Below are 72,089 nucleotides of genomic sequence, written 5' to 3' on the forward strand. Positions count from 1 at the left end.
TAATATTAAAAGAATAAGTAAAATAATCAACTATGCAAATAACACAAATGAGGACTTAACATTAATGAGCCTTGATATAAATAGTGCTTTCAGCTCAGTCAACTGGAAATACCTTTTGCTAGTTCTAGAAGAATACAAATTTTCTTTTAACTTTGCACATCTTATTAATCTTCTCCATAGAACTTGCTTTGCATATGTCAAAATAGGTCCTTTCACATCTGATTCTATACAAATATCAAAAGGAACTAAACAAGGATGTCCTCTTTCACCTCTGCTTTTTACCCTAGTGATGGAACATTTTGTTAATTTTATTAGATCAAATACAGATATACAATGTATTAAAATAGCAGAGAATTTAAGTTATAAAATTCAGTTGTTTGCAGATGGCATCTTATTAACATTGATTGATGATAATAAATCTATATCTGCAACTTTTTTTAGCAATGGAACTATTTCAAAGAAAATCTGGTTTAACATTTAATGATAACAAAAACATTTTACCAATAAACATAAATAAGAATAAAATCCCAAATAAATTCTTTAAATATATTATTAAAGAAAAGAAACTGAATTACTTGGGAATGACAATAATGCATAATATTACAGATATATTAAATTATAATTATATTAATTGTATAAATAGGATAAAGAATCTAATGAGCAAATGGAATAAAATTGTATTTACAATGGAAGAAAGACTGTCTAACATCAAAATGATAATCTTGCCGAAATACTATATATTATTCAAACATTAACATTACCTCCTATGAAAACTTGTGTTAAAGAATTCAACACATTAATTTTGAAATGTTGTTGGTTCCCTGACAAACCAAGAATTGCATTACATCATCATATAAGAGACTGGGAAGTAGGGGGATTAGGACTACCAGACATAGAATTATATTCATTATCATCAGTTATGAAAACAATATGTCTTTGGATCAACAATACTTATACAACTAGAAGGAAATAATTTTAGGAAACCTTTTTATGCATGCTAACAGTAATAGATAGGCTAAGAATTATCTTATACTAAATAACAGTTTATTTTTGGTTATTAAAGGATTGCATTATAGGGAAAAGTCAATAAACAAGTGATTCTTACTTCATTTTGATTATATTAAATACTTTAAAAATGTGTATATATAGAAATATGGCTAAGAAAGCATTGATTTTTGTTATGTTTCCTATAGCATATACTCAAAGTAATATCCCTACTTCAAATTTAGAAACAATGGTTGCCTTTAAAGAGAAGAATCTGTTGAACTGGTTTCAGTTAATGAAAGATAAAAAGCTGCACTCAGTAGATTACATTAGGAATAAATGTGATTCGGATAAAGATATGTGGTTAGATATACAATCTTGTAGATTATATATAGAAGAGGAAATTAAGTCAATGCAACCAATGTTAAGGGATCGTGTCACAAAATTTAATGTATCATATTTTTATTGCAACAAAATTCCTTGGGACATGGTCTATTGTCTAAATTGTATAAAGTGGTAAAGAGTGAAACTAAAACATGTAATGATACATATTAGAACTATTTTACCTAAATCAATAATAGACCACAAAGTGAGAAGACAAAAATTATTACTATTATCATCTAAACATACTACTTCATCTCTTAGATGACATTTGTTTATATGGAAGTTTTTACCAAGGTCCCTCTTCACCCCTCATAAAATTGAATTGATGTGCAAGAAAAAGCAATTTTGTTGTAGATGCAAGGAAGAACTTAATGCAGATTGGCAACACATGTTCTTTGATTGTACTGTCTTGATTCCTTTTTGGAATGATATTAATTCTTGTTTGCATGCATTTTTTGGAGATACATTTATTTTATCTAAATCATTAATTCCTTTTAATGCCCCTATTACCATTTGTGTTAAAAGAACAAAATATAGCATATTGTGGACTGTATTGACCATCTCCAGAAAAGTGATCACACAAAAATGGAAAAAATGAATTTACTCCCTCATTTAAAGAATTTATAAGTTTAGCAACTGAAGTAACTCATCTAGAAATTATTGCAATCAGATTGATAAAGAACAGAATTACCTCTTGTCTCAATGTATGGGCAAAATTTAAAGAACTGCTTGACAAGCAAAAAAAAGACATTCTGGAAATGAACAGACATGCAACAACATGAATGACTAGAAGGTTGATGGACACGGTTGTAAATAGTTATTTTCTTTCTTTCTGTATTTTTAAGATTATTTTTTTCTTACTTTTAAATACGTATGTACATTTCTGATTACAGATTTTATAGTGATTATATTTTATGAACATTTAATAATAACATTCTCAAAAGCAAATCTGTTTTTATGTACCCATCACCACTAATATCTGACACTAATACAAATGAGCTAGAATACAATGTGAACCTCATACTAAGGGAAACTGAAAGGGCAAGGCTACCTGAGAAAGAGACAGACAGAGATCAACAATGAAGAGTGAATTAATACAGTCTCAGATATGGAGAGTGGCTGACATAGCTGCATTGTATCACAAAATGTATGTCTTGCACTATGGAATAATATCTTGTAAAAGGAATAACAAGTTACATGCCGAAAAGAGAAATAAGAGGATAAGCACACTACCATAAAAAGGTTTTTGAAAAATGTGTCCAAGTGGCATAAAATGATAAAAAGGAGCAATTTAATAAGGCTAAGACAAGTTAAGTAGATTTACCAAAATATCAGGTAAATGCCACTGCAAAGGACATTTACCATTCTTTTCAACAGAAGATGAAGAACTCCAGGTAGTTAGAAATACTACCCTTACTACAGGGCTGAGACTATCTGCTGTCATAAAGGGTCTTGTCTTCTCAGATTTAAAGTGAAGGGAGCATATTTTCTGAAGGTAGGCAGTATAGAGAAAGCAAATTCATACTCTGACCTCTAGGGTCAGCAGCATCAGATCTGGTATAAAGGAGGGTTCATAATTTGTAATTTTTCTTATACTAAATGAATGACCAAGCTCAAACGGCATTATAATTGGAAAGACTAGAAGACTATCAGGCCTGATGGTCACATTGTCCAGGTGAGGCTCTCCTTTGTACTGTGCTTGCCATTTAACCATACTAAATTTGTACGGAAGACTTAAAGGAACAAAATACAGCATGATTAACATACTTATGAACACAGGAACAAATTGTAGCAACAGTGTTTATGTTATTATCAAAGTTGTTTTGATTTATACAACAGTAACTCAGACAGCAGAGACAGAGTAGAAGATTGCTGTATAACAGTATGTTGAATCAATTCAATAAAAAAGACTAAGTTTTACAACTAGTAAATATATGCTCCTTAAAAAACGACACCTTAGTCTCCTTATCCAAAGAAGCAACGGTTTGAACCATAGCCTTCTTGTCAGAGAAAGCTTCTGTCCAGACTGTATTATTTTACTGAAATCAGAAGGGACAACCTTTAGTTATTTATTTTTTTTTATTTATTTGCATTTGTTTATTGGAAGAATCCAACTGAGCAGAAAGGATATTTTCAGAAAAGGCTAAATGAGAAAAGCGTGACAATGATAATATACACACAAAAAAGTAAGAAACTACACAATCTCACAGACTTAAGAAACTACAGAATCAAAGTGGAAAAAGCACAATATTTAATACAGAAAAAATGTGTAAATAAGGTTCTTGGAAATGTGAATCTCCAGGTAAAGGTATTACAACTTACAACATATTAATGGAACAACTATGTAGTATAAACTGATGAGAAACAATATGAGTGCTAATCTATAAGGCTGTATGTAGAGTTGTTTGCTCATATGGATTCTTCTTTTATAGAATAATTGGGATACCTCATTGTTACCAAGAATTAGAGGTTAAATAGGTACAAGGAGAAACAGGGGAGGTTGTGCTTGCACAAAATAAGACAAAGAAATGTATTTTGCATATGACAGCATCTAATCATGTATAATGTGAGCATTCATACAAAAACATGGTGTAAAATTATAGACTGAAACTAAATAGCAAACAATGCATTATTGTATCATTTGTGAAATAATTTGCACAGTGGATCTACCACCTTGAAAATCTGCCCCTAAGAGCTGACCCAGTTGTTTGAGAACTTTTGTGGACAGTGACCTAAATTCTCATCTATGTGTCCACTGTTGTAAAAAACCCTTCCATATTGTGCATCTTATAAATAAATGAATTTTGTGTTGATCTAGAAATGTCATTTTCCCATTTATTCAGTCCTCATTAGGCCAATCATTGAGTATAATGCCCTGTTTGGCATGTATCTATCTAGACACATGCAACAATTAGAATGTTCACAGAGATACCTTACTAAATGGATACAAGGCCTAATCATTTTTTCTGACTGAAAGCACCATCACTATATTCTGTATCCTACAGGTTGCTTAGATGAATCCTGTGTACAGCATATAAGGTATCCTCCAACCCAATATTGATGTACCTACTACACATCAGAAAGTAAAATAGCATCATAAATACTGTAGTGATTTAGACTTGTTTTGCAACATCAGCAGAATGGTTTGAGGGGACAGGTATATCACAAAGAGGATACTACTGCTTTGGAACAGGCTTCGTATCCACATAAAACGAAGTTTATCCCTGTCAATCTTAAAGCACAATCTGGATCTATGGATGAGTAATAGAAAATTTAACCCAGGATGGCCCTCTGTATTATTAGTAAGCAGAGATAGTTCCTAAATGCTTTATCCCATGCATGGGTCCCCTCAAGTTATCTATGGTATGATCTTCTCACTATGGGTAATATATAATTACCGACCAAGGGATGGGTACATCCAATCTAACACCAAATGCAATAGGTTAATTCAAGGACCAGAAAGGAAGTTAGCTAGGATTAACTGCCTCACAAGGCAACTAAACTAATGCTCACATGTGAACCTATACTTAATAGCCAAAATAGTAGGCATTTCCTTTTTTGGGGGAGGGTTGGAACTATGGCATGGTCTAGAAGCAAGAAGAGGTATAGACCTGTAAATGAATAAGAGGGCAGCAGATAACCATATATATACTGTGATCTAGATAATGATTCCATACTTAATACTGTGTTGAAATGAAAAAAAGAAAATCAAATTAAGATTAGGATAAAGCAAGTGCATAGTATGCCATTGTTTTAGCCTGTGGTAGAGCATGACCAAAGTCAGGATTGCATCATATTTCTATGATTTGCAGCTTATAAGGATTTAGTATTGGCAATCATTTTAATGGCCATGGATGAGAGTATCCTATTCTAGAAACATAAGAAGGATACAAGGAATCTCCAACATAGCTCTCTGATTTAGTTATGAGGAATAGTAGTTTACCGGTTGAGTGAAGTGCTCTGCGAGGGGAATAGTGTTGTAGGATGTTACTCAGGATGGGACATTGTTTTTATTTATCGGAAGATTATGTATGGTAAGTAGTTGTGAGAAGTTTCAGTAACTCATTTTATGAACAAATAGTTTTACCCCCTCACACCACACAATAAAAATAATGATAATCTGCTTTGAAAGTCAGACACTTTATTTGTTCAGTTATTTTGAGAGTGAAGGAGCTCTGGCCAGCAAAATTTTTAAAGTACCATGTAGTGATGAGATCTGTAGGGCATATTGGCAGCACATTTTGTTACTTTATTATAACACTGCTTTACAAAATAACTCTTCAGAAGTATAGTGTTTTTCAAGGGAAGGATAACCCATCTAGTCATGAAAATAGGGAAAACATTTCTACAAGGTTTTAAACTGCTGTTCAAGGGAAACATAGAAAACCAGGTGATGAAGGAAGAAGGGATGACTTCATATGTTACAGAAAGAGCTTATACTCTTCATTCTAAGAAATAACTCATACCCCACTGTGATGATAAGAAGTACTGCCAGCTGATCTAGAAGAAGTAGGGCAATAGATGTATGACTTGTGCCAGCACAGGTAGCTGGTGTTTTGTAAATCATTATATGTCATTTGTATATCAAACTGATTTGTACAAATGCTTCTGCTTAAAATGTATTTGTGAGGTTTGCTTGTATTAAAATGTATCAACAGTGCACCCTACTGGAATGAAAACAAATGTACATGTATTACTGTAACTGAATTAAATGCATACGTTTTAATAGACGACACTGGGACAACAACCATAGCACAGTGCTGAATAGGACTGGAGACAGTAGGTCTGGAAAAAGTCTTTGTTCATTAGCTCAGTAAAAGGAGGGGAAGCCCCACACACTGCCATAAACATTTACAATGTGTATTGTAGCCCTCTATGTTAAATTCCTTTCTCAGCTTCAAAGGAGGTTACTGTGAGAACCTAGAGTCAGGTGACCAGGTGAGGTCATTCTGCAAGCCATCTTGGATATTATACTTTACAGGGAGTAATCTCTGAGGATGGAGTATTCTGTTTTGTGGAACCTGGCTAGAAAGACTGCCCACGTATTTCATTGTGCCTTGCTCTGTCAAGTAAGTTATTAGGGAATAGTAATTATCCTAGATTCAGTCAGAAATATAGAGAAGCTTAGTTTAGATATCGTTTTTCTTTATTTGACTGAGTCGGTCCATCTATGTCCTTTTCAGTATTTCCTGTGATCTGAACTCTATGGTTTACTGTGAATATGTATTCAATATTTTCATGATCTTTTATTATTATGAAATACATTTAAAACTTTTAGAAAGAATTTAACCTTTGCGGGTGCTTATATTTATTTGATGACACTGTGTGGGCTACTCCTGAAGGCATAATTGTCTTGGTCAACTATTACAAATTTGTATTAGTATTAATATTACACAGTATAATTGGACACCCTTTGTTAATGACCTTAGAGTAGCTGATTGTGGAGTGTTTGGTGGCAGTGGTAACTACCTTATACTCTGGGCAGAAGGGGGCACAGCAGGTAAATCTGTGCCAGCCTTTCCCATGTATGTGTGTGTGTGTGTGTGTGAAAAATTAAATCTCTCAGTGTGTGGCTGTCAGCTACTTGGGGCAGGGACACAAAGCACAGGATATGCAGAGAGGGTGCTGGAGGACTTGGTTTGGACACTCAGCTGAGGACCTAACCCTACTGCTGTACCAGTGGGGAGTCTTATTAGGGACCAGGAGGGAGACGGCTACAGAGAAATCCAGACCCCAAGCTGAGTGTGTTTTCTGTGTGTTCTTAAGGGAAATTGTGCTTAATGCAGAAAGGTCTGCATCTGGAAATACTGAGTGTATCCATTTAAATTCCAAATGCATGTCCCTCTCCAGTGTCAGTGGTGAGGATTCAGGCTCCTTGATTACTGGCCCAGAGCATGGACGTCACACCCACTTTCACCCAACTAAAAAATTCAGAAATTAATTTTACTACAAGCAATGATAAAGTAGCATCATCTGGTGAAGCCAAAAGGAATTGTTAGCAGGCCAAACACTCTCACTAGTCAAGGGATTAGAAGTATCAACCTTAAATTTGATAACCAAAATCAAAAGCCAGAACCATATAAATTATAGAATGCAGTTCCTGTTAAAATTTCAACACCACCACACTCACTGGTTGGAGTAGCATTGTAGGAGATACTGTAGTAGCAGGAAGGAAATTAACCCTTCCCCATCACAGCTATACTTCCAAAGTCCTTAGTGCAAACAATAATAGCAATACTAGACTGGGAAGCATATCAGTGTTTAGTAGTTTAGCAAAAACCGATGAATGGGTGTGGTCTGTTGAAGATTTACCCACAGTTAATGTGGTTTGAGCAAAAGGACGAAGCCCAAGTGATTAAACAAAGGCAACCATGAGTAAATCTTCAATATACCCACACCCATAAGTCAGTTACTGCTATTTTACAAAGAAAGAAATTACTTTTCTTAAACAATGTCTTTGCATAATGGTGCCTTAATGTTCTTCTGCATTGCTTCCACATTCTTCTGCTTTGTTAATGTACTGTACATGTGTGTGGGACTTACGTGCCCACACTTACACAGTACATCAGTGCTTTGGAAAGCAAGCAATGGAGAAAATAAATTCTCTGTTGCTTTTTTTTTTTTGGTGAAAAAAACTGTGAAATCTAGATGTTTTAAATGTGTGAGAGAGACTGAGCAAAAATATAAGAAAATCAGGTACTTTTCTTACGTTTTGCATAACGTATCTGATTTCCACTGCCCTCCAAATGTACCTCTCAATATCTTAGCTCAAGAAAACTGCAAAGCTTTCAATAAGGGGAACAAAGGTCCCTATTGTAGATGTTGCCCTTATAAACTTAGAAAACTGCTAGAATAACAGGACTTATGCTATCAGGCATTGAGTTCCATAGCATATATTAATAGAAGAAAGTTCAGTCAGACTTCAGCAAGTAGACTTTTTTCTATTGGTACATGTTTGATTTTAAAATGGGTACGCTGGTTGGGATGACCAATCAGCGTGCACAGTTTTCATACTAATGAGCTACCATTGTATAAAAGGAGATACCAACGTGTATAGTGAAAAGGCTGTAGAAAGCATTTAGTCCCCGACCTTCACCCACTGATCTTAAAATGAAATATAATTAAAAACATCAAACAAACTAGACTGAGTAGTCAAAGGACATAATCATTACATCACAACAGGACACCTGCCTTTCAAACAAACAGAAAGGTGGCTAATTAACAGTACTTGTAAAGCAACAGCAATGCCAGCCACCCTGATGTGTACATAAAAGAAACTGAATAATGAAAAAACCTATAGCAGAACTGCAGTTGCAGAGTTCACAGCAGGTTATTAGCATTAGACTGACAATCCTAACAATAGCACAATCAACATGTTTTAAGCAGCCTACAGCAGTTTACCTTCAAGAAACATGGACTGTAAACTGTAGGAGAACCATATGGCTGGGGTTAGTGGGGCATCAGCTAGCATCACTGCCAGCAGGAAATTTCAGTAACACATAAAACATACTGAATGGAACAGTACACATTGTCACAATTGCTTCTGTTGTTGATTACAAAAATAACCAAGGCAGTTGTATATTTATACAGGAAACTATATTCATGTCTGTCCACATTTAAAAGTCATCAAAATCTCCTTTGGAAATCTAGCACTTTATGTGAGTATGTATGTATGCATTTGCATTTTTTGTCTATGAATATCTGCTTGGATCAAAACCCCTTTTCAGAGAGTCCAGGAACATAAAGAACATGAGCTTACAATATAGTACATAATTCATAGAAGGTACAATGTAGTATATACTGTGCATCACAAAACGTTATAGGTCTGATGAAGAAAAAATACAATTTAATATAAGAAGAAGTGGGATTGTCAGAGGGATGAAGAAAGTAGACAGGAGTATAAGGAGATGAGGTGCATGGCAAAGAAAAAGGTGGCAAAGGCTAAGGATAAGGCATATGAAGAGTTGTATGAAAGGTTGGACACTAAGGAGGGAGAAAAGGACCTGTACCGATTGGCTAGGCAGAGGGACCGAGCTAGGAAAGATGTGCAGCAGGTAAAGGTGATAAAGGATAATGAGGGAAACATACTCACAAGCGAGGAGAGTGTGTTTTGCAGATGGAAAGAGTACTTTGAGGGGTTGATGAATGAAGAGAATGAGAGGGAGAGAAGGTTGGATGATGTGCGGATAGTGAATTATGAAGTGCAGTGGATTAGCAAGGAGGAAGTAATGATAGCTATGAAGAGGATGAAGAATGGAAAGGCTGTTGGTCCAGATGACATACCTATAGAAGCATGGAGGTGTTTAGGTGAAATAACAGTGGAGCTTTTAACCAGATTGTTTAATGAATTCTTGGAAAGTGAGAGAATGCCTGAGGAATGGAGAAAAAGTGTTTTGGTACCGATTTTTAAGAATAAGGGTGATGTGCAGAGCTGTAGTAACTACAGAGGGATTAAACTGATCAGTCACAACATGAAGTTATGGGAAAGAGTAGTGGAAGGTAGATTAAGAAGGGACGTAATGATTAGTGATCATCAGCATGGTTTCCTGCTGGAAAGGAGCTCTACAGATGCAATGTTTGCTCTGAGAGTGTTGATAGAGAAGTACAGAGAAGGTCATGAGTTACATTGTGTTTTTGTAGACTTAGAGAAAGCATATGACAGGGTGCCTAGAGAAGAGTTGTGGTATTGTATGAGGAAGTTGGGAGTGTCAGAGAAGTATGTAAGAGTGGTACAGGATATGTACGAGGGTAGTGTGACAGCGGTGAAATCAGCGGTGGGAGTGACGGATGCATTTAAGGTGGAGGTGGGATTACATCAAGGATCAGCTCTGAGCCTTTTCTTATTTGCAATGGTGATGGACAGGTTGACAGATGAGATCAGACAAGAGTCCCCGTGGACTATGATGTTTGCAAATGACATTGTGATCTGTAGCAAGAGTAGGAAACAGGTGGAGGAGACCCTGGAGAGATGGAGATATGCTCTAGAGAGAAGAGGAATGAAGGTCATCAGGACTAAGACAGAATTTATGTGTGGGAATGAGAGTGGGGATAGAGGAATGGTGAGGATGCAAGGAGTAGAGGTGGCGAACGTGGATGAGTTTAAATACTTGGGATCAATAGTTCAGAGTAATGGTGAGTGTGGACGAGAGGTGAAGAAAAGAGTACAGGCAGGATGGAGTGGGTAGAGAAGAGTGTCTGGAGTGATTTGTGACAGACGAGCACCAGTAAGAGTGAAAGAGGAGGTCTACAAGAGGGTAGTGAGACCAGCTATGTTATATGGGTTGGAGACAGTGGCATTGACAAAAAGGCAGGAGTGAGAGCTGGATGTGGCAGAGTTAAAGATGTTAAGATTTCCACTGGATGTGATGAGGATGGACAGGATCAGGAATAAGTATATTAGAGGGTCAGCCCAGGTTGGAAGGTTTGGAGACAAAGCCAGAGAGACAAGATTACATTGGTTTGGACATGTGCTGAGGAGGGATGCTGAGTATATTGGGAAAAAATATGCTAAGGATGAAGCTACCAGGTAACAGGAAAAGAGGAAGGCCTAAGATAAGGTTTATGGATGTGGTGAGAGAGGACATGCAGGTGGTTGGTGTGACAGAGCAAGATGCAGAGGACAGAAAGAAATGTAAACAGATGATCACCTGTGGTGACCCCCTAACGGGAACAGCCAAAAGAAGATGATGATTATATATATATATATATATATATATGTGTGTGTGTGTGTGTGTGTGTGTGTGTGTGTGTGTGTGTGTGTGTGTGTGTTTATAGGTATGTACTAGGCTATTGGCCCAAGGGTCTAAGTAAGCCTAGCCAACAAGGTTCTCTGGCTTACGCCACTCAAGAAAGTTATTTTCCTGTGCCCCTGTTGAGCAGAGCCACCAAAGTGATCCCTGGAGTGTATTTCGTATTTCCCATCCACTTATCAAGATTTTTCTTGAAGAGTGCTAATGAGGAACTTTGCTTGACATAGATGGGTAGCTTGTTCTAGAGTATGGGAATTCTCTGGGACAGGAATCTATCCCTCCAGCATGTCCTGTTTAACGTGGTGACAAGGTTTAGGTCCCTAAAGTGTGTAGCTCAGAGGGATTGGAATTTCTTTAGTTGTAGCATGTCCAACAGCTCTGGGTTTGACATAGCTTTATATGTTAGGCAGAGATCACCTCGGAGTAGGCGATATGCTACGGAGTAAATCTGGAGTTTTTTGAGACGTTCAGTATAGGGCATCTGTTTGAGGCCAGTAATCCTCTTTGTGAGGTACTTCTGTGGCCTTTCCAGCTGCTGCAGATGTCTTGTGAGGTACATTCCAAAAGGGACATTGTACTATATAATGGGTCAAATGAGTGTTGAGAAGAGAGGAAAAATGACTTATTTTTTCCTAGATGAGAACCCTTTTTTGATGAGGTGTGCCACATAGAAGGATTTCCTGACTACTGTGGTGATGTGATTATCAAAGGAGAGACTACTGTCCACCTGGGTCCCCAGGTCTCTTATCACACATTCGGCGTTAAGTAGATTGCCACCTATGTGGTAGTTCACGGGTACAGAGTTTTTACCAAAGGGGATGACAATGCACTTTTTGCATTGAGCTAGAGCCCATGGATCTGACACCAGGCATCTCTCTCAGTGAGGCTCTTCTGTAGGATGTCCACATCATTTGGGGACTCAACTATGGCTCCTAGTTTGCAGTCATCTGCAAACTTTGTTAGCCAAAGACCTTCTGTGTTAGCCTGTACTTCAGAGAAGTAGATACCAAACAGGAGAGGTCCCAGGACTGAACCCTGTGGTACTCCACTTGTCACTGGATTAAAGTCAGACTTGGAGACTGCAACTTTTACAGTGTGGGTTCTGTCAGTGAGCCAATTGGCAACCCATCTGTGACGTAGGGATTTATACCTAGTTTGAGTTTAGCTATAATTCCAGAATGGGGGATGGTGTCAAAAGTCTTGGCGAGGTCAAGATAGGCTATGTGAACCACCTTACCCTCGTCTACAGCTTTGGTGACTACCTCAAAGAAGTCGATCAGGTTCAGGAGGCATGATCTGCCTTTCACAAACGTGAACTGGGTGGGGTCCAAAGTTTGGAGTTTACCAATATCTTTGTTTATGAGTTCCATGATGATACGTTCCATGGCCTTACAGACCAAGCTCTTCAGGCTAATAGGGAAATAGTTCCTGGGATCAGTGGTGGCTCCCCCTTTGTGGAGTGGGATAACTGTTGCTGTGCCCCATTCAGTGGGCACAAAGCCTGATGTGAGACTATGATTGAACATGGTGCTTAGGTGGGGAGCCAGTTCATTCTGAATTTTGTGTAAAACGCAGCCTGGTATGTTGTCCAGTCCCATGGATACTGTGGTTTTGGCTTTAGAGAGTGCAGCTTTTAGCTGCGTAGTTGTGATTACAGGGACTCTGCATTCTTCCTGTATAGATATGGGCCCTTTAGGGGGTGAGAGGGGGGTAAAGTTAGCAGTGAACCTATCTGCCAGGACGTTGGCAATATCAGTTGGTTCTGTAATTTTCATGCCATTGTGCTGTAACTCAGAGCAGATCTGGGTGTTGCCATTGAGATTCTTGACATAGCTATATAATGCTTTATGGTTGTCCCTAGAATCAGTGGTGATTTTGTTTTCGTAGCTAGCTTTGGAAGATCTTAAAAGGGATCTCAGCTTCTTACTGAGGCTGACCAGGGAACTTCTCCACTCATGGGATTTTACTCTTTTGAAACAGTTTCTTCCTTCTGTTGTAGAGTCTGTTTATGGCAGGGGACCACCACATTGGCTTCCTTTTTTGGAGGATAGTGTCTTGGTTCTGTTTGTGATAGCACAATCCATGCACTTGTGTAAGTGCTTATAGAGTGCATCTGTGTAGGATTCAGCAGTCATAACTGTATTATCCATCTGCATGGATGTCATGAAGTTCACCACTTCTGTCTTAAGAAGCATAAAGTTGGCTTAGGAGAAATTTTTTACCGTGACTTCCTTAATGGGGGGTGGGATGTGGATATCTAGGGTGATTAGCTTATGGTCATATCTGACCAACAAGGAGTTGACTTCAGGTGTAGAACACCGGCCACTCGTGTTGGTAATGACTAGGTCTAGCATATTGCTGCTCCTGGTGGGGGTGTGGATAAGTTGATCCAGGGCATTGGAATTTATGAATTCCAGAAAGCGTTGAGCAAAGGAATTGGTACGTGAGTAGTTTTCCCAGTTAATGGTGGGGTAGTTGAAATCGCCCATTATTAGGGTGTTTGGTTGAAACCTAATATTTTCCAGTATATCAAGAAAAGCTGAGTGGGAATCCTGGGGCATGGTGGGGGATCTGTAGCAAGCTACAATTTAGATTGCAGTTTTGCCCAAAGTTAGTTGCACTTGGATAACCTTGGATGCATTATGCTGAGCAAGTAGCCTGGAGGTTTGGATATCTTTAATGAATATGGACACACCTCCGCCTTTGGTTTTCTGGTCCAGGTTAGGTGGCCGAAAAGTGTGGTATGAGCTACAGCCTGGTAATGGAGGTGTGCTCTCTGGAGCCTTGAACCAGGTCTCAGTCACTGCACACATATCGATGTTCTCCATTTTAAGGAGTGCCTCGAGGGAGTGCATTTTGAGGTTTAGACTTCTAGCACTGAGTAGCATTACCCTCAGATTTTGCTTGCCTGTTCCTGTTATGGTGGTGAATTTGTCATTTAAACCTTGCCTAAAAAGGCACTATATGGGCAGCAAGAATCTTAGCCAGTATCCAGAATCCCAGGGGTGACAGGTGCAGGCCATCTCTGGCAAAGCATCGTGGCCTGTCGATCATGTCATCCCAATCAGACAGATTTTGGATCCCCTTAGAATGACACCAGAAGCTTAGCCAATTGTTGAAGTCAATCATTTTGTCCTTGTACTGCGGTATCATTCTGGGCGATGGCAGTATGCTACTCAGGGCTAGGGTCATACCTGCCTGGGCTACAAGATCGGAGAGCTCTTCCATGTCTCTTTTCATGTAGTCCAGGGAGGTATGTCTCAGGTCATTCCCACCAACATGGACAATGACAGAGTCATATTTGTACTTGTTGTGGAGTGACCTGAGTGCGTGGGCTTTGTGATGGATCCTGGCACCAGACAGGCAACTGACAGTAACCTTCTCCTTATTTAGCCTGGTGAGTGGGACATCAGTGTGCCTGACTATAGAGTCACCTATGACTAGTGTGTTCAGTACGTTGTTTTGCCTTATGGGCTGTGGTTGTGTGGCACACTGAGTCTGTGGCCTATGTGTCATTTGGGTTGTGTTGGGGGGGTGGAGGTTGCTTGCGTTTCTGCTTTGGAGGTCACTGTTGCTTGAGCAGATTATTATTGAGAGCCTCCGCAAATGTTTTTGTGTTTCTATGTGTGAATTTTGGTGGTGTAGGTTTAGTGGGACTATGTGATGATTGTGGTGTGGTGCAAGTGTTTGCCTTTTCCTCTTGACTGTCAAGTTCAGTCTTGGTTGGAGAGAGCCTTACCTCCAGTTTGGCTAGATAAAGTGCATCTCTCACAGGTTGTGGTGTTGGGTGGTAGGAGCAGAGGGTTGTCTGTGTACATGAGGCAATTGCTACATTGCCCCAAGATGCCCAGATACATCAGATAGACAGGAGAGAACACTGGGAACTGACGCTTGGACATGCCTGAATAAAAAAACTACTTTACTCTAGACAAGTGAGGAATGTGAGTATAAGAACTGTTTTTTTGTAAGCAAGTGAGGAAAGTAAGTACAAAAACTGTTTTCATTCTAGGTGAAGAGGAAGGTTGAGTGCTGTAGTAATTTGTAGCTTATTTAGTGCTAACAAGTTCTGAACAAGTGCTGAGCATGAATAACCAAAGTCAAGTGCTAAAACTAAGAATCTGTACCTGGATCTTGTGGTAGATAGGCTACCTAGTGCTTATCATTCCCACTGATAAGCTAGAATGCTTCCCTCCAACACAGAACAATTTTGGGGGGGGCTCAGAATCTTACAAACAGTCCTGGATAAAGCAAATCTGTATCTGGACTAGACTAGTTACAGGAAAGGTGGGAAACAAGCACAAATGCTGGCTTTTGAACCAGAAAGTTGAAAGAGATGGAAAAACTGCCCAAACAGCCACATAGTTGAAGTCAGAGGAGTGAAAAAAAAATAGAGATAGAAGAGTAAGCCCATATTCTGATTGTAGATATCAGCAGTATAAGATACTTTGAGGCATGTAGCTGTATGAAGATGATAGGTAGATGATTAACTTGGAGCTGACCATGTGAATAGCCAGAAGTTGTTGAGCTATTATTTAAGATTTTAAACTTTGTCATTTTTTGCCAATTTCAGATAAAGATGCTCGCAGGCTGGGGTTAACACTACCTTGTATGGCCTGTTTTTCATCAACAGGTCTGTGAGGGGAGCCCCTTTCTCTATCACTACCTTCTCTATTCCTCCCTTCCCTACTACCATAACTCACTTAATTACTCTGCACTGTACAAATACCCTCTAAAGATAACCCAATGTGTTATGTAAATTCATTCAAATGTTTTATTGTATATTTCTTTGCTATGTTTTTCCTTCAGTGTTATAACGCCTCTTACTATTTTGTACTGTGGATCTTTAACTACATTTGCTTAACTGTTTTATTGTATATTTTCAACTTCAGTTTTGTAAAACTTTCTTGCTTACTTGTACTGTGGAGCTTTTCTCCCCGGGTCTCCTCTGAAAAAGGGCTTTTGCTCAGATGGACTATTGTGGTTAACAAATGTCAAATAAAATAAACAAAATAAATAAACTGTATTGTAATTGGGAATGAACTTTCTGTAGTACCCTACTGTTCCAAGAATGCCCTAACCTGTTTTTTGATAATGGGGCAGGCCAAGCCTGAATGGCTTCCACTTTGGCAGGTTCTGGCCTGATCTTACCACTCCCCTCTCTATGTCCCAGGTAGGAGACCTCTGCCATACCTTCCTGACACATACTGGGCTTAATGGTCAACCCTGCCTTTGCAGTCTGCCCAGGACATCTCTGACATGCTGAAGGTGCTCATGCCAGGAATGGCTATAAATGACAATATCATCCAGGTAAGCACTAAATCTCCTGCCCTAGCTGTGATACAATCTAACAGCCTCTGGATGGTCACTGGTGCATTTTTCATCCCAAAGGGCATCTTTGTGAACTCATATAATCCAAAAGAGTCGCAAAGGCTGACCTTTCTCTTGTGGTAGGAGTCAAGGGCACCTGTCAGCAGCCCATGATAAGATTAATAGTGGTTAGATACTTAAGCCCACCCAGCTGCTCCAAAGGCTTCATCTGTTCTAGACATGAAGAAAAAAGCAGGTACTGGCCACCATGCTGAACAGCTTCAAAACTTTTATTTAAAACACAATTAAAAATGTTTTGAAGCTGTTCAGTGTGGTGGCCAGTACCTGCTTTTTTCTTCTTTCCTTTGGAATCTTTGTCATCAGGCAGCCTTTGGGGGAGTATCTACAAGTATTTTTGATTTGTTCAAGACATGGAGTAAACATCTGACCCTGTGTGACTATTTAGTTCCTTGTAGTCTACACAGAACCTGGTGCTGCCATCTTCCTTTGGTACCAGCACCACTGGGGAGGCCCAGGGACTGCTGGACTCCTGGATTATCCCCAGTTCCAACATTCCCTGTATCTCCTTCCTCAGAGTCTGCCTGAGGAGCTTGCTTTCCCAGTGAACATGCCCCCAAACTCCTGTAACACTGCTCAGATTTCTCAAACCTGGGTAGGGGATAGCCACTGGGACATTGTTACCCCTTCCACTGAGGTGTCAGGCTGAGCCTCAATGAGGAGATCAGTCACCAGATCCCCCTCAGAATCCTCCTGCCATCCACTACAAATACTCAGCACTAGGGCCTCCCTATCATGGTGAGATTTCATCATAATAACATGGTACAATTTGTGCCCCTGCCTTCTGCCTAGCAGTTCTACCATGTAGTTAACATCACTGACCTTTCTTAACACTTTGAAGGGTCCCTCCCAAGCTGCCTGCAGCTGATTGTGTCTCACAGGAATGAAAATCATAACCTGCTGTCCCACAGCATACTCTCTGGCTCGAGCATTTCTGTCAAACCAGACCTTTTTCTGCTGTTGGCTCTTGCCACGTTCTCATGGGCTAAGCCCATGAGCTCCCTGAGCATTGTCCTGAGGTTTAGAACATATGCAACAACATGCTCCATGTGGGATTCACACTCACCCTCCCACTCATCATGAATCAAATCTAAATGTCTCCTCAATGTATGCCCATACAGAAAGAGTGAAAAACCTGTGGATTCCTAGGGTACCTGTCTGTAAGCAAACAGCAGATGGGCCAAATATTTGTCCCACTCTCTCTTAAACTGGTCTGCAAATGCCCATAGCATGATCTTTATTGTAGAGTTTAACCTCTCCACAAGACCATTAGTCTGGGGATGGTAGGGGGTCATCTTTAGGTGCTTCACCCCACAGTGCTTCCACAGACAAGCCAGCAGGTCTGACACGAAATTGGCACTTGTGCCAGTCAGTATTTCCCTTGGGGAATCTACCCTGCTGAAAATCACTAGCAAAGCATTTGCCACCTTCTCTGCCTCCATGGAGTACAGAGCCACCATCTCAGGGTATCTGGTAGCATAATCAACTACCACTAAGATATACTTCTTCCCTGTGAGACTTGGGGTACTCAGAGGCCCTACAAAATCCACAGTTACCTACTGAAATGGCTTCTCAGTCAAAGGGAAAGACATCAAATGAGCTTTGACTTTGTCTCCTGCCTTTCCTACTTTTTGGCACTGCTCACAGGTCCTGCAGTACCCGGTTACATCCTTTGCAATCCCATGCCAATAAAAGTCATGCATAATATGCCTCTTGGTACACTTTATGCCCATATGACCTGCAAAAGAAATGTCATTGGCTATGGCTAGACATGCCAGATGGTAGGGTCTAGGCACTACCAACTGCTGTATTACCTCACCCTCTAGCCCTCCCTCAGGGGTCCACTCTCTATACAGTAACCCTTTGTTCCTGTATACAGACTCCCCTTTTCCTTGAGAATCAGGTGCCTCCCTAGATTCCTCCCTCAAGCCTCTTAGTGTGGGGTCTTAGAGTTGAGCCTCTCTCAGCTCTACTTTTGTGACTCTTCCCAGCTTCCCTTCCACAGGAAGTCTGGTATCCTCTGACAGTGATGCCTCACTGTCAGCCTGGGTACTACTACCACTCACCTATGCCCTTACAGTCACTCTGTCCAAGAGAACATCAGTACCTACCAGCTGCTGTGGCTCATCTTCAGGCTCACTGCTACAGGGTAGCTCCCTCACTGAAATAGTCATCTAACCATCCCTAGCTTCAGGTGTGGTGTCTGTCTGGGTCTCTCCCAGGTTGCCAGACCCACATGCCTGTTTCCAAGCCTGACTGCATGTAACTGCATGCACACAAGGTACTGCATTATCAAAATTATTCCCTATCAAGACATATGCACATATCTTCAAACACACCTACTTACTTGCTTCCTTTTCCACCCTCCCAGTCAAGATGAACTGTGGCCAAAGACATTTGGAAAGGGGTCCCTCCTAAAGGTCTGACTGGAGTGGACTGCTCAAGCAAGTACTACTCCTGTTTAACCACTGCAGCCTTCACAATGGTTATGTCAGAGGCTTTGTCTCTCTTATCAGTGGCCTGTTTTCCATCCACTAAGATTATATATAAACTTTGGAGATAGTTTGGTACAACCACTTTCTCTAGAATACTTACCACTGGCACACTGTTATTCCCACTTACTGGCTCCCCCACCTTTTATTCCCCACCTTGCCTCTGTGGACATCTATATGATACATGGCCCTACTGGTTACATTTAAAACATTTAACCCTTGCTCCTGGCCATGTACCTGAACTAGTGGCTTCCTGTGTTACTGGTGGACTCTGTTCACATGGTTTATGCTACCCACCACGGGTTCCCTTATAGCTATGTATAGCACTGGGTATCCCCTTCCTGTGCAGTGAAGTCCTGCTTGCTAAGTAGAGACCACCCCCTTTTTCCCAGTTCATGCTGAGAGTTACACTCTTGGTTTGCCAACCAGATTCTCTTGTCCTCAGGCAAAATTCTAAGGGCTAGTTCCCTCACCAAAAGGTCTGCCAGCCTTTAGAAAGTGGTGACCTGACACCCACTCACCCATGTATGAAAATAGGTGCTTAACTCAGCAATATATTCACATACACTTTCATTTTTCTTGTGCCTATGCTCACAAAACAATTTTCTGTAAGCTTCAGGTGTTAACTTAAAAAGAGCAGTTACAGCTTTACCATGGAGAAAGGGGGCCAGGAACCGTACCCAGAGCCCTTGGTCAACATTATACTGTTTGTATACTCTTTCAGATATATGAATAAAACTATCACAATGATCCCCCTCTGTAAACTGTGGAAGACATTTACTGACCTTTATTGCTTCTGGGGTTCGGTTAGTCTCTTCCCCGTTACCTCCATGACCCTGATGAAGAAACAGAATGTCCCTCTCATGTTGAAGCTGATTCTCATTTTCTTTAGCCTCCATATGCCACAGTCTCTCATTTTCTTTGGCTTTCAAATGCCGCAGCTTCTCTTCTGGTTCTAATTCCAAACGTTTGGCCTCTAGTTCAAGTGTCTTTAATTCTAGACAGATTTTAAATCCCTTGAGGAAAAGGTAAACTGTCCTGTTTCTGAGGGCTGTACATCCTATTACCAGACTGGTTGTCTTCCTGGTTGCTGGTCCATGTTACAGCTGTGATTAAGCTGAAATAATTTCCTCTTTAGTCAGGTTGGCAAGCAGTAGTCCATTGGCTTTGCACACCTTGGCAAGCTGGTTCATTGTCAGCTTGCCATAATCCTATGCTGACATCTTTGCCTGCTTTCTCTGAATAAACTAAACTAACAAAAATAAGTAAAACTATTGTGAAAATAAAATTCTGTATGTTTACCTTGTGGCTGCTGGGAGCACACACACACCCTCAATAACAACTGGTTACAGGATACAGAAGTTCAATTAATATCCACACCACTGCTCACCAGTATGTGAAGTCCCTCTTCTGGGCCAGTAATCAAGGAGCTTTAATCCTCACCACTGACGCAGGTGAGGGCCATTCACTTAGAACAAAAATAGACACAGACAGTATTTTCAGATGCAGTTCTCTGCACCAAGCACAATTTCCCTTAAGAGCACACAGGGAGCACAATCAACCCTGGGGCTGGGTTTCCCCCTCTCTCTCTCCAGGCCCCAAATAAGACTTCACACTGCCACAGCTGTAGAGTTGGGTCCTCGGCTCAGTGTTGCAAGCCAGGTTCCCCACTACTCTCTCTGTGAAACTAATGCTGTGTGTCCCTGCTCTAAGTAGCTGACATGCACACTCCTTGAGATTTGATTTTCACACACACACACACACACACACACACACACACACACACACACACACACACACACACACACACACACACACTCACACACACACACACCTGGGAAAGGCTGGCACAGATTTACCAGCTATGCCTCTTCTGCCCAGACTAAATGGTAGATATGGCCACCACAATACTCCAAAGCTAGCTACTCTAAGGCTCTTACAGGGCGTTCAATTATTTTCTTCCCCTTTTGGCTTTTCCTGTTAGGGGTTATCACAGTGGAACATTGTTCCACAGAACAATTGGCAGTGGAGTTTTACGGTGTCATGTTGCCAGCCTGACACCCAACTTTCCACAGAAGGCACACACATGCACACACTCACACCTAGGGACAGTTTAGTGTGTCCAGTTCTCCTGCAGCAAGTCTTGGGAAGGAGGGAGGAAACCAGAGCACCTGGAGGAATCTCATACGAACACAGGGAGGACATGAACACTCCACAAAGAAGGCACCCCAGCCAAGAATTGAACTGTATAATGTTTTTCTGTGAGGTGACAATGCTAACCACTGCATCACTATGCTACCATCAGGGTATGCAATTATACTGAGTAAAATTAATATTAATACAAATAGTAGTGTTTGACCAATGCAGCAAGGCTTTCAGGAGCAGCCACAGTTTCAACAAATAAATATAAGTACACTCAAAGGTTAAATTATTCTTTAAAAGACCAGCCGCAATGAAAAGTTTAAATATATTTAATAATATATAATAAAAGAACCTGAAAATACTAAATATCTATTTACAATAAACACCAGAGTTTACATCCCAGGAAATACTAAAAATAACACCCAAAGATAGATTCACACAGATACAGAAAAACAGTACTTAACTAATCTCACTATATTCTTCTGACTGGTCTAAGGAATTACTATTCTCTGGTTACTTACTAAAGGAAGTTAAGATGAAGTAGGTGAGTGGTCCTTCCTTGTCAGGTTTCAAAAACAGACTGCCCTGAGACTTCTGTCTCAACTGGTATTAAAACATACTTTCAGTGCTGGATTACAGTCTGGTTCCCACACTCCCCCCTTTACTAGACCTTGAACTAGAATCTAGTGTCATAATACGCACACATAGAGCTTTGATAAGATGTGTTATACCATCTGGAAGCTATAAAAACATTTCAATAAGCTTCCACCTTTCCAGGGTAGCAATTAGTTCACCCCTAAGGACAATATAGTAGGATTTCTAGTCCTGGTTTTCAAAGACATTGCCTCTCTGGCTGCATTCAGAACTGTAAGATACAATATTTATCGCCCAATCCAGGTAATTTAATTTCAGACAATTTTTCAAAGTTAACTGGACTGAGATTAGCCTCTTCTCTTCCAATATCCTCTGCTGCAATATATTCATTTCAACAGCTACAATACATTCTGACATACAGGCATATTCATTTTCTGTCTAGCAGGATCCACTGTTAGTACATTTTTAACACAAGCAGCTTTACAAATACATTTTTCAACACAATCATCTGTGCTAATCAGATTGATAACCAAATTACATATAATTCTTTACAAATCTCCAGCTATCTTTGCTGGCATATGTTACACATTCACTGCCCTACTTCTCCTGGCATAGCTGGCAATACCTCACATCATCACAAACTGTTTCTAGACAAAACAGAAAAGGTAGCGAGTCAGTATTACCCACTAGAGAAACAGTCTAGAGATACGAAGTACTAACAACAGGCAGGATGCAAAACTAAGAGAGTAACAAGAGTAACATATCATTGTTTGTGCCATAACAGTAACTCACCAGTGCCCTTCCCAAAAGTACAGTCCATTCTTGCTTTTGCCATAACAGTAACTCATCCTTCCACAACCACCCCCACAAAGGAACAGGCAGATAATCCATTTTGCTAACAAAACATCTTTGATATGCTAAAAGTGCTATCAAAAGACATGTCCCTGAATCATTTGTACATATTTATCACATAGCCCCCACAAACGTACAGGCAAATGACCAATTTTGCTAACAAAACATCATTGAAATGCTAAAAGTGCTATCAAAGGATCTGTCCCTGAAACATTTGTACATTTGTATCACAGAACATTCCATTTTCATGTATTGATAATCATGTTCACCTCTGAAATAGCTTGACAAACATGACCATGCCATCAGTACACTTCTAACTAATGCTTCACATTATTCTTAAATACATTCTAGCATATGTAGCATGTAGATGATAAAATGGCAGCATACTTGTTGAAGTTGAGTACTCCTTTGTACAGAAATATCCTGAAGAAAAACTGTTTTTGCAGTCTTCCAAACATATACAACTCTCCTTACCATCAGTTTGGCTAGCTACACATTTGCCTTTTTTAATGGTGTAGGTTATTAATTGATTGCATCTGTCTGTGTCTGTGTTTTATAGATGCCAATACAGCATAAGCAGCTGAAGTGGATGCTAATCAACCAATCCAACATGGTTGAGTTATTCAACAAGCTATAAAGCATCCATAAAGAGTCCACATTGAGTTTTCCTGCAGACATCACAATTTTGGAGTACAGACATGGAAAGTCTACAAAGACAGAATGTTAGGGGCTGCTGCTGCTTTAATCCATTTGTATGTGCTAGAGGCTGAAGTCAATGCTGCTGCTGCTGCTGCCAATAGGCCTAGGCTGAGAAGGAGAAGAGTTTTCAGGCCACATTTAACTTATCACAACCTACATGAAATGGAAATTGTAGAGTACTACAGGGTGGACAGGGTCACATTACAGGAACTCTATGACCTCTGCCACCTCCAACTCACAGCCAGAGCCAACCAAGGGGAACCCATCCCAGTAGAAACTAAGGTACATGTATCACTTACAATCTTAGCTACAGGTACCTTTCAGAGACCAACAGGGGACATGCTGGGGGTGCCACAGGCATCAGCATCCAGAATGCTCCACCAATTCTTGGATGTTATGCTCTAATATGCAAGTGAGCACATGTATTTTCCCCATAGCTCTGAGGAGAGGGGCAGAAATATGCAACAGTTCTATTGTGAACCACACAACCCTGAAGTACTGGGTGCCATAGACTGCACTCATGTAGAAATTAAGGCACCACCTGGGGAACAGGGTAGGGTCTACATTAACAGAAAGGGCTACCACTCTATCAACTACCAAGTCATGTGTAATGCCAAGGGAATAATCTTGAACATCTATGCTGGCAACCCTGGAAGTTACAACAACTCACATATCTGGCACACCTCCCAACTGTACCAGATGTTTGCTGGTCTAAGTATATAGGGCTGGAGTACAGATAGTCCTGGGTTCTAGTACAGTGTGTGCAACCTTGGTTTTACTATTGTGACATTGCAATTTATAGCAAAGAACTGAAACACGGAAAGCTGTTATTTTAGCTCTCTTTTTGCAAAAGGGGTTAGTGTAGGACTGTCATGCACATGGTCCTTGGGTCAAATACAACATATTCCCTACACATTTACTGTTGTTCAACTTCCCATTATAGTCATTCTCACTTATAACACTTGACATAGTATATGTGATATTAATTATATGTATGAGGGCTGAGACACTAACATTGTGTAAGCTATTTATTTATTTACTTATCTATGTATTATTACATTTATTATAAAATGTGTGACTGTAGGTATACTGTGTACTATATTCCTGTAAGTATATTTCTGTTCTCTGGACTGCCATGACCTTCACATTTGACAAACACACATACACAACTGCCTGTACATCAAATAACCTTGAAATTGCATTGCTTGCCACTATTGCACACTGCTTACAATATCACACTGTGTTTACATGATGGTAAGCGGTGCTCAAAATTTTCAAACAGTGTGCACACTCCCAGTAAAAGTGAGAACCTGAATTGGTGGAAAAACATCATTTTCCACTGCTCTTGATCCATGATAGGCATGGCAGATGTTTGTGGAGAAGGTGTGAGATTTAGAGCTCAGAGATGGGGTGTCCAGGAATCCAAGATTTTTTCTGGCCTCCAAGTGATACACCACAGTGCCAGATTGCTGCAGGGGACTATTTTGGATCCGAGTATAAGTCACAGACTTGGAATAGTTTGGACCAGGCTGTGACCAGTGCCACCGATATCCCTCACACTAGTGAACAATGTAGGCAGCACTACAATGACCTCTGGAGGAGGAAGAAGGGTAACCGTGATGCTTGGATCGAAGAATTTAGGATGAAGGACATTCCAGAGATGTGTAAGTATCAACTACAGAGAGTATTTGTAAGGCTTAAAAGCTGAATATAGGCAAGACTGGTATTCATAATGGTATTCTGTTTTGTTCTGTTTTTTTTTTCAACAGCTGCCATGGAGAAGGAGTGCAATGTTAAGACCCATGGTGCAAATTGATAAGGATGAGGGAGGCATGTGGTATATATGCAGCAGAAGAGTTAGATTATTGTAGCATTATACAATTGTAGCAAATTAAAAATGCATATTTCAACTGTAAAAGCAAGTGTGCATGCATTTGTGTCTGTAGCACAAACCAAGAGTACAATATTAGACTTTAGTCAGAGGTGGTGAGTTCAAATACCACACTTCCAAAATATACAATACCTGTTAATTATTCAGTTTTGTGTAACTTAAAGGTGTAAAGTAAAAACTCTATACCAGTGGCATACATGCCCTGCTGTAAACTGTAATCTGTATAACTTGAACATGCATATGTGCAACATATGCACATGTAAAGTAGCACTTCCTGCAATCTGTGGTATAGTGTGTATCTGTTAGGAGCTGCTAATCTTAAAAGTAATAGTTATCTGTGAAGGCGTGTTAGTCTTAAGAGTAAAGGTTAAGATAATAGAGTCAAATAGTTGTATTAATGCATTGTATGTTACATATGAAGATATTAATCTTAGCTCTTTTTTTTTTCTCTCACCCCCAACCCTTATCTTGCTCTTTATATATATATATATATATATATATATATATATATATATATATATATATATATATATATATATATTATGTGTTGGTAAAATGTGTCCATGTCATCCATGTGTACCACATCACAAAATGCTCCACAGCACAGCAGGGTAGAACTGCCCCACATGATCTGCCTGCCCCCACTCCACTGGACCCAATACTGTTACAAAGCATGTCTGGGAGAAAACCTAGCAGCACCACCGCTGCTGTCCCTGCACTACTTTACCCCTCAGGTAGCCCTGTCCTGGAGGATAGTCCAGTGAATCCATCTGGGAGCAGTGATAGAGATGGTGAGTTTATCATCTGTGTTGAACTGCCAGGGATGGTGTGTAGGGTTGAGTGCCACAATGTTGCTGCATGCCTATGCCATATGGAGGAGCTGACCTTCTTAATTTTATGTAAGACCAAAAGGAGAAGGAGGAGAAGGAGGCACCAAGCACTCCAGCCAGAGGTGGATTGAGGTGACAGTGATGACAGTCCAGTGGGTGAGAACTCGATTCTTAGTCACCCAGCTTGATGACCATGGGTCCCAGATGTCTTCACCCTCAACCCATTCATGGTCTCCACAGAATTCTTGTGTTCATCACCATCCCTGTGTCTTGTCTTGATTGTCTTGACTGTCTGCAATTGCTTCCTCACCTACACAACTTACCAGACCCAAACATACCTACATACCTTCCTCAACATTCCTCTATTTTTCAAAAAAAAAAGGCACCTGTCCCACAAAAAAAGAAAAATGTCCCATAAATAGCTCTCCGTTTTGCACACATGCCTCCTTGACACACTTGATTCATTCCAGTTGGCTATACAATATGATTGTGTTGTGGTCACCCCTCTATCTGGAGGTGACAGTCAAAATTAATGTAATATTCTGCATATATTATTTTTTCCTTGCTGAAGAAATGGATAGTTATGGTTATTTCCTACCTCCATCCTGCACATTTCTATATTGCATTCCATTTGTTCTTCGCCCTGTTTGCTCCCCTTTTCACCACTGTCCTAGCTTCCCCATTTCTTTTCTTTAATGCATTATTGTGTGATGGCGAACATCGCACTCCAACGTGCAGCAACAGTAATATGAAAGTACTTAAGAGTGTTGCATTCAGTTGTATTCAAATCCTGTACCATCTGGCCCCACAAAGGATTGTATTACTGCATTACCTGCATTAACATGTGTTGCCACAGAATCAGTTAAGTATTCCAGAGACACAGTACTAACTGTCAGACTTTAACATCTGCATTTTACCAATGAACTATCTTCTTCATTTCTTTTCTTTAATGCATTATTGTGCAATGTTTTGCATCGTGCACCAACACGCACCAGTGGTAAAGCAAAAATAGTTAAAAGTATTAGATACATCTGTATTCCAACCCAGTACCATCTGGCCCCAAAAAGGAATGTATCACTGCACTAACACCGGCTGTCACACAGTGAGTTAAGTAGCAGGTGTATTCCACAGACTCAATACTGTCATACTTTAGCAATGCTGCCACTGGAATAGTTACATGACATTCCCTTATGTACTAGTCATTCTTAAGGTCTTCCTTTTACTGATTGTGTAACAACTTGCAAACAAGATAAGCACAGGCAATCCTTCCATTCATTCCTGTGTTGCCTGTGATTGCACTTCATTGCAGAAACAATGGACAAAAAATAAAATAATAAAAAAACTGACAGTGAAAACACAGCTTTCACACAAATGAAGAGGAGGATGGATGATAATGAAACATAACCTGTGACTTCTGCACTGCTTGCTTGCATTTCCAACCTTGACAGACATACATGTAACATTTTTTAGGTCTAACCTGACACACTCATCTCATGTAAGCATTCACAGTTGCCATCCATAAACTGAGGGAGTCCCTGCTTGATGTTTGCATCTGCTACCCAGAGCCAAATATTTGGGACTCAGCAATTGTAATGAGTTCAGACATCATTTGCATCTTCACTGTGCTGACAGCCCAGAATCTACACCAGAAGGCAACCATGTAGCTAAGAAAACTGAAGTGGAGGTGATTTATTTATGTGTTAACACAGAGGAGAGGATATTACTTTGGGCTCTATCAGAGCAGAGGAGTACTGATTTTAAATGATAAGCTTGCATTTTGTCAGCTACATATTGCATATGCTGACATGCAACTATGAATAGTCTTTTTAGTGTTTTTTATATTTATTTTGATTAGCACACACTTTTACACTTTTATCTGTTAAAATTACTTACAAGTGTACTGTTCATTTTTGGATGGGGAACAAAGCTACATTTGTTTTATTGCACAAAAAAGGATTATGTTTCTATTGTTGCTCTCCTTTTGCTGCATCCAGCCTTCTGTCACATGTTAAAGTTAGTTCTGTACAAATCTCACGCATTTTACTTTTTATTCTGTCTGTGTAGACTCCTTTCCATGGCTGTATTCCAAAAGTTATGGAATTCACGAGGAACACCAGCATGGAGTCTACATGGTTGCTTTAAAGCTTGTTGAATGCCTCCAACATGTTGCCTTGGTGGATTACCATGCAGTTCAGCTGCTTATGCAGTAATTAGCATGCCACAGTGTTTACCTTGTTTGCATAGGGGTGCTCGCTGTTACACTGGGCTTACAGAATTTAAAAGTTTCTGTGACTTGCACATGGTAGAAAACCACTGGGTAGGCTTTAGTGAGTCCTACTGTTTGTCAGGAAATTCTGCCATTGACAATGAACCAAAGAGATTACTGGCTATGGTTCTATGTCTTCGTAAGAGCACTTGATACTGTACCAGTTACTGTAGCTGGTTTAGTAGATATACATGGTAAGCAGTGAATGGAATGTTACTATGTAAATTTCAAAGTACTCATATTAAAGTTGTAAAACTCAGTTTAAATAAATATAGACATGCTTGCTGTGTTTCCTTCTGATAGATATTCAAGTCAGTTTTCCATTTTAGTGGTCTACCATTGAAGGAGGGGATATCTTTATGTATGCAAGAGTGATGCCTTTTTGTTTCAGTACCATATGACATAAGATACATTTTTATCTATTCTTTTAACATATTCTTTACTTCATTACTTTAATTTTATCATATTCGTGTTTAATTTATCCAGTCCTTTTATATTTTCAAAAAAAATCTTCTTTACATAGTTTTCCGCATAACGTTTTTACTCTTTTACATTTAACAACACATGTGCCATAGTTTCTTCTTCTTCTTGACAGTATAAATATATTCTATTACTTTTCTTTTTTTTATAATGCATATTTCCTTTTACTAGTAATTTATCTATGACCAGTCTCCACAAAAAACTTGACATTCTACTTTTTGATTATACCACTTGCTTTTTATTTTTATAGCTTTCAATTTTTTATCTGTTAGATTTTTCAATACTTTTACATAGTAATGTTTTAACATTACATTCTTATACCACACTATTCTATCTTTTTCTATATCATCAATTCTTATTTCCACAAATATATATTTTGTTCTAGGTAACATTTTAGTTCTTCATTTATACATTTTTTCTCTTTTACTGTTTAATTCCATAATTCAAAATTTATCATACTTATATTTGTACAATTTTACTACTAATATCTCATCTTTTTTATCAATGTTAACACTTTGTACAAATTTAATAAAGTAGCATGTACCACAGGGTTAACTAACCTTAAACATCCTTTCACTTTATTTACATACAAAACTCTTCTTTTTTGCTGGATTTAATCTAGAACCCCATATAAAGGAAAAACATTTTTTTGCAATAATTCCTTTTGAAATACTGTTGACAACAGACATACACTTGCTAAACATGCTATTTTTCCAATCAGTACTTAATTTATCAAATACGCTTTTTTCTGAATTATAATTTACATGTTCTCCAGAAAATATAGTTTTTTTTATTTCTTTTATTGTTTTTGCCATTGAATTCTACTTATCTTTATTCCCAAATGTTATACCTTACGCAGGCATTTTATTAGTTGTAAAACATATACTCCCTATCACATAAACCATTCATTTTCTCTTTATTTAAAGCCATCCCTATCACATCTAGACACTAATTTGTGCAAATTATTACCTCTTTTATCTAAAGTTTGTTTGTTGCAATTATTATATTCTCATCTACATATGTTAACAGAACCGGTATTCTTAACCTTTCAGGTGTTATATATACACCTCCTCCTTAATTTTATAATTTATTTCACATGCTATCACATCCATAACTCATGCAAAGAGGATACAGTTTATTGGACACCCCTTTCTTACACCACTCTTCATATTTACCTCTTGGCTTAACTAGCCATTTACTAGTATTTTTACTTAATTGTTACTATATGCTGACATACATAATTTCCTAACTTTCTCACTTATATTATATTCTTTCATTATTTACCATAATATTTCATGTCCAAATGTATTACATTCCTTTTTAGGGTCTCCTCTCATGATTATCGCTTCTTCTTTTCTATTCATAACATCATCCTCAATTTCTGTAACTATCATTAATAATTCTTGACAACTGATCCCCTTTATGCTATATATGCTCTCTTCCATAATAATAATTTCCATTTTCATTTCAAATCTCTTTTGTACTATTTTCATAAAGACCTAATATTCATTATTATTAAATACAATCTTGCAGTTTTTAATTGTTTTCTATCTTCCTTCTTCCATATGAAGTAAAGTATTCCACTACACAATTCTTTATATATAAAACCTTCATTAAACCATTCAGTCAAAATCTTTAACAAATATTTTTGTTTGCTAATCCCATAAATGTATATACATTGTATGCCCTATTCCATATGGGTCTGTTGCAAAATATGTACTTACTTGTCCTAATACTTTATTTAGCAGTTTTGAAGAAATCTCTTTTTCTAACTCTTTTATTCTTCTTTATTGTTAACTTGTTTGCTTTCCATGTTTTCCCACTAATTTCTTTTTTTTAAAAACATTTCTTGTACATATTGTACTACACTATACGTAATCTTTCCTGGGTTCTTTCTGTTTCTCCTTTTACAATTTTAATTTCTCTCATTACACTATCTTCATTTCCCAATCTGCTTAACTCTTTTCCTTGTAAAAAAATCATTGCTTATATAACAATTCTTGTATTTTTTCTTGATTTCTTTTCATATAATTATTTTTCATTGACAAAGTACTTTCTATCATTATGTCCTAAATCTTCCAATGCATCATTATTTTTCTTTCTCTATTTTTCTCACGTCATATTGCCATTGTAAAACACATTTTTTTTATATTTTCCCTTAAATATCATCCACCATTCAGATCAATTTTTATAACATATTCTTATAGTAATATGATCTTTCCATAACTGTATTACTAATATCTTTCCTTCTTCATTCCATGCTTTTTCATTTATCCCGTTTATTCCTTTGATTATTGTTATATATTTATTTTTCTTTATTGCTATCCATATTGCAAGATGATCAGAAAATCTTGTTTTAACTACCTCTCCTACTCTTACAACTAAACCTTCTGATACCGTAAAATAATCTGTCTCAGTTCTATGCATTCTACTTTTGTAAGTTTATGAATTTTTGTCCACAAGTTTTAACTTACTATATCTTATAACTTCTAACATTTTTCTTATTTCATTTCCTTTCTTTTAACGTCTGCCTCTTAAAATCACAATTAAAGTCTCCCATTATTATAATATTCATATTTTTCACTGCATAGTCTACAATCTGATGAAATACGTTTTCCCTTTCTTTACAATTAGAATAAGCATACAGTGTTCTAATTTTATATATATATTCTTTCCATCTTAAATCAACAATGGCTAGTCTTTCCATTTTTGTTAAAGTTATATATAATATCTTTAATGTATTTCTACAGAATACAGCTATTTTAGAACATCTCTCATTTCCCAAATTCTAGATTGCATTCTTCCCTATAGTTTTTCTGTTTGAAATCTTTCTTCATTTGTTAAAAAATTTGTGTCTTCTAATATAATTACATCTACATCCCTATTCTTCTTCTTACTATGTTCTTAATAGTATTTACATTTATAGAAAGCACTATAAAATTTTAATTTTTCCTTTTAGTTAGATTCATGGTTTCGTATGTTCATAGCTAATTACGTGGCTAGCTTTTTTAACAGGCCATTGTAAGCTTGGCCAATATCCCTTCCAAAGGTAAGAATCAAACTCTATGAGTCAAATACCTTAACCAGTATATCAACCCAAACTCATTAGCTGTGTGTGTGTGTGTGTGTGTGTGTGTGTGTGTGTGTGTGTGTGTGTGTATATATATATATATATATATATATATATATATATATATATATATATATATATATATATATATATATATATTTAGGGGTCACCACAGCGGAACTCCGGTCCACTAATGATTGGCAATAGATTTTTACGTGCTGAGTTGCCGGCCCTGATGCACAACCTTCAACGAAGGTACACCCATTCACGCATGTCTCCACACAGAAGACGCTCTAGCTGAGAATCGAACAGGACAATATATATATATATATATATATATATATATATATATATATATATATACATATATATGTATATATATATATATATATATATATATATATATATATATATATATATATATATATATATATATATATAGTTACCTATCAAAACATCTGCTCTTCATAACATCTAAACTCAAAACATCAAGACCATAACATCTAAACTTCAAAACATCTAAAACTCATAACATCGAATCTCAAAACATTGAAAACTACAAAGCAACTATAAATAACATCCCACATAGTTTTACTATGTTTATGCAGGGGGGAAAGCCCCCAGCACCTCCATGTGGGGGCTCCATCCCTCACACCTCCCGTAAATTAAATATACCAACTCCAAGGTCACACTACAGTGGGGAAAAAGTTAATTTCCTAACCCCACTGTAGTGCGACCTTGGAGTTGGTATATTTAACTTATAGTGGGTGTGGGGGGTGAAAGGGCGCTTGCCTCCCTGCATAAACGTAGCAAACAGTGTGTGGGATGTTATTTGTAGCTGCTTTGTAGTTTTCAATGTTTTGAGATTCGATGTTATGAGTTTTAGATGTTTTGAAGTTCAGATATTATGGTCTTGATGTTTTGAGTTTAGATGTTATGAAGAGCAGATGTTCTGATAGATAACTACATATATATATATAAATATTCCTTTTCCTCTAGTTCCAATTTTTATGTTCTGTGCTTATCCATTTAAATTTTATTTTCCTGTCTTTTACCCTTTTACCAATAGAATTATTTTTTCCTTTTACTACCTACCAATTTGTGTCTTCTTCACCACTCATTTCAATACCCTTTTCTATGTCATCTTTAATATTTTTCTTCTATTTGTTCTTCTATTTCTACTATTTCTAAAATTTCTTCTCTTTCTCCATTTTCTCCTGTTCCTTTTTCTTTTTTCTTACCATATTTTCATGTTTGCCGCCCATCCATAAATATTTAGTTTTTTAGATTTAAAACATTTCAATTCACATTTTTGCAACATGTCCCATTTTTCCACAAATACAACATTTTCTTTTATCAAAGTTACTTAGCAGATGTCCTTCTTTTCTGCAAAAAAAAAAAATATTTTGGGTTGTCCCCAGTATTTTACAACACCCCTATTCCCCTCCACATTTATCCTGTATATTTTTTTCTTTTTCTGTTTTAACACAATATTACAATCCTGTACACCAGTCCATAAGCACCTTTTTTCATAAAATTTGGCAAAATCCAGTACTTATTTACATACTGTTCTCATATGTCCTTTCAAAGTCTCTCTTCCTACTCTTGTTTGATGCTGTACATGGATTTTCTTTTTTGTTTCCCTGTAAATGCTTTTATCACATAAATATTCCATGGTTTACAGTCTTTCTTTTTTTCCAAATTCTCTAAAAAAATTTCCATTGATAAAGCCGTCTTAAATATAATGTCACAAAATATATCTCTTTTTTAATAAGAATAAACTCTCTTACCTCATCTGCTTTTACACCCAAAGGAGCTACTAAATTGTCCCACACTTTATACTTGTTTGATTCTTTGTCTTCTTTACTTTGAAACTTTACATTCTATTTCTTTTTTTTCATTTTCTTCTCCCCTCCTTTCTGTTATTCCCCTTTTGCCTTCTTTTACTTTCTCTGTATATGTTTTCTTTTCCATATATAACATTTTCTTTTATCAAAGTTACCTAGCAGATGTCCTTATTTTCTGCAAAAAAAAAAAAAAATATATATATATATATATATATATATATATATATATCTATATATATATACATGGGTCTATGTTGTTTAAATGAAAGCATGTTTAAATGAACATTACTTACCCGAGCTAATTCCTCTGAAATGCCATTACAATGAAAGCATGAACTGCCAAATTCCTTTCCCTGTGAAAGAAACCACTTGGCCACCATAGTGTACTTTGCCATCTCTTCAGTTTAGTGTGATCTCAGAGTTGGTATATTTATGTAGGGGTATGTGGGAGGCAAAGCTCCTCACTTCCGTGGGTTTAGTTTGGCTTTGTTTCAGTGTACTACCATGGTAGCCAAGTGGTTCCTTTCACAGGGAAAGGCATTCGGCAGTCTGTGCATTCATTGTAATGGCATTTCAGAGGAATGAGCTCAGGTAAGTAACATTTGTTTAAACATTCTTTCGTTTGAACAATGTAGACCTGTATATATATATATATATATATATATATATATATATATATATATATATATATATATATACATATATATATATATATATATACATACATAGATAGATAGATATACGTTCAAGTGGAATAAATGCACTTGAGTGAACTTTTGTGTTCGTACAGTAAAACAATATTGTTCATTTCCCACCTTTGCATCTTCTTTTAATTTGAATATGTCTCTTGAAGTGATCTGTCTCACAGAGAGAACTTTTCCAGTACTGATTTCTTGTAAAGCAAATATCACTGAGGCTTAGTAAAATATTTTTTTCTTCTGCTTACAAACATCAGATTACTTACTGTGGTTACAGTTTCTTTGTTTAGTTTTTCCATATTATACAATTTGTATTCCAAAACAAACAAAATAAACACTTTTGAAGCAATACTGTCTGACTTCTATAAAGCAATAAAGGGTTTATCTTCACTTTATCAAACATGGTTTGTGCGAGCAAGCGTTTCCGTGAATCGAGTGAACGAATCACTGAAAGCCTTTGAGTACAAATGTCAAAAATGGTTTAGCTAAAAACCATTTTTGACATTTATCCACATTCGAACATATGGTAGCTGCAGTTGTGAGTTTCATCCAGATGTCCTTTTGATGGAAGGACATAGCACAAACCATAACAATAACGAAAGAAACCACAAAAGGAGCAATGTTCCTGTTATAAAAATCAGGTAAACCAACAAAAGAAACTTCCTCATGCACAGGAACAAAACGGCAGTGTCAATACATCCAAAAAACTCTCTCGCAGATACTGAGACGAAATGTCAAAGTCCGTATAAAATCAAGACGTCTTTATATTGACATAAAGTAAGCGCTTTCACCGTAAGGCTTCTTCAGACTATACAACCTCTACATAAACCAACTCTTAAATAGCACAAACAATTAAGCTAGATCGTTGACATTGACATTCCCTTTAAAATTTTAAAGTGACCCAAGTTTATATATAAAAATAAAAGAAATTTGAAGCAGTTGCTTTGTTATTGTCCGATGGGTTTGAATGATGCCCAGTCTAATGATTTGTATTATAATACTATACCCTGTAATCATTGTAATCAATGTAGATATATTAATACTGATAATGTTTTTAAACAACCCATTACAGGTCAGGAGTTTTCTTTCCTGACTGTAACGAATTGCATGAGTATTAATGTAGTATATTTGGCTAAGTGTTCATTGTGTACAACATTCTATATTGGCAAAACCAATAGGCAATTAAGAGAATGCATTAGGGAACACGTTTATCACATACGTTTAGGCTCTGAACATAATGCCTTAGCCAAACATTGTAAGTTATATGGCCAAACACATAATTTTACTTTTAGTGTGATACATGTTGTTAAATCTAATTCCAGAGGTGGAGACATAGAGAACTTTACACAAGAGAATGAACTTCGTTGGATTGTTCGTTGTAGAGCTGATCATCCTCCTGGTCTTAATGATAAAGTCAATCTTCGACCTATTTTGAAGAAAAGACGACTACCGAGACCTAGATAGTAATATGAAAGGGTATTCTGCAGTATGCGTTTTAGATGTTTTTGCCCAGGGTATGTTTTAAAGCTTTTAATGTGTTTTATCTCTTTAAAGTGTTTGGGTGATGAAGCTGACGTTGTATAAATTTATGGTCTAACTTTATCTATATGTATTTCAGTATATGTGATTTTAAGATATGTCTTGATGACACATGCAATGTCACTTTAAAATTTTAAAGGGAATGTCAATGTCAATGATCTAGCTTAATTGTTTGTGCTATTTAAGAGTTGGTTTATGTAGAGGTTGTATAGTCTGAAGAAGCCTTACGGTGAAAGCACTTACTTTATGTCAATATAAAGATGTCTTGATTTTATATGGGCTTTGACATTTCATCTCAGTATCTGCGAGAGAGTTTTTTGGATGTATAGCACAAACCATGTTCGATGAAATGAAAGTAAACTTCAATAAAGTAGTCTTTGGTTACAACTTCTATCTTATAGTTGTAAAAGAAAATTAAGTAATTTTGCATATTATGCAACAATTTGTTGTATTCATTAACTGCAGTGGTGGTGCTGCGGTAGCGTTGTCACCAAACAGTAAGACACTGTCTGGTTTCATTCTTAGCTAGAGCATCTTCTGCGTGGAGACATGCGTGAATGGGCGTACCTTCGTTGAAGGTTGTGTGTCAGGGCTGGCAACTCGGCACATAAAAATCTATCTGCCAACCATTAGTGGACCGGAGTTCCGCTGTGGCGACCCCTAACCGGGAAAAACCGAAAGGTACAACATTAATCAACCATGATGTCTACAGCTCCTTGCTCCGGTCGCAGTTACTTGTCCTGATTCAGCAACCACCCTAACATGATGCTATATGGTCATTTACCATGAAGATTTCCAGCACTGCATAGGGCTGGCCCTGTTGTTGTGCTAAATGCTAATGAGGCATAATGAGAGATAGACATATGCTAATTAGACATGCACTGTGTCTTTTCAGAAATGCCTCCAGGAAGGCATCTACACAACTGAGAGATTTTGCTCAGCCATGTAGATCAACCCGGCCATCCCCACCATGTCATGGTATTGAACATGGACAAATAGCTATGTTCAATGACATAACATGACTTGGGTAGAGGGATCTGAGTGAACAATATAGTAGTTCATTAGGGATTACTGTACATGGTAGTCCCAAACTGGCACCAACAGCAGTATGGTGATCAGGAAGTGGCAGGATGCACTAGATCACCAGGGATTACTTTTAAAGTGCTGTAATGGCACTGACATCACAACAGGAATAGGGGTGGGAAGAACTACTAGAAGACAGAGATAACATTCACTGCAATGGCACTGACATTAAAACAGAGATTGGAAATTGGGGGAACCACTAGACACCAGGGATAACATATATTAAAGCATTGTAATGGTATAGATATCACAATGGGGAGATGGGTGGGGAGAACGAATACACATCAGGGATGAATCAAGGAGTAAAGCCCCAACAGCAATACTGTGATCAGAAGGTGTGAGGAGAAAACACTAGGCCACCAGGATATAATAGATGTTTCCTCTAATGTAAATTCAATTATTACAGATGAGGAAATAGCCACAGGAGGTCAACTAGGTGAGGGCCAGGTACCAGGACTGTGATAAGTGTATGTGTCTGTGGTTTTGCTGTATGTACATGTGTGTGTGACAGAGTGACTGGAGGAATGCCTCTGGCTTTATGAACCGCAATTTAACACCATGATGTGCAGATCAGCAATGATATGCACATTGTTATTGTAAATGTATTCAGAGGTATGCAAATTAGCTGATAATAACATCCTACCTCAGCACAGTTAACATGTCTCTGAACCATAAATGGGCACATCATGGAAGAAAGACCTTTTACTCCAGGCAAGATTTTAATATTAAATGAATAAGTACTGCAATGTCATACATTAAAAATATAGGCATTTGAGTTTGTCATACTGTACCTGCATCAGAATAACTAAAATCTTATAATCTTCTACATGAAAAATTCACAAATTTATCTCATTTAGTAAGTGTAAATTGTATTCATAAAACATGAACGTATGAAAGGGAGACAACGAATTAAAGTTGTTAAGGATATAATTAAAGAATACCCACTAATAATAAGTCATAAAACTGTATTAGCATTAGAGAAAGTAAAATTAAATTCATATCCTACTACTGCTAAGGGTCTACATAAATTAGCCAATAGATGAAAAATATTCTACATAAGTTAGCCTATAGATCAAAATTACTGAATAATGCTAATCCATTCCAATCAAATGTATGATACATTAGGAAACTAGGAAAATAATAGCTATAGAAAACTATGCTATAAAAAGCTTAATATGTAAAATTTGGAAGAAGAACATTTATAAAATTTTCTTACTAATAATGCAAGGACAACATGCCATAATCTTGATGACAATTGTTACTTAAAGGGAAATTGAAGAACAGGTGAAAAAGAAGTATAATTCCTGGGATATGTAAATTATTAACTTGTACATATTGCTTACTAACTCCTATCTTGAAATAAGAATACTGCTGGAAAATGGATTTTTTTATCAGCCTATCATTTTAATCACTGATTATAAACTTTTCATATCTACAATAACCAACAGATTGAAGGGATTGATTAATCTGTTGATATATACAAATCAAACTGGAAAACATAATAAATAAAAACTAATAGCTGATTTAAGTCTAGATTTGGAAAGGCCATTGATTCAATCAATTGGTCTTATTTATTTAAATCTTTAGAAATATATGAATTCCCATTAAAATGTATCACAATGTTAGAGAATCTGTATATGAAATCTAAAGCATATGTTAAGATCAGTTAATTTCTTTCTTATAGTCTTGATATTTAAAGAGGTACTAAATGAGGTTACCTTCTTTCACCTTTATTATTTGTTCTTATGAAACAATTTGCAGTATACATAAGAAATTACAATAACATTGAGGGTTTTAAGATCAATGAATAATATCAATCAAAATGCAGCTCTTCACCACTTATATCTTTCTGACAGTACAAAGATATAAATAATTTCATTAAAATGTATTACTCTGTGAAGGTATTTGAAAAAATCAGGAAGATGAAATTTAATAATAGAAAAATTTAAATTTTAATTATTAATCAGAAACTAATAGATATGTAAAATATAGTTTCTATATATAGCAGATGTTACAACAAAGTAACCAAGCAGTCCCAATGAATGTAAAAGCATAAAAACCTTTTATTGCAAAGGTTTTTATGTTTTTATGCTTTTACATTCATTGGGACTGCTTGGTTACGTCATTGTAACATCTGCTATATTATTCGTGACTTTTTTCTACTACAACAAAGTATTTACCTTGTAGGCTGTTTGCTACACTTTTTTATATTTATTATAGTTTTTATACAGCTGAAAATAGTATTACGTATCTATGAATATACTCTCTCTCTCTCTCTCTATATATATATATATATATATATATATATATATATATATATTCTATAATTTGAATTCCATTATTAAAGGCAATTACATCATTATAATCATAATGTGAGAAATAAAAATTCTAATTAATAAATGGGACCACCTGTTTTCCCTTTCACTACTCCAAATGTATATATTATTCAAACTATAGCATTAATTCCAGAGAGAGAGAGAGAGAAATAATAAAATTAATAAAGTCATTACTAATTTATAAGGTATTCTACTAGACTGAGAATGGCTTTTGTGAATCATAATAGACTTTAGAACAAAGGAAGACTTGGTTTTCCTGATATTTTAAATTATGTCACTCTTCTACACTGCTAATTTTCTTGCTTTGAATAGATAATGCATATCAAGCTCAATGGTGATTAATACATCAGTATATGCAATAATTCTAATGAAACCTAATTCCTTTTCCTTCTGTGTTGTAAAATAACAAAATGATATGGGTTGTAAAGAATTATTTGGATTGCTCTTCAGATAGGGCAACAAACCAAAATTATATTAACTTAACAGTAATATATTTTAGACATTTGATTTATAAAAACACAGCTTTGAAAAGTTGGTTAGTTGCTAATTTTTAATACAATATACACAGGATACTAGGAAAACAAAATGCACCAACTAATGTTGGAAATGAAACTTAATAAGTTGCATATATTGGTCTGATTGCTTAAATGAACCTAAAGTTTTACTGAGAGATAACATCATGAATAACTATCATTTAAGGCATACTAAATTGGCACTCATACAGACAATTAAGTTTGGAAATTAACAGATACTGTTGATTGATTTTGCAAAAAAAAAATATCCTGAAATACTGGATTATTTTTTCCATAATTGCTAAGGGGAAGGAGGTGTCTAAGCACTTCTGTACAAACTAAACAAGCTAACAATAAATTTAGGAATTAAAAATTGATAATAAACATATGGACTATGTTTCTCACTGTAATCTTAATTATGCTGATAATAATAAATACAAATACCCAATTCTGAGTTCAGTAGGATCATTAAAGACTGATTATATTATATTATATTATATTATATTATATTATATTATATTATATTATATTATATTATATTATATTATATTATATATTATATTATATTATATTATATTATATTATATTATATTACATACAACAGGGCAGTACAGGTTGAAGAACTGTGTAGGAAAGACAATAATGAGAATTATGAACCTTATTCCAGCTTCATTATTAAATAGTTTTTAGTATTGTATCTATAAAGGTTTCACCGGTTTGTGTTTATAAAGAGGATTCTTTTGCTACTGTGTTTTTCTGTTGGACTTGTGTGACTACGTCTGGTGAGAGAACAAGCACATTTCTTTTTTCTTACTCTATAATTAGCCATTACCAACAATTTTAAACTGATGGCCTTTCTCCAGTTTGGTTGAACTTATCTGAATTTATTTAGTGAAACAGCTGTGCAGTTTAGAACTGTATACTGTCAGTCTTTGTTTTGTTATCCTTCCTAGCTCTACACAGATTTAGAAGAGAAAAATCAATCCATTGTGACACCTGAGATCAGACTAGCTATACTGCATGCAGCAGTTTATTTCTAGTGGTACACAAACCAGGCATCCTGCAAAGTTGAAATAAACTGCAGATTATTGAATCCTTCTTAGTCATCAAATGAAGATAAGCAGTCTCCTCTTATTACATCTTGTAAAAATAAACAGACGAGAACTTAGGAATTATACATATTAGCAAGGTAAGCTTTGTTTTCATTTTCTCACGTTACCCTGTTGTAAATTACATATGATTCTGATGCAGGCTGTCTGATATTTTGTTAGTGTTGAAGCCAGTTTAGTTTTATTGTAGATTCCCTGACATTCAGCAGACCTGAAACCCATATAATGTATATCTCCCCTTGAATAGCTGCATGTTTTTGCTATTGTATTTTTTATTGTTTGCACATCCTTTTGTATTGAAATGCACATAACGAGTCTTTTATTTTATTGCTTTGCATCACATCTTCTATTGCAACTAAATTGCTTTTACCTTTCCTTACTGCACTTGCTGCAAATCATGTTATCTTGCAGTGCAGTTCAATTTTATATGGGCATTCACTCTTATTGCATTAACTGAATGACAGTAAACACACTGTTGTGATATTAAGCTTGCATCTTGTTGCTGCAGCTTTACGAACTGTTGGATACTCTTTTGTCACTATTGTTATTTGTACTGCTAATTAAACTTCCATTTTCTAGGTATCTTGCTCTCTGCTGTTAAATTGCTGAGTGCATTCCCTGTCACTGCACTAAGTAAATTCCATTACTGAACTATTCTTACTAAATACTATATCTAAATCTTACTACTGCATTTATCAAATATTATTTTATTGCAGGGCAATGTTGTTGTGTTGTTACCTGCTTATGATCATTAACTATGGAGAATATAAAAAAACTCTGTTATTTATATCTTTCTTCTAGTGATTGACTAGTTTGTACTGTGGACTGCTCCATCTATACTACTGTATTGTGTATAAGTGCAAAACACTATTATCAGTACTACTTTATTATTTATTATTGATTCTAAGCATTTTCATTGGTTTTGATTTACTTCTTATGACTTGATGGTAACACAATCATGTTATGGTAAGTATCCCTTAGACTCCCTTTGTAATATGTTCTAACCTGTTCCTAATATTTTGCAGCAGAAGTTAACTTTTAGCTTTCCTTATATTTTTAGAAATTGTAACTCTCTTTCTATAGCAAGTATAAGTCTCCTTCTATAACATGTTGTGTCTTTCGGCTTATCCCGGTTAGGGGTCGTCACACCTGAATTCCGGTCCACTAATGTTTGGTAGTGGATTTTTACGTGCTGAGTTACCAGCCCTAATGCATAACCTTCAACGAAGGCACGCCCATTCACGTATGCCTCCACACAGAAGACGCTCTAGCTGAGATTCGAACGGGACAACGTCTTGCTCTGAGGTGACAACGCTATAACACGTAACATATTATTTCCTTTTAACACTAAAACATATAGCCATTATACCTTGGACATTACCCTGATAGAATTTATTGTGCTTCAGTCATTCACTAGAGTCACTCTTTAGCTATGACTTTGGGTTATAAAAGTTAAAAACCTTGATATCATTTGGCCAAGAAATAACTCTCACATTGTTATTATATATTCCTTGTTGAATGTAAATCCAGCTTTATGGTCTGGCATATTTTTTATCCCTTATATGATAACCCACAACAGTCATGATAGCTACTTTCTTCATTGTTGCCATCATTCTGTGTTGGAGTGCAGCCTTCTAGCTTATCAGTGGGAGTGGTAAGCACTAGGTAGCCTATCTACCACAAGAGGAGTGGTTCTTGGCCCAGGGATTGTAGTTTGTTGATCATTCGGGAAGTTGTCCATCTCTTTCAACTTTCTGGTTTAAAAGACCACATCTGTGCTTGTTTCCCATCTTTCCTGTAACAACCCTACTGGAAAGCACTAGAAAGACTTAAACTGATACAAGCCTTCTAGCTTAAAAGACTTTGGAGTGATTGAGTACCAGTTTTCTGAATTTTCTTGCTGTACTTAACTGTTTTCCGCCAAAACACTGATTTTTCCAGCATATATTGTGATTTAAAAGCTTGTTTTTTTTCACATATTGTACCCATTTGACTGCCTGCACTTTTAAAAAGTTTTTTGTTTAAATAAATTGTTTAACTGTTGTAGGCTACACACTAAAGTGTGATAGCCTTTTCTGATCGCTTGTAGTTGTCTAAAGCTGTTTTAAGTGTACATTTTACTGTTTTTGCCTTATCTTTTCAAAATAAATTTCTTGTTTCCTGCCTTTCTAAGCTAGTATAGTCCAGTTTTCAGGCTAGTGCTGAATTCAGGGCTGTGCTACAAGTTTCTGAGTTGCCCATACCTTACTTGGATAGAGGGAAGTTTCTCTGTTCACCTGTAAGAGAGGGGAACTTTGAGCAGCCATCTCTCCCTGGAGGAGTGGTTCCAGCCCAGAAGTTAGTAGTTTAAAAAACACGTTTGCATGGTTTTGTGCGCCGGACAGCACCAGTTAGCTAGGGTTAAATTATTCCCAGCTCCACTAAGTCTCCTCTTCAGTTTTTCACTTGAAACTAGTCTAACTCTCAACCTAAGCACTCAAAAAGCATCCTACAGTCCAGCACTTGCTGAGACCTAATAGCAAGCACTAATATACCCCAACACTTGACTGCCCAGCAGGGCAAGGCTCTTTATCCACCCCTCACCAACCAAGCGACTAAGCAGCTCATCCTACTATTCAGGCATGACAAAAGGGCAACTTCAGGTTTACTCTCCAGTCCAGCTGGTGAATCTGGGTATCCTGAGGCAATGTTTTAACTGCCTCATGTACACAGACAGCCCTCTCCTCCTACCACAAAACACTAACATATGCGAGAGATGCAATTATGCAGCCAAACTGGAGGCTATGGTCTCTCCACCCAAGACTGGAACAGACAGTCATGAAGAGAAGGTTAACACTTGCACCACATCTCCAGCCTCACATAGACCTACTAAACCAGCACTGGCAAAAAATACACATAAATACACAAAATCATACTTGGAGGCTCTAAATAAAAACCTGCAAAAGCATCAGAGAGCTCCAAAGCAGACACCCACAAAACCTGCACCTCCCATCACAAACCAGACACCACATAAAACACAAAATCAATGTGCCGCACAATCACAGCCCTTAAGGCGAAATAACATACCTAACACACTAGTAATAGGTGACTCAATAGTCATGCACACTGATGCCCCACTCACTAGGCTGGACAAGGAGAAGGTTACTGTTAGCTGCCTATCAGGAGCCAGAATCCACCACATAACACAAGCACTCAGGTCACTTCAGAACAAGTACAAATATGACTCTGTCATTGTTCATGTTGGTGTGAATGACCTGAGATGTACCTCCCTGGACTACATGAAAAGAGACATGGAAGAGCTCTTTGATCATGTAGCCCAGGCGGGTATGACCCTGACCCTGAATAGCATCCTGCCCTCACCAAGAATGATATCTCAGTATAAAGAAAAAATGATCAATTTCAACAATTGGCTAAGCTTCTAGTGTCATTCAAAGGGGATCCAGTGTCTGTCAACCTGGGATGACATGCTCGACAAGCCACGTTGCTTCACAAGAGACGGCTTGCACCGGTCACCCCTTGGCTTTTGAATACTGGCCAAGGCTCTTGCTGCCCCCATAGTGCCTTTTTAGGCAAGGCTCAAAATTCAAACCCACCACCGTAAACAGCACAAGTAAAAAAATGAGGGTTATGCTACTTAATGCCAGGAGTTTAAATCTCAAAATGCATGCACTCGAAGCACTCCTAAGTTTGGAGAATGTCGACATCTGTGCAGTAACTGAAACCTGGTTCAAGGCTCCAGAGAGCACTCCAACACTACTGGGCTATAACTCATACCACACATTTCGGCCACAGAACACGGACTGAAACACAAAAGGAGGGGGTTCATCCATATTCATCAAAGATACTCACACCTTCAGGTTAGTGGTGCAGCATGATACCTCTGAGATCATCCATGTGCAACTAACATCAGGCAAATCTGTAGTGCAAATTGTGGCCTGCTACAGATCACCCTCCATGACCCAGGACCACTATTCCACCTTTCTGGAGACACTGGAAAACATGAAGGTCCTACTGAACACCCTGATATTGGGCAATTTCAATTACCCTACCATTAACTGGGAAAACTACTTGAGTACAAACTCCCAGGCTCAGCACTTCCTGGAATTTATCAACTCAAATGTCCTGGATCAGCTGGTAAACTCCCCTACCAGAAGCCACAACATATTGGACCTGGTCATCACCAACATGGGAGACAGGTGTTCCGTACCGGAGGTCAACCCGGCACTGGTTAGATCAGACCATAAACTAATCACCCTGGATGTCCACACCCCACCACCACCCCCAACCAAGGAAACCACAGTGAAAAACTTTTCTAAAGCAAACTTCACCTTACTTAAGGCAGAGGTGGTAAGTTTCACAGCCCCCACGCTAAAGGATAACACTGCAATTGCACTCTAAGAGCACCTACAAGGATGCATGGATCGTGCCATCCCTAGCAAGACCAAGACTCACTCTCCTAAGAGAAGGAAACCAGTCTGGTGGACCCCTGCCATAAACAGGTTATACAACAGAAGGAGGAAACTAGTTCAGAAAAAAAGCAAATCCCAAGAAGGAAAGACATCCCTGATCAGTATCAGTAAGAAACTAAGGTCCCTCATAAAATCATCCAAGGCTAACTTCGAAAGAAAAATAGCCAAGGATTTGAAAGATAACCACAAAGCCTTCTTTAGCTATGTCAAGAATCTAAGTGACAACTCATAGATATGCTCTGAGCTACTGCAAAATAGCACAAAATAAACTGAACCCACTGATATTGCCAACATCCTGGCAGATAGATTCAGTGCAAACTTCACCTCCCTCTCACCTTCAAAAGGGCCCACAACAATACCGGAAAAGTGTAGTGTCCCAGAAATCACAGAAGCACATGTGAAAACAGCCCTTTCAAAAGCCAAAAACACAGCATCAATGGGGCCAGATGGTGTCCCAGGCTGCTTCTTGCACGAACTACAGAACAAACTAACCCCTCACCTAAACACGCTGTTCAACCTCAGCCTCTCCACAGGCTACGTGCCCATAGAATGATGCACAGCAATGGTTATTCCGCTCCACAAATGAGGGGCCACAACTGACCCTGGTAACTATCACCCCATAAGCCTGACTAGCCTGGTCTGCAAGGCTATAGAGCGCATCATCATGGAACTCATTAACAAAGACATTGGGAACCTCCAAACACTTGACCCGACCCAGTTCGGCTTTGTTAAGGGCAGATCATGCCTACTAAACCTGGTTGACTTCTTCGAGGCAGTCAACAAAGCCATAGACAATAGAAAGGTGGTTCACACAGCCTACCTTGATCTCGCCAAGCCATTTGACATCATTCCTCACTCGGGTATTATAGAAAAACTCACCAACCTGAACATAAACCCCTACATCACAAGATGGGTTGCCAACTGGCTTACAGACAGAACTCACACGGTAAGAATAGCGAGCTCCAGGTCCGACTCTAAACCAGTCACAAGTGGTGTCCCGCATGGCTCAGTTCTGGGACCACTACTGTTCGGCATATATTTCTCAGAAGTACAGGCAAACACAGGACTATGGCTAACCAAGTTCACCAATGACTGCAAACTGGGAGCCATAATTGACTCTCCGGCTGACACGGACATCCTTCAAAAAGGTCTTACTGAGACAGACACCTGGTGTCAAAGTCATGACCTCAAGCTAAATGCCAAAAAATGCATAGTCATCCCGTTTGGGAAAAACAAAACATCCACGAATTACCACATAGGCGGCAGCCCCCTTAATACAGAAGAGGTAATATGAGATCTGGGGCCCAGGTAGATAGTAATCTCTCTTTTGACAATCATATTGCCAAACTAGTTAGGAAATACTTCTATGTGGCCCATCTAATTACTAAGGTGTTTACATCTAGAAATAAAGAGGTATTAGTGCCCCTCTACTCATCACTTATCAGACCCATCATAGAGTGCAATGCCCCATTTGGGATGTACCTCACAAGACACTTCCAACAGCTGGAAAGACCACAAAAGCACTTCACCAAGAGGATTACTGGCCTCAAACATATGTCCTATGCAGCCCGACTGAAAAAACTCTGGCTGTACTCAGTGGCATATTGCTTACTCAGAAGTGATCTCTGCCTGACTTACAAAGTCATGTCCAACTCAGAATTGATGGACATGCTCCACCTAAAGAAATCCAAGTCACTGCGAGCCACGTGCTCTAGTGAGCTAAACCTCGCCACAACAATAAATAAAACATGCTAGAGGGATAGATTCCTGTCACAGAGACTCCCCATGCTTTGGAACAAAATTTCTAACTACAATAGGCAGAGCCCCTCACTATAACTCTTCAAGAGAAGCCTTGACAAGTGGATGGGTAACAGAAAATACACCCCTGGGATCACTTCATTGGCTGTGCTTGACAGAGGCTTAGTTTTGGCTAGGCTTAAAAACGCCCTTGGACAGATAGCCTAGTACCTACCTATGAATCTATGAACCTATTAAAAAGAGGTCATAAGTTGCTCTCTCTCTCCCCTGTGGACAGCCTGCTTGCATTTGGTATCTTGAGACAGTGCAACAATTGACTCATGAGTCCCAATAATTCACTATTGCTAGTTATCAATGAAAGAGGTATGCAAGTCCTTATTCAAACTAGCGAGTAATCCGTAACCACAGTTCAAATTTGGAAATCATTGTACTAACACTGCACAGCATATCACCACCTTCTAGTTATGCTTTGTTGGTTAAGAAAACTAAAATAAAATAAAATAAAATATATATTTCTTCCTAAGCCTCCTGTACAACACATGAAGAAAACTCAGCATCCAGGCCATACTGCAGCACATGCATGCACACTCACAGTCTTTTGGGATTCAGGATTTTGAATTTTCAGGATTTTGGGCTTCAGTCTTATGAAATTCGAGATTGTGACTTTTCAGTCTTCTGAAGTGAATCCATATGTACAGATAGATAGATAAATAGATTGTGTGTGTGTGTGTGTGTGTGTGTGTGTGTGTGTGTGTGTGTGTGTGTGTGTGTGTGTGTGCATGTGTGTGTGTTTCTCTCTATATAATTAATGGATCTATTGTACTTCATATGTTCGCAGAATGTTCAGATTTTTGTTTCATATTTTTGGTGTGTTCCTCATAAAATTTGTGGTTTTTTTTGGTAAGTCATGGAGGACTGAAGTCACTAAACAATAATAAATAATGAGAAATATTTGAGTTTTAGACTTCGTATCCTACAGAATATACATAATAATTAAAAATCTGTGATTCTAGGAACTTTCTAAGTTTATAGGAGCAATATTTAAAAACTGTCCCTATTTTTTGGTCCATTGTCTCCCCTCCCCCATTATTTCTGGCTTTGTCCAGATTTCTTGCACTGAGAGGTTAAGAGATATGCTCATGATGTCCTCATGAAGCTTCATGAGTTTCTGTTCATTGTCCATCAAAAGTAACCCAAAAGTTGGGGCGTGGCTAGGATGTAGACTGGTTGGCAGCATCTTTTCTCAGCTCTGCACTCAAAAGATATTTCTGACAGGAACTTTTAAAAACTAGATATTGCAGACAAACCTATTTTGTTGAATTACTTCTACTAATATCACTAGAAGTCTACAGTGCAAAAAAAATGGCTTTAAACATTATTTTTCCTGTCAAAAACAAGAAGGAAGGTATCTGAATCTACTGAAAATGAGCTTTTCTAAGCATACCACACAGGACCAGACGATGAAAAAGGAGATACAGTCTTTATTAAATGCTATACAAGACTTGTCAGTGAAATTTGACAAAATGAATACCAAACTGGACACTTTTGAGGAGAGATCTACAAAACAAATACAGCAACTACAAGAAATAATGACGCAACAGAAGTCTCAAATAGCTGACATAGAGAGATCCTTAAATGATACTGAGGGCAGACTCTCAGAACAAGATCTTCAGCTACATTTTTATCACAACAAAATGCTTCATTACAAAATAAAATAGAGGATCTAGAGAACAGGTCCAGACGAAATAACCTTCGCATCTATGGGCTACCAGAGAAAACAGAGGGAGATAACATGGTGACTTTCCTTACTACCTGGTTACCAGAAGTTTTAAAATTGCCTGAAGCTCTTTCTTATGGAATTGAAAGAGCCCACAGATCCTTAAGAGCTGCTTCATCAACCATCAACTCAAAAAATCACCCGAGATCAATAATAGTAAAGTTTTTTTCATCACAGGACAAGGAACTTATTTTAAAAACAGCATGGTCAACTTCTCCAGTTAAATACAGAGACAACATATTCAGATTTGATAATGATTATTCTGCTGGAGTTATAACTGCAAGAAAAGAATGTCTCCCTCTGATAAAGGAATTGAAAAAAAGACAACTTAAAGTCCACTTGCTGTTCCCTGCAAGAATAAAAATATTTTTTACTGAAGGTCCTAAAACTTTTGACACTCTGCAAGCAACAGTTTCTTATCTTTCAGCTAATAAAACCTTGGATAATGTGGAAGAAATGGATTTCTCCCAATTTGGGGTTAAGCGTCACTTAGAAAAAAATGGAGCACTGCTGACAAGAAGAAGAAGAAACGATAAAAGACATATGAAAACACAAACATTATTGTCTTCTATTTGCTCTGTAAGGCAAAAAAGTTCTTTGAAAGCATTCATGCTTTACACGTGTCAGTCTTTGAAACAATATAAATACAAGATAAGCAGGACATTTTATAACTAAAGGAAACAACCTTAAAGAAAGCAAGGTAACATATCTTTCTCTATTACAGTGTAAATACTTACAGTCATGATTTTTCTAACTCTAAATGATGTTTAGATAGTTCATTTATAAATTACCTGCCTTTTACTGCTAGTATAGAATATGATGTATTTACACTGACATATTAATGTGGTGTGTTTAAATGAGCATGATTCCTTTTAATATTATTTACACTAAGCTGCATGGAGTATCTAAACTGATGTATTTAATACACATAATAATATATAAAAACTGATAGTAATAACTGTCAAAAAGTGCCTTGAAAAGTAATTATCTATTCTTTGATGCTAAAAGTGCCTTTTTGACTAACAAACAACTGTTTGGCTTGTATATCTGCCCTTAATGTTAAGAAAACTAAAAGAAGTTTAATGAGCTGGTGTTCAGTTTAAAAAATCCCTAAAAACTTCACTTACTTTGTTTTTGTCTTCCCACCATGGTCACGAGCTGGGAACTCTTATTTTACCACCCCTGAATGAAGGTTCTTCAGTTAGAATCCATTACAGTGTGTTAAACCTTCTAACAGCACAAAATGAAAGTAAACAGTCATGAGTGATGTCAGCACTAAAACAAGACAGTATGGGTGTGGTGTCAGCTCTTAAGCTACTTAAAGTAACCAGCACACTATTTATGAGATGGCAAAGTGCTTTTACAGTTTTAACAAATACTAAAAGTACACTGAAGTACCTAATGAATTTTGAAGGTATCAACACATACATGACGTTTTATTATATTGTAATATTTGTTATTCATTTTGAATTGTACACATAAACAGCACACAAAGCTTAAAAAGAAGTATATCACTTGGAAGAAACTGTATGAATAGTTAACACATACAGACTTTACTATAATCTTTTCTGATAAGATCACCCACGTAAATTACTATAATTTAACTTAATTTTATAAAAATTTAATATATTTAAGTCCTTGACTGGAACTATATAACATATTTGTAAACACACTGCAGGTAGTGTACTCAACCTTAAGGATAGTAAGTCAATTAAGGTTCATGAATGTAGCTATGTGTTATTAGGCATTTTAAGGGTAAAAAGGAGTTGCTGTTTAATTATCAAGATACTCTGTAAATATTAAATTGTTCAAGTAGCACAATCATTAAGCAGTAATGAGCAAGAAAAACTCTCAGACTTGCTTATGATATTGTTTATATATATATATATATATATATATATAGAGAGAGAGAGAGAGGAAAGAACTGCTGAATTATAAGTATGCTTTTATTAAAGGCAAGTTATATTAATATTGAACATCCTCACTGAAAATGAATGGTTGTGTAGAGACACAGTAACTCCCATTATATAACCAAGGCTAAAGAGATTGTCTTGTATGTCTAAATTGATCAGCCTTGAACCTTAGATTGCAAATAGACATGCAACATACTTTTACTTATAATACTGAATATATATTATATAACATCACAAACGCTAAAGCCATTGTCAGTTACATCTCATATCAATCAGCATTAAAATATAATTTGAATAGCATAGGCATTTACTAACATATTGCTGTTGGTACCTGATATGCATATAAGTAACAGGTCTAATTTCTGTCTGTGAAAGTAAATACCAGGCTGTGTGCATTTGTTAATTATGAAACAAGAGCGTGCTATCTATTCTTTTTAATATCCTACAGGTATGCACTTGTTAGAGACACACACATGTTGCAAAGCTGCTAGTTATTGCATATTCATTAGTATATTTCTGACTGCAGTGTTATAAATATATGGTGTGGACCACTTGAGTTGAGAATATGTCTCTATATTGGGCATGTTCTCTGTTTGAACATTGTATATTATCTATAATATGATATGGAGTACCCTCACTAAATTCAAAGAAGCCACAATAGAAAGAAATATTTATTAAAAATGGAGAATAGAAGGATGAAGAGAAAAATGAAAATGGTTGATGGTCATATAAGGTTATCTTTTCCTGTGTATGTAGAAGAGTTGACAGTAATAAGTACTAAACAATTGTGTTATAGCATATTTAAAGCCTACTTTGCTTCTCATATTTTCCAACCTTACAGTTATAACGCTGCAGATAAATCCTGTAATATCATAAGGAGTATGAGTTGCTATTTGACATATGACATATGTGGTACACTAGCGATGAAATATGCCAGTGGCACTAATAAATATATAGGAATTGCTAAGAAATATAGTCTTAAACTATATAATACCAATGCCAAAAACAAATTAGTAGCATTCATACCACTAAAATATGACTTTTTGAATTAAAAGAAAACTATAAGATTACTGATAAATGACAATACAAATGTAATGTTATATTCATCGTTATGGATACTTTCTGATTTAATCAACTTGTGGCATGGTTAACTGATGCATATAATGCTTAACATTTTTTTTATGTATGTATGCATATATGTGTGTATGTATGCATGGATATATATATGTGTGTGTATGTGTATGTATGTATATGTATATATATGTATATATATATATATATAGGTAGACCATTACAATAAATTTGATAACTATGAATGCCACTCACACTATAAGGGAGATAGACAGCAAGCATATTATTTTTAAGATGCATAACCATTATTGCTACACAAAAGATATATTAAAATAAAAGATTTTCCTTTACAATTTAAACAAAACCAAATAATTAAGTATTAAATCTATGTATAGTTGTGTTGCCTTAGTGTTTTATAAAATATTAAAAATAGATAAAGACTGTATTTAAGTAATCTGTAAAGACAGATACATGTATACTTAAAAGATATATAAGATACTTTTCATTATAAAACTACCATATGGTGGGCCGGGGGAGGATGCTGAAATGCAGACTTAGAGAGATCACTTGAATGATTAGATCATTCAAGGATGAGATGTTTTTCTCATGGAGGGTTTGGTGGTTGTTTATCTTATATTGTTCTCAGTTATGATCTTGTAATTTACTTTTATTGAGTGTCTATAATCTATTGTAATACTGTTGGAAGAAGAAAGAACAAGTCATTCTCTTCATATACACACATCTACACATTGTTACAGTATATGAATATGGATAAAAGCAAAGCTAATATAAATCCAATTGCAAAATGTATATCTCTTAATGTAAATGGTTTAAATAATAGCTGCAAAAGGGAAGTCTTTATAGATATTTAAAACTATGTGAAGCTTTAACTAGTAGTTTTACAGGAAACACACCTTACACAGGAAGACATAAATAAAATAAACAATAAAAATTATACAATACTAGTAAGTTCCACCTATAATCAGAAGTGAAGGGAGTAGCAATTTTGTGGAAAAACACTACTTTAATGCCTAAAATCATAAACATGTTCCATGACAACTCAGGAATGTTTTGTCTAGTGACAATATCTATCAATGAAATGATATATACATTAGTGAATATTTATTGGATACCAGGACTAGGTGTTAGAGTGGCCAAACAACACTTAGAAGACATTGTACAATATACCAAAGGCAATTTAATCATAGCTGGAGATTTCAATTGCATTATAAAAGAAACTGACACAAATACTAAAACTACACGTAAGAGATCACCTTTAACAAAGTTGTTATCTGAGTTTGTTGAAACTTTTAATATAGTTGACATAAATGAGTATGCTATCCCAAATTCACTATTCTTTACACATTTTTCCCATAGACATAATACATACTCTAGAATAGATAGAGTGTACATAACAAAGGATTTAACCTCTAAATTAAATAAAGTCAAGACAATTTCATGTCCATTTTCGGACCATAACACCATAACGTTTGAGATAGACTTATGTTTCAAGAGAAGGATATCAGTAACAAGAATACCATCTTACATAACAAATCTCAAAGATTTTAAGGAATTTTATATTAAAGAGACACAAACATTCCTAGATATCAATCTTACAAAAGATGTATCTGAAATATATATATGGGATGCATTGAAAGCATACCTATATGGAAGAGCGGTGGGATGGTATAAAAATAAACAAAAACAGTGGAATAAGGAATTAATGGAATTACAGTCAAAAGTAGATAATTTAAAGCTTGATATTCAAAATGGAAATACCAACTTAATAAAAGAACTAGAAGATACTAATAAAAAATACTCAGAGACGCTACACCACAAAACAATGATCAACTTAGAAAAAATTAAACTATGTTACTATTCAATGAACCCTAAGAATCAATGAAGAATAGCAAATAGGACTAAAAAGATTATTAAAACAAATCAAATCAAGGAAATACATAATATAGAAACCAAAAAGAAAGTATCTGATTTAGAAGGAATACTAGAAGCTTTTAGGCTATTTTTCATAAACTTAATAATCAAAATGAGAAAACAGAAACACATTCAGTATTGAAAGCTTTTCTCAAAAACAATGTTAAAGTTAGGTTATTAGAGGAGCAGGTACAACTAATAGATAAACAAATAACAATGACAGAACTTAAAGCTGAAGTAAATAAGCTAAAATTAAACAAAGCTCCAGGTATAGATAATATCACCCCAGAAATGTTTAAATTACTATCAAATGAGGCTTTGCTGTTGTTATTGAATGTCTTTACATCAGTTAAAATGGTAAAGACATTCCTCCTTCTTGGAAGTACACATTAATATCACCAATTCTGAAACAAAATAAAGATCCCAGTAAATGTTCATCATACAGACCCATTTCACTTCTTAATATAGATTATAAAATTTTATGGCAATACATGCTGCTCGAATAAAACAATTACTACCACTTTTGATAGAGGAGGATCAAACAGGTTTTATAAAAGATAGGAACACTTATGACAACATTAAAAGAATTATTTCCTTAATTGATTATATAAATGTCACAAAAACAAAATGAATGTTATTAGCTTAGACATAAATAGTGCATTTGATTCAGTGAACTGGGATTATCTGTGGTTAGTTTTAGAAGAATATGGCTTCTCAAACAACTTCACTTTGTTAATAAAATCATTATATGAAAAATCATTGGCTTATATAAAACTGGGATCTTGTCTGTCTAAATCTATTAAAATAACTAAGGGCACAAAACAAGGCTGCCCTCTTTCTCCGTTATTGTTTGCGCTAGTCATTGAACCCTTAGCAAATAATATATGTATGGATAAAAATATTGAAGGAATACAACTAGACAACAGCCTAGAGCTTAAAATTTAACTTTTGCTGATGATATTTTAATTACCTTAAAAATAATAATAGCAGTTTAAAAGCATTATGGGACTCAATTCAAAACTTTCAAAACTTTTCAAGTCTTAAATTTTATGAGAACAAAACAAATGTATTGCTTATAAATACTAATAAAAAAGATCTAAATAATAAATACCATAAATATATCTCTACCGATAATATAATTAAATACTTGGGAATTATAATAACTAACAACCTAGATACTACAATTGAAACAAATTATAAAGAGACCTTAAATAATATTAAAAATCTAATACAAAGATGGAATAAATTCTTCTTTTCAATGGAAGAAAGGCTTTATATAATTAAAATGATCATATTTCCAAAAATTCTTTATGTCATACAAGCTTGTTCTTTGCCACCAGCTAAATCGCACCTAAAACAATTAAATGATTTAATGGTAAAATTCCTATGGTATCCAAAAAAAACAAGGATAGCTATGAAGTATCATCTAGATGATTGGGATATAGGTGGCATAGGTTTACCAGACATAGAAATATATTTGCATTCATCCATTATTAAAACAATATCATTATGGCTAAATACAAAATATACATCAAAATGGAAGCTAGTTCATGAGAGAATCTGGTTAAAATCAGGATTTGTAGTAGCAAATAAGTATACAGATTTCATACCAAACAATTTTCTATGGCTGATGAAGGAATATATGATGATACATAAGAATAAAAATATAAGTTCCAAATACATTACTTATACATTAAAAATTTTCCAAAATCTTATTATTAGCAATCCTGATATTAAAGCATGGTCATTTCTTTTATATCCAGTAGCGTACACACAAGATAATATAATAACATTTAATATGGAAGTAGTCAACATGCTTAAAGAAAAGGGGTTAATATATTGGCATCAATTGCTAAACTCTGGAAAACCTCTGACAATAGACCAGATTAAACAGAAATTAAATATGGAAGATAGTTTGTGGTTACATGTACAAGAATTAAGACAGTATATATTAAGCAAACAAGATACAATGCAACCATCAATAAGACAAAATGTTCCTAACCTTATAGAACATATAATATTACTAACGAATCAACCCATTACTGGAAAAGGATACTTATCATCTATTTATAAAACAAACAAAAATAAAATGCATAATAATGACAAAATATGGAATTATTATAGATCAGTTAATGGACATGTGCCAAATGACAGAGATAAAAAACAAATTCTTCTCTCTCCAAAGCAGACATCACTTTCATTACATTGGAGACTTTTTACATGGCAATTCATACACAGATCTTATGTAACCCTCATAAAATGGAACTTATGTTTAAGAAAAATATTGGCTGCTGGAGATGTGATTTATCAATAAAAGCAGACTGGCAACATATGTTCTATGAATGCCATTTGATTAAACCATATTGGGATAAAATAAATTATTTTCTGCAAATGGTATTCAATGATAAATTCCAGATTTCCAAATCTATTATTTTGTTTAATGCACCTGTGCCTGACTGTGTGCCAAGAACAAAATATGTAATCTTATGGACTCTCCTAGCTATTGCAAGGGAGAACATTACATCAAACTGGAAATCCAAAGCTTCTCCAACTTTTAAGCAATTCATGAATATGGTGTCAGCAGCATCGCAATTGGAAATGAACACTGTTAAAGGAAGAACTGAAAGAACTACATCATTATACGTAGCATGGCAAAAAGTAACTGAAATACTGGAGAATAATGACTGCAGCAGATTATAATCAGGAAACAATTGTATAGAAAGTCAATTATATGTCAACAATAGACACCCTTGTAAATACTTTATTTTGGTTTTAATGTTTGATATCTGTTTAGAGGTTTTAGCTTACCTTTTTAAATAATTTGTAAATACTTCATTGTCATAAATAACCTGCATTCATGTTTTCTTGTTTTTGGAAATGAATAAAAATATTTAAAAATAAATAAAAAAGTAGCCCAAAAGTATATTGATTAGGTCTGGATGCCATTAGTTAATTTCCAAACCCTGAGCCCCTTAGGGACTCATTTGTCAGGAAGGGACTCTCTAAAACAATTGTTGTCAAGTTGCAGGGAATCATATTTTAGTCTTAATTTTTCCATCTTGGAGATCTGAGTAGTTAAGGAGCATTGTGACTTCCCATCTACATACAGGAATATTAGAAGGTATATTTTAGATACTTGGATTACATGTTATATCATATTATGGGATGATGCTTTGGACATGTTAGAAGGCATCCTGAAATTATTAGAACACACCATATCAATTTTGAAATTCATGTGTTAAGTTGCTAAGGACAAACTAAAATTACATGGATGCTATCATTTACTAAGGTGCAGACAAAGGGGTTTTTGGTTCCACTATTTTTAGAAAAGAGACATTATCTAATTAATATTTACAGTTCGTGAGCTGTCATCTCTACAAACAAAAATGCAGTCATGCTAAAGGCCTGATGTATGTCTCTGATCATTTCAGATGACAGGAATGTCAGTCAAAAATGCAAAATCTTAATACACATAGTTATGGATAGAGGCTACTCCTGGACAATATGGGAATTTCTTAGTCACAAAAATGGCAGATTTTCAGCCATCCTGACATATATTAATGCAGACTAAATGGATGCTAGGAATGTTGGGAAAAACATTGATAGGGCCATGGTGCTAATTTACTGCAATAATATCCATGATTTTAAGAATATCATCTATAGTGTCAAATTACTGGGGACATCTTTGGACAAACACCCACTTTTATTTTCAAGAGGGAGGCAAACTTACAGAACATATTTGAGAGCAATGCACAATGGGACACTGGCTGTATTTTTACTAGAACGTGAGGCATGGGTAAACAATGCTGGGATATTAACTTGGACAAAAGGGTGACATTTTTTAGAATTTGCCTTTTTCTAAACACTTAAGGCAAAGCTAATTGCTGATCCAGAGCAGTGGTATGTCTGGCTGTGTATTCAGCAAGCAATTTAAAAGGAAGAATTTATGAACACAATTATCAAGTTAAAAAGGGCAATATTGAGAATGTACTCAGTAGACATGCCATTGTTTGCCCTAATTTAAAAAGAATGTTATTTACTGGTTAAAGTTGCATCAGGAAGTGCTTTATGGAGGAAACATTTGGAACAATTGGAATTAGAGTGGCAACTTAATTTAAAATGCTAGTTCAGGACATAATGACAGCATCAGTATTAGCAGAGTTCTAAAGTTAAAAGTCTCCAGACGTTAATGCTGCCACTGAATACTTTTATTTTCATTGTGTTTAGTCTTAAGACCTTTTAGACAACGTTATCTAAACTTCATTCGATTTAAAAATAAAAATAGTGGCCCATTTGATCGAATGTTCACTTGATCTAAACTACAAATGACTGAATCTCATTTAATCAAAAAGTACCTTAGCCTGTAAAAAATAACTGTTAGTTTTGTTTTAGAGCATAGAAATTATAATACAAATTAGTGTTAATCATTAGTCATGCCTTGCTAATTCCCACTGTTAAGTTGCACCTTCATGTCTAGAGTATGTGTGGGAGCAGAGATACATTGTGTCAGCAGTATTCTCTTTTCTGCATTATTCTGCAAATGTGAAGTTAGCATATTTAAGTTATAGGTTTGAGGCAACGAAGCCCAGCACATGGGACATGCAGGTGTTTTTGGAGAGACTTTTAGTGCATGTAACATTTTCAATGACACGACTTTCAGTGGTTTGTGGGTTTGATAGAACAGGCTGCTATTTTTTTTTGTCAGGTCAAATGAACTGTCACTAAAGTAGGTTCATAGGTTTTTACTAGGCTAACAACCACAAGGACTTTTTTAAGTCTAGTCATATATCCCAAATCTCTGAAAAGTTCTGTTACCCTTGATAGGTGTAAGCAGGGCCCTGGGCGGTGAACCATTTACAGGCTGCCTGTGTCCATTGGAGACACAGGTGCCAAACCAGGGATGAATTTTCTGTTCCACATACAATTGTCCAAGTTACTCTTGAACTGGGTTAGGGAGGAACTCTGCTGCACATGGATAGGGAGCCTATTCCACAGATGGGGTAGTCTCTGGGATAGTACCTGTTTTTCCAGCATCACAGGCAAGGTTTAAATCTTTAGATCAGGTAATAAGGTATAAGTTAAAATACGTGATATGAGATTCCTGTGTCACAGACGGAGACCTATCGCTTGCTAGGAAGAGGTACTAGATTTTGCCTATGGTGATTCGAACATGGAGAAGCTCAAGTGTATTGTCCTGTTTAACAATTTATTTTTTTGATGTAAATCAAGACACCTCCATCTTTAGTCCCTGTCCATGTAGTAGCTGGTCTAAATGTGTGGAAGGCATTGTAACCTTGCACTGTCAGTGTGCTCTCCACAGCTTTAAGCCATGTCTCAGTGACCACATAGATGTCAACATTCTCTAGGGTGAAGAGAGCTTCTAGAGAGTGGAGTTTTTTGTTTAGACTACTTGCATTATACCTTTATTTTTTCTTGGTTTTGATTTGTTATGTCAGAAGTACTTTCAGCTTGGCTTTGCCTAAAAAAAATCACTATGAGGGAAGACAATGCTTTAGATAATATTTGAAAATCTAGAGGGGAGACGTGAAGACCATCTCTGTCAAAGCAGCATGGTCTGGTGACCATCTCCTTTCATGCTGACAAATATTGCACCTCCTTAGAATGACACCAAAAACAAATCCAATTATTAAAGTCAGTCATCTTTTGTTCATATTGTGGCAGCATCCTTGGAGAAGGTAAAATGCTGCTCAATGCTATGCTCATACCAGCCTGGGACACATATTCTGAGAGCTCCATGACGTCTCTCTTCATATAGTCTATGGAGGTATGTATCAGATCATTTACACCCATGTGAACTATGACTGAGTCATACTGGTACTTGTGGTCTAATGACCTGAGTACATGTGTAATGTGGCAGATTCTAGCCCCTGATAAGCAACTGACCTTGACTTTCTACTTACTCAGGCTGGTGAAAGGGATATTAGTGTGTCTCACAATGGAGTCTCCAATGACCAGAATGTTGGATTGTGTGATGGCTTGTCTTATGGGCTTTGAAGTAGAAGCTACATGAGATGTGGCTGTACTATATGTGCTGATGTGGGTGTTGTCTTGAAAGAGTACATTCGGGGCCGCTAAGGGTATTTGTTATGTGTACTTTATCTAGGAGGTCTTTTGCAGGTTACATTTAAGTGCCTCAGCATATGTGAGTCTATATGTCTGCTTTGTATTGTGTGTGATAGGTGCAGCATGTGATCTAGTGACAAGCTTATTGACATTAGGAGTACTTTGATGTGAGACCTTTGCCTCCAGTGACATTGTGTAAATATATATTTTTTTATTTTTTATTTAACATTTGCTTACCAGGAAAGTCCAACTTGGAACAAAGCCAATTTTCAGTGGAGGCCCGGGGAGAAACACATGTCTTTGAAATGTGGGAGGAAACCAGAGCACCCTGACGAAACCCACATGACACAAGGAGGACATGCAGACTCCGCACAAAAGTCACCCCAACTCAGAATCGAAATGGAGAACCTCTTGCTGTGAGGCGACAATGCAACTGCTGAACCACAGCGCCATCCAGTAGATCTCTCACATACTATATCACTTTGTTTGAGAATTAATTGGTTGTCAGTAAACATGAGGCAATTTCTGCATTGCCTCAGGATGCCCATATCCACCAAGATGGTAACAGGGATAGTGGGAAAGTTCTTATCTATGGCAACAGACCCTTTTTTCTTGATTAGACAGTTGGAGTGAGAATATAAAGCAATATCAGGAGTGTCTGGTTGTCTGGTTTGCAACTCTGGAGGCAGTGCCTGTCACTGCAAACTATTTGTCCTGTGTACAACTAGGTATTGGTGAAATTTCAATCATGCTTTTACAGGAAAAATGTCATTCAATGTGTGTGTATCTATTGAAATGTTGTCACTCAAAATGCCGAGTGCCGAAAAGCCAAAAAAAAAAAAAAAAGACCTAAAACCCAGAGAAGAGCGAATCTCAAAAATTGCTCTTCTCCATAAAACTTCTTTTTACTGGGGGCAAGCCACCCCTGCACCTCCTATGTGGGGGAAGCCACCCACACACATCTCCAGACTTATATATACCAATTCCAAGATCACTATATCTTGGAGAAAACAGAATATTCCAAGAAATGGCATCTCAGACTTGGTATATGTATGTCCAGTCTTTTGGCCATTCAGTCTCAATATTTTGGGACTCGATTTAGCAGGTCCCAACATTTCAAATGGTTACTAGACACATACACACACACACACACACACACACACACACACACACACACACACACACACACACACACACACACACACATGCACACACGTATATACAGTGGATATAAAAAGTTTACAAACCCCTGTTAAAATGCCAGGTTTTTGTGATATAAAAAAATGAGACCACAATAAATCATTTCAAAACTTTTCCGTCCTTTAATGTGATCTATAACCTGTACAATTCAATTGAGAAACAAACAAATCTGTTAGAGGAAAAAATATAAAAAATAAAAAAAATGTATAATACACTGGTTGCATAAGTGTGCACACCCTTAAACTAATACTTTGTTGTGTGTACACACCATTAAACTAATACTTTTGAAGCACCTTTTGATTTAATTACAGCATTCAGTTTTCTGGGGTATTTTAACAGGGGTGTGTAAACTTTTTATAACAACTATATATATATATATATATATATATATATATATATATATATATATATATGGAACTACTACTTTTGATCGACAGCACATTTGATCGAAACTCATTTGATCGACAGCACATTTTATCGAAAACCAGTATTCATGGCAATTAACAGGGATTTGTCCCCCTCCCCAAAGTCGTGCGACCCTGGAGTTGATATATAAAGGTAGGGAGATTGTGGGGGGGCTATTTGGGGGGCTGTGGGGGGGTGAAGCCCCCCACCTAACTTCCACCCCCCACCTAATTTCCTTTAAAAGAAGAAAATAAAAGAAAATGTATATATTTTAAATGAAAATAGGTGAGGGGCTTCTCCCCACACACCACTCAATGTGGGGGGCTGTGCCCCTCACCCCCCCCCCTACCTTTATATATCAACTCCAGGGTCGCACGACTTTGGGGAGGGGGACAAATCCCTGTTAATTGCCATGAATACTGGTTTTCGATCAAATGTGCTTTGGATCAAATGAGTTTCGATCAAATGTGTTGTTGATCAAAAGTAGTAGATCCATATATATATATATATATATATATATATATATATGGGTCTACTTCTAAAACCCGAAAGCTCACTTACCCGACTTTCAAAAGACCGAGCTGAAAAAACAAAACTCCTGAACTTCGTCCCACCCATGTGGGGAACTTTGACCCACACACCCACGCTAACTAAATATACCAACTCTAAGATCGCACTATTGTGGAGCTAAGGAGCTAAAGTCAGCATGCTAGCCAAATGGTTACCTACCTGTAGTGAAATGTCGGTGTTTTAAATGGCCAGTCTTCTGTAGTTTTATTTTTTTTGTCCGGTCTTTTGAAAGTCAGGTAAGTGACCTTTTGGGTTTTAGAAGGGGACACACACACAATCACGCACACACACACACACACACACACACACACACACACACACACACACACACACACACACACACACACACGTATATACAGTGGATATAAAAAGTTTACAACCCCCTGTTAAAATGCCAGGTTTTTGTGATATAAAAAAATGAGACCACAATAAATCATTTCAAAACTTTTCCGTCCTTTAATGTGATCTATAACCTGTACAATTCAATTGAGAAACAAACAAATCTGTTAGAGGAAAAAATATAAAAAATAAAAAAAATGTATAATGCGCTGGTTGCATAAGTGTGCACACCCTTAAACTAATACTTTGTTGTGTGTACACACCATTAAACTAATACTTTGTTGAAGCACCTTTTGATTTAATTACAGCATTCAGTTTTCTGGGGTATTTTAACAGGGGTGTGTAAACTTTTTATAACAACTATATATATATATATATATACATATATATATATATATATATATATATATATATTTATTTATGGATCTACTACTTTTGATCGACAGCACATTTGATCGAAACTCATTTGATCGACAGCACATCTTATCGAAAACCAGTATTCATGGCAATTAACAGGGATTTGTCCCCCTTCCCAAAGTCGTGCGACCCTGGAGTTGATATATAAAGGTAGGGGGATTGTGGGGGGGCTATTTGGGGGGCTGTGGGGGGTGAAGCCCCCCACCTAATTTCCACCCCCCACCTAATTTCCTTTAAAAGAAGAAAATAAAAGAAAATGTATATATTTTAAATGAAAATAGGTGAGGGGCTTCACCCCCCACACCACTCAATGTGGGGGGCTGTGCCCCTCACCCCCCTACCTTTATATATCAACTCCAGGGTCGCACTACTTTGGGGAGGGGGACAAATCCCTGTTAATTGCCATGAATACTGGTTTTCAATCAAATGTTCTGTCGATCAAATTAGTTTCGATCAAATGTGTTGTTGATCAAAAGTAGTAGATCCATATATATATATATATATATATATATATATATATATATATATATATATATATATATGGGTCTACTTCTAAAACCCGAAAGCTCACTTACCCGACTTTCAAAAGACCGAGCTGAAAAAACAAAACTCCTGAACTTCGTCCCACCCATGTGGGGAACTTTGACCCACACACCCATGCTAACTAAATATACCAACTCTAAGATCGCACTACTGTGGAGCTAAAGAGCTAAAGTCAGCATGCTAGCCAAATGGTTACCTACCTGTAGTGAAATGTCGGTGTTTTAAATGGCCGGTCTTCTGTAGTTTTATTTTTTTTGTCCGGTCTTTTGAAAGTCAGGTAAGTGACCTTTTGGGTTTTAGAAGGGGACACACACACAATCACGCACACACACACACACACACACACACACACACACACACACACACACACACATATATATATATATATATATATATATATATATATATATATATATATATATACATATATAGATATGTGTGTGTGTGTGTGTGTGTGTGTGTATATATTTATATATATGTTTGTGTGTGTGTGTGTGTGTGTGTGTGTGTGTGTGTGTATATATATATATATATGTGTGTGTGTGTGTGTGTGTGTGTGTGTGTGTGTGTGTGTGTGTGTGTATATATATATAATATATATATATATATATATATATATATATATATATATATATATGTGTGTGTGTGTGTGTGTTTAACTCATTGCTTCTTGCAAGAGCATGCTCATTAGAAAAGCAGAGTTCCTCTGTATCCTGAAAGAGTATACTCATTTTTACCAGGAGTCTTCCCTGTACTCCTGAAACAAGTCACTTGTCTAATGTTTGAAGTTCTGGTATAGGTGCATACCTAAAATAAAGCAGGGAAATTGTATGTACAGGCTTACATAAGGAGTGTTTTAAAAAGTTATAAACAGTGAGGTTTATTTTATTATGTATGTTTGGATGAATAATGCAAAAATGGAGTGAGCTACTGTCATCTTAGTCATAGTGTGTGCAAGCACTGGGTGTTAGTAAAAACATAATATTAAAACAAGGCAGGATGTATAAAGACATTCTGAAATATAAATTTGTTTTTCGATAAACCAGCTATGACTATTCAGTGTATATGTCATAAAAACATTAATTTTGTAAGAGCCACGTTGCCTGCATTTGAACAGATGATACCATCAACAACAAAATATTAAGGCACACAATGTTGCCATTGATAGTTGTCATGTAATACCCATGGTTTTGTAGATTAATATTGTTTTTAAATATTATGAAACTATTATATGCATAATTTGTATAGTTTCTGCAATATCACAACACAGCAGTATGCTATCCCCTCTTGTCATACATCATTGGGAAACTGTCAAACAAGTGAGTGATTCTCCAAGTGACATCTTGGATATCATTTTTTACACTTAAGACAGATATAACAATTAGGTTGACCATAACTCTACTAACTTGGTTGTATAAAACATATTTTTCTTTCTTAAATCTGCAATATAAAATCATCTGCTGAGAGACCTTTGATGCTTACATCAGTTTATAATTCATTGCCTACCTAAGAGTGTTTATATTCTACATTTTTTGTAATTTATATCTTTTATCTTATGAAGTGTGTTTTCACAGAGGTTTTGGAGAATAACACTCAGGAAGCAAGAACTGTCTTCTTTTAGAAGACCTCAGGAAGCAAACAATTTAATTATCCTCCTGCAGTTCAGGATTGAATGGGTTAACTGCATTTATATATGGTGTTTGAGAATTATAGTAACTAGTTTCTTAAAAATGTTACATGATTTTAAAAATGTCACATGATTTTGATTGTAGTGACCTTGCTTCCATTTTGTATGCAGCACAATAATGTAGATAAGTTATTCTGATGAAGTCCTGTTTTCCTTGATGACGAAAGTCATAAATCCATCATATTAAAGTATAGTTTTCTCAACAACTTTGTCATAGGTTCATAGGTTCATAGGTAGGTACTAGGCTATCGGCCCAAGGGCCTACGTAAGCCTAGCTAACAAAGTTCCTTGGCTTACGCCACTGTCGAGCAGAGACACAGAAGTGATCCCTGGGGTGTATTTCCTATTTCCCATCCACTCATCAAGATTTTTCTTGAAGAGTGCTAATTTGCTTGACATAGATGGGTAGCCTGTTCCAGAGTATGGTAAGTCTCTGGGACAGGAATCTATCCCTCCAGCATGTCCTGTTTATTGTAGTGACAAGGTTTAGGCCCCTAGAGCGTGTAGCTCGGAGGGATTGGGATTTCTTTAGGTGTAGCATGTCCAACAGCTCTGGGTTTGACATAGCTTTATATGTTAGGCAGAGATCACCTCGGAGTAGGCGATATGCTACGGAGTAAAGCTGGAGTTTTTTGAGGCAGTCAGTGTAGGGCATTTGTTTGAGGTCAGTGATCCTCTTTGTGAGGTACTTCTGTGGCCTTTCCAGCTGCTGCAGATGTCTTGTGAGGTACATTCCAAAAGGGGCGTTGTACTCTATAATTGGACTAATGAGTGTCAAGCACAGGGGAACAATGACCTCTTTTTTCCTGGATGAGAACCCTTTTATGATGAGGTGTGCCACATAGAAAGACTTCCTGACTACTGTTATTTGTATTTAATCCATATTAAATTGGTTTTATTCAAATATACTTGTACTACTTCATGCTTTTGGGTGAGTGGTACTCTGCAGGTCTCAGCTATTCATTTGAGTTGTTTTCTAGTTCGAATTGTTTCACGATGTGACTATCAAAGGAGAAACGACTGTCCACCTGGGTCCCTAGGTCTCTTATCATGCATTCAGTCTTAAGTAGATTGCTGCATATGTGGTAGTTCATCGGTACAGAGTTTTTACCAAAGGGGATGACACTGCACCTTTTGGCATTGAGCTTGAGGCCATTGCTCTGACACCAGGCACCTGTCTCAGCGAGGCCCTTCGGTAGGATGTCCACATCATTTCAGGACTTGTCTATGGCTCCTAGTTTGCAGTCATCTGCAAACTTCGTTAACCAGAGGCCTTCTGTGTTAGCCTGTACTTCAGAGAAGTAGATACCAAACAGGAGAGGTCCCAGGACAGAACCCTGTGGTACTCCACTTGTCACTGCTTTGAGGTCAGATTTGGAGTCTGCAACTTTTACAGTGTGGGTTGTGTCAGTGAGCCAGTTGGCAACCCATCTTGTGACATAGGGATTTAAACCTAGTTTAGTGAGTTTAGCTATATTTCCAGAATGGGGAATGGTGTCGAAAGCCTTGGCGAGGTCAAGATAGGGTGTGTGAACCACCTTACCCTCATCTACGGCTTTGGTGACTGCTTCAAAGAAGTCGATCAGGTTCAGGAGGCATGATCTGCCTTTCACAAACCCGAACTGGGTGGGATCCGGAGTGTGGAGTTTACAAATATCTTTGTTTATGAGTTCCATGATGATACATTCCATGGCCTTGCAGACCAGGCTCATCAGGCTAATAGGTCGATAGTTCCCGGCATCAGTGGTGGCTCCCCCTTTGTGGAGTGGGATAACTGTTGCTGTGTACCATTCAGTGGGCACAAAGCCTGATGCAAGGCTATGATTGAACATGGTGCTTAAGTGGGGAGCCAGTTTGTTCTGAAGTTCATGTAAAATGCAGCCTGGGATGTTGTCCGGTCCCAGGGATGCTGTGCTTTTGGCTTTAGAGAGTGCAGCTTTTACCTGCATAGTTGTGATTACAGTGACTCTGCATTCTTCCTTCCCTTTAGGGGGTGAGAGGGGGGTAAATTTAGCACTGACCTATCTGGCAGGATGTTGGCAATATCAATTGGTTCTGTAATTTTCTTGCCTTTGTGCTGTAACTCAGAGCAGATCTGGGTGTTGCCGTCGAGATTCCTAACATAGCTATAGAATGCTTTGTGGTTGTCCTTGGAATTAGTGGTGATTTTGTTTTCGTAGCTTTGGAGGATCTTATAAGGGATCTCAGCTTCTTACTGAGGGTGACCAGGGAGCTCCTCCACTCATGGGATTTTACTCTGTTTTGCAACAGTTTCTTCCTTCTGTTATACAGTTTGTTTATGGCAGGGGACCACCAGATTGGCTTCCTTTTTTTGGAGGATAGCGTCTTGGTTCTGTTTGGGATAGCACGATCCATGCACTTGTGTAAGTGCTTATAGAGTGCATTTGTGAAGGATTCAGCAGTTGTAACTGTATTGTCCATCTGCATGGGTGTCATGAAGTTCACCACTTCTGTCTTAAGAAGCATGAAGTTGGCTTTGGAGAAATTTTTTACTGTGGTTTCCTTAATGGGGTGGGGGCGGGATGTGGATATCAAGGGTAATTAGCTTATGGCCGGATTGGACCAACGAGGAGATGACTTCAGGTGTGGAACACCGGTCACTCATGTTGGTAATGACTAGGTCTAGGATATTGTTGCCCCTGGTGGAGGTGTGGATAAGTTGATCCAGGGCATAGGAGTTTATGAATTCCAGAAAGCATTGAGCTAAAGAGTTGGTACATGAGTAGTTTTCCCAGTTAATGGTGGGGTAGTTGAAGTCGACCATTATTAGGGTGTTTGGTTGAACCCTAATATTTTCGAGTACATCAAGAAAAGAGAAGTTGGAATCCTGGGGCATGGTGGGGATTTCTGTAGCAAGCTACAATTTGGATTGCAGTTTTGACCAGAGTTAGTTGCACTTGGATAACCTCGGATGTATTATGTTGAGCAACTAGCCTGGAGGTGTGGATATCCTTAATGAATATGTACACACTTCCGCCTTTGGTGTTTCGGTCCAGATTACATGGCTGAAAAGTGTGGTATGAGTTATAGCCTGGTAGTGCAGGGGTGCTCTCTGGAGCCTTGAACCAGGTCTCAGTCACTGCAGAGATAACGATGTTCTCCATTTTAAGGAGTGCCTCGAGTGAGTGCATTTTGAGATTTAGACTTCTAGCATTGAGTAGCATTACCCTCAGTTTTTGCTTGCCTGTTCCTGTTATGGTGGTGAATTTGTTATTTGAACCTTGCCTAAAAAAGGCACTATAGGAGCAGCAAGAGCCTTAGCCAGTATCCAGAATCCCAGGGGCAACAGGTGCAGGCCATCTGTGGCAAAGCATCGTGGTCTGTTGACCATGTCATCCCAAGCAGACAGATACTGGATCCCCTTAAAATGACACTAAAAGCTTAGCCAATTGTTGAAGTCAATCATTTTGTCCTTGTACTGCGGTATCATTCTGGGTGATGGCAGAATGCTACTCAGGGCTAGGGTCATACCTGCCTGGGCTACAAGATCGGAGAGCTCTTCCATGTCTCTTTTCATGTAGTCCAGGGAGGTACGTCTCAGGTCATTCACACCAACATGGACAATGACAGAGTCATATTTGTACTTGTTGTGGAGTGACCTGAGTGCGTGGGTTATGTGGCAGATCCAGGCACCTGACAGGCAGCTGACAGTAACCTTCTCCTTGTTTAGCCTGGTGAGTGGGACATCAGTGTGCCTGACTATAGAGTCACCTATGACTAGTGTATTGGGTACGTTGTTTTGCCTTATTGGCTGTGGTTGAGTGGCACACTGAGTCTGTAGGCTATGTGTCATTTGGGTTGTGCTGGGGGATGGAGGTTGCTTGCGTTTCTATTTGGAGGTCTCTGTTGTTACAGATTATTATTGAGAGCCTCCACAAATGTTTTTGTGTTACTATGTGTGGATTTTGGTGGTGTAGATTTAGTGAGACTATGTGATGAGTGTGGTGTGGTGCAAATGTTTACCTTCTCCTCATGACTGTCAAGTTCAGTCTTGGTTGGAGAGAGCTTTACCTCCAGTTTGGCTAGATAAGTGCATCTCTCACAGGTTGTAGTGTTGGGTGGTAGGAGGAGAGGGTTGTCTGTGTACATGAGGCAATTTCTACATTGTCTCAAGATGCCCAGATTCATCAGATAGACAGGAGAGAACACTGGGAGCTGACCCTTGGACATGCCTGAATAAAAAACTATTTTCCTCTAGATAAGTGAGGAAAGTGAGTACAAGAGCCGTTTTTCTCTAAATAAATGAGGAAAGTAAGCACCAAAACTGATTTCCTCTAGGTAATGAGGAAGATCGAGTGCTATAGTAATTAGTAGCTTATTTAGTGCTTACAAGTTCTGAACAAGTGCTGAGCATGAATAAGCAAATTTAAGTGCTAAAACTAAGAATCTGTATCTGCACTAGACGAGTTACAGGACAGAAACAAGTGCAAATGCAGGCTTTCAAATCAGAAAGTTGAGAGAGATGGAAGAGATTGCCCAAATGGCCAGTAACTACAATTTCTGGGCCAGAACCACTCCTTATGTGGTAGATAGGTTACCTAGTGCTTACCACTCCCACTGATAAGCTAGAAGGCTTCCCTCCAACACAGAAAGGCTTGGGGGCTCAGAAGCTTACATACAGTCCTGGATACAGCAAATCTGTATCTGGAATACTAGTTACAGGAAAGGTAGGAAATAGGCCTACAGTTTTTTTTTTACAGAAAAGTAGCAAAAACAGTAGTAAAAACAATTCACATGCAGTGCAAGCTAGCACACTTGAGTATGTAGCAATATTAGACCAAACACAGTTTAAAAATGCAATTAAATTAAAAAGGACTAAAAGCAAATGCAGAAAGACTTTATTAGGTAGAATGTGGTAAAGAGATGGGACTGGGGGAGTGTCCCAGATCAAATCTACAGTGGGGCAAGTGCAAAAGCCACCAAATTTAAACTACAAACCAAAAATAAGGAGAGTGGGTGTGACAAAACAGTTTCAACAGAGATCTAAGCAACAACTAACAGTACAAACTCTAAAACCAAAACAATATACTCATCATACTTCTTTTGCTTTACTCCTGTTATTTTTGTCTCTTTCTGCTTGATTCTTGTGCTAACTGGTCAAGAGCTGTGAGATTACATTTCAAAGATGCGAGTTGGTGAGCAGCAACTTTACTGTGACTACATTTTCTGTGAAACACAGTTGAAATATATCTATTGCTTGCCCTTTATTTTTATGACAATCAAGCATCCGAGCTATATACAGTCAACAAAGTGGCTATTGGGTGGGGGGATAGTCTGTATATGAGAGTGTCTTACCTTCCTGTTATGTGCTCCTAATCAACAGTTAATATAAATTTGCAGGACTAGTGTCCATTTGTGTGAAGTTAGAATATTTTACTATTGCTGCAAAGGTTACTGTGTACTAGTGTGACATTAACTTGAAATATATCACACTGACTGGTACTGTTATCACAATAGGAAGTTTGAGGTGTACATTAGCAGAATAACTCTAACTGCTGGATGGGTCAGGGTGGGCTGACTTATCTGTGGATAAAAGTAACTTACCTTCTTGTCATCTGCTCATTCTAAATATTTTTAGTCTGGCTTTACAGAATGAGTGTGTTCTTGTGGGAAGTAAGTTGGAATACTTTAGTGTAGTTGTTGAGTGCTTGTGTGAAACAAACTTGAAAGACATTACTGGGGGCCGTTACGTTAATCACAATCAAATGTCTGAGGTATAGTTGTTTGACAAATTTGCTATAACTGCTGTGTCGGTGTAGGAAACCAATTGTAGTTGATAACTTTTCCTGTTGTCATATGCTCATTTTAAATAGTCATTAATTTGGATTTGTAGTTCTAGCATCTGTTTGTCAGAAGTATGTTGATATACATTATTGTGGCTAATGTGTGTTTGTGTGAAACTTGAAATATGTTACTATGGCTTTTATTATTTTACCATGATCAGACACACAAGCTCATGCAATCAACAATGTGGTTGTTATTAAGGACTGAGGCTGTCTTTGGATGAAGACAACTGACTCTGTTGTCATGGTCAAGTTAAACAATCATGAGTATAGTGTTGGAGAACTAGTCTGCATTTAAGTAAAGCAATTTGGAATCCCTTACTGTAGCAATTGTTATCACAATTAGACATGTAAGGAGCCCACAATCAAAGTGACTGGATTTATGAGCATGAGCATTGGAAGATTATATTGATGGTATTTAGAGTGGTCCTTTATGGATGAAATATTTCATAATGGGAAATTTTGATATTATTGGTTGGTCAATTGTATTTCTGTTATTGCTGTAAAAATGTTCAAGAGTCTAAGTTTATAACACAATCAAATACATTTTGTATTTTAAACAATTCAGTGTTTTCTAAATGGTAAATATCATTTAAAACAATTTAGTAGACAAGTATACATTTGAAATTACCAAGAAAGGGAATCCAATTTTGTGGTCCTAAAAATGTATGTGGAGTATCCCATGGCTTAAGTACCAGCCAAGATCCAAGGTGCCCTTCATCTGTCAATGTCCCCAGTCATCCTTATTTTTATCAAAAAAGCTTGTAACCATAATAACTTGTTTAAATATCTCATTCTAAATTCCTAACTGTTATCTCATCTTGTATAAACTTTTATTCGTTCTCTTTAGTTAATTCCACCTTGTGCCATTCTCAAAACACTGTTATCTCCCTAGCAAGTTTATGATTTTCTTGCCTTAACACTTTCTGCTGAAATCAACATTGATTCTAATGCCTTTTTTTCAGATTAAATATATCTGTATCTGTGATCTATTATTTGCTTTCTATCTGGTAGACATAGTATGTTCTCTAGTTCTACAGTTATGAATTATTAATCATATAACATCATTCCAAGATGCACTCTTCTACAATTTGGACCCAACTAGTACAGACATATTTTTTTCATGATATAAGATACTCATGAAGCATACAAGTGAAGTTCATCACCCAAATGGTTCT

This window comes from Protopterus annectens, chromosome 13.part0 (genome assembly GCF_019279795.1).
Source record: "Protopterus annectens isolate FY-2018-M chromosome 13.part0, PAN1.0, whole genome shotgun sequence".
Lineage (NCBI taxonomy): Eukaryota > Metazoa > Chordata > Ceratodontiformes > Protopteridae > Protopterus > Protopterus annectens.